The sequence below is a fragment of the Rutilus rutilus genome (genome assembly GCF_951802725.1).
Source record: "Rutilus rutilus genome assembly, chromosome: 10".
NCBI classification, from domain to species: Eukaryota; Metazoa; Chordata; class Actinopteri; order Cypriniformes; family Leuciscidae; genus Rutilus; species Rutilus rutilus.
The window spans coordinates 40420762-40481709 of NC_140215.1; the positions used below are offsets into that span (position 1 = coordinate 40420762).

A 60948-nucleotide genomic window follows, 5' to 3' on the forward strand; every position below is an offset into this window, starting at 1 on the left:
GTTTCGATCCATCGACCTCTGGGTTATGGGCCCAGCACGCTTCCGCTGCGCCACTCTGCTCGCCATAGAAGAACTCCAATTCACAGGTGTTTTCAAAAGGACTTGTGTTTAGGCACACATGAAGAGCACATGTGTGAGCTTTTCTTCAAGTAAGAGCAGAGCATGTTTATAAGTGAAGCAGTCTTAGCAGAGGATGGTTTCGATCCATCGACCTCTGGGTTATGGGCCCAGCACGCTTCCGCTGCGCCACTCTGCTCCTGATAGCAAAACTGCCATACCCACAACTTTTCAAAAGGACTTGAGTTTAGGCACATTTGAAGTGCTCCTGTCATAAATTATATCAGGTGAAAAATACAGAGTGTTTTAGCATAGAGTTGAGGCAACTTTTCTTCAAGTAGGAGCAGAGCATGTATTTAAGTAAAAAAGGTTTAGCAGAGGATGGTTTCGATCCATCGACCTCTGGGTTATGGGCCCAGCACGCTTCCGCTGCGCCACTCTGCTGTAAGCCACCCCAGATGGGACTCGAACCCACAATCCCTGGCTTAGGAGGCCAGTGCCTTATCCATTAGGCCACTGGGGCTGATAAAACCCCCCTGCTCATTATTTAACTGCCCCCATTACTTTGGCTTCAGTGACAACAACAGCATCGGCATTTAAACAAGGCCAGCAAACAAAGTAATCCGGATGAACGATTACTTTGACAGGCCACTGTGGAATGAGTCGCTTGCCCTACTAATTCTCCATCTCATTCAGGTGGCTTAGTCAATGAGGCGTTTGAATAGGGCATACACACAGAGTTTCTGAACGAACAAGCGGGATGTGGAAGTTGCTCTTTATTTGGGATAAAACATGTATATAAGTGAAGAAGCCTTAGCAGAGGATGGTTTCGATCCATCGACCTCTGGGTTATGGGCCCAGCACGCTTCCGCTGCGCCACTCTGCTCGCCATAGAAGAGCTCCAATTCACAGGTGTTTTCAAAAGGACTTGTGTTTAGGCACACATGAAGAGCACATGTGTGAGCTTTTCTTCAAGTAAGAGCAGAGCATGTTTATAAGTGAAGCAGTCTTAGCAGAGGATGGTTTCGATCCATCGACCTCTGGGTTATGGGCCCAGCACGCTTCCGCTGCGCCACTCTGCTCCTGATAGCAAAACTGCCATACCCACAACTTTTCAAAAGGACTTGAGTTTAGGCACATTTGAAGTGCTCCTGTCATAAATTAGATCAGGTGAAAATACAGAGTGTTTTAGCATAGAGTTGAGGCAACTTTTCTTCAAGTAGGAGCAGAGCATGTATTTAAGTAAAAAAGGTTTAGCAGAGGATGGTTTCGATCCATCGACCTCTGGGTTATGGGCCCAGCACGCTTCCGCTGCGCCACTCTGCTCCTGATAACAAAACTGCCATACCCTACTGTTTTCAAAAGGACTTGCGTTTAGGCACACTTGAAGAGCTCTTCTGTCATCTATTAGAACATGTGAAAACCACAGAGGGTTTTAGCACACAGCTGAGGCAAGTTTTCTCCAAGTAGGAACAGCGCATGTACCTAAGTAAAGCAGTCTTAGCAGAGGATGGTTTCGATCCATCGACCTCTGGGTTATGGGCCCAGCACGCTTCCGCTGCGCCACTCTGCTGTAAGCCACCCCAGATGGGACTCGAACCCACAATCCCTGGCTTAGGAGGCCAGTGCCTTATCCATTAGGCCACTGGGGCTGATAAACCCCCCCTGCTCATTATTTAACTGCCCCCATTACTTTGGCTTCAGTGACAACAACAGCATCGGCATTTAAACAAGGCCAGCACACAAAGTAATCCGGATGAACGATTACTTTGACAGGCCACTGTGGAATGAGTCGCTTGCCCTACTAATTCTCCATCTCATTCAGGTGGCTTAGTCAATGAGGCGTTTGAATAGGGCATACACACAGAGTTTCTGAACGAACAAGCGGGATGTGGAAGTTGCTCTTTATTTGGGATAAAACATGTATATAAGTGAAGAAGCCTTAGCAGAGGATGGTTTTGATCCATCGACCTCTGGGTTATGGGCCCAGCACGCTTCCGCTGCGCCGCTCTGCTCGCCATAGAAGAGCTCCAATTCACAGGTGTTTTCAAAAGGACTTGTGTTTAGGCACACATGAAGAGCACATGTGTGAGCTTTTCTTCAAGTAAGAGCAGAGCATGTTTATAAGTGAAGCAGTTTTAGCAGAGGATGGTTTCGATCCATCGACCTCTGGGTTATGGGCCCAGCACGCTTCCGCTGCGCCACTCTGCTCCTGATAGCAAAACTGCCATACCCACAACTTTTCAAAAGGACTTGAGTTTAGGCACATTTGAAGTGCTCCTGTCATAAATTAGATCAGGTGAAAAATACAGAGTGTTTTAGCATAGAGTTGAGGCAACTTTTCTTCAAGTAGGAGCAGAGCATGTATTTAAGTAAAAAAGGTTTAGCAGAGGATGGTTTCGATCCATCGACCTCTGGGTTATGGGCCCAGCACGCTTCCGCTGCGCCACTCTGCTCCTGATAACAAAACTGCCATACCCTACTGTTTTCAAAAGGACTTGCGTTTAGGCACACTTGAAGAGCTCTTCTGTCATCTATTAGAACATGTGAAAACCACAGAGGGTTTTAGCACACAGCTGAGGCAACTTTTCTCCAAGTAGGAACAGCGCATGTACCTAAGTAAAGCAGTCTTAGCAGAGGATGGTTTCGATCCATCGACCTCTGGGTTATGGGCCCAGCACGCTTCCGCTGCGCCACTCTGCTGTAAGCCACCCCAGATGGGACTCGAACCCACAATCCCTGGCTTAGGAGGCCAGTGCCTTATCCATTAGGCCACTGGGGCTGATAAAACCCCCCTGCTCATTATTTAACTGCCCCCATTACTTTGGCTTCAGTGACAACAACAGCATCGGCATTTAAACAAGGCCAGCACACAAAGTAATCCGGATGAACGATTACTTTGACAGGCCACTGTGGAATGAGTCGCTTGCCCTACTAATTCTCCATCTCATTCAGGTGGCTTAGTCAATGAGGCGTTTGAATAGGGCATACACACAGAGTTTCTGAACGAACAAGCGGGATGTGGAAGTTGCTCTTTATTTGGGATAAAACATGTATATAAGTGAAGAAGCCTTAGCAGAGGATGGTTTTGATCCATCGACCTCTGGGTTATGGGCCCAGCACGCTTCCGCTGCGCCGCTCTGCTCGCCATAGAAGAGCTCCAATTCACAGGTGTTTTCAAAAGGACTTGTGTTTAGGCACACATGAAGAGCACATGTGTGAGCTTTTCTTCAAGTAAGAGCAGAGCATGTTTATAAGTGAAGCAGTTTTAGCAGAGGATGGTTTCGATCCATCGACCTCTGGGTTATGGGCCCAGCACGCTTCCGCTGCGCCACTCTGCTCCTGATAGCAAAACTGCCATACCCACAACTTTTCAAAAGGACTTGAGTTTAGGCACATTTGAAGTGCTCCTGTCATAAATTAGATCAGGTGAAAAATACAGAGTGTTTTAGCATATAGTTGAGGCAACTTTTCTTCAAGTAGGAGCAGAGCATGTATTTAAATAAAAAAGGTTTAGCAGAGGATGGTTTCGATCCATCGACCTCTGGGTTATGGGCCCAGCACGCTTCCGCTGCGCCACTCTGCTCCTGATAACAAAACTGCCATACCCTACTGTTTTCAAAAGGACTTGCGTTTAGGCACACTTGAAGAGCTCTTCTGTCATCTATTAGAACATGTGAAAACCACAGAGGGTTTTAGCACACAGCTGAGGCAACTTTTCTCCAAGTAGGAACAGCGCATGTACCTAAGTAAAGCAGTCTTAGCAGAGGATGGTTTCGATCCATCGACCTCTGGGTTATGGGCCCAGCACGCTTCCGCTGCGCCACTCTGCTGTAAGCCACCCCAGATGGGACTCGAACCCACAATCCCTGGCTTAGGAGGCCAGTGCCTTATCCATTAGGCCACTGGGGCTGATAAAACCCCCCTGCTCATTATTTAACTGCCCCCATTACTTTGGCTTCAGTGACAACCACAGCATCGGCATTTAAACAAGGCCAGCACACAAAGTAATAAGGATGAACGATTACTTTGACAGGCCACTGTGGAATGAGTCGCTTGCCCTACTAATTCTCCATCTCATTCAAGTGGCTTAGTCAATGAGGCGTTTGAATAGGGCATACACACAGAGTTTCTGAACGAACAAGCGGGATGTGGAAGTTGCTCTTTATTTGGGATAAAACATGTATATAAGTGAAGAAGCCTTAGCAGAGGATGGTTTCGATCCATCGACCTCTGGGTTATGGGCCCAGCACGCTTCCGCTGCGCCACTCTGCTCGCCATAGAAGAGCTCCAATTCACAGGTGTTTTCAAAAGGACTTGTGTTTAGGCACACATGAAGAGCACATGTGTGAGCTTTTCTTCAAGTAAGAGCAGAGCATGTTTATAAGTGAAGCAGTCTTAGCAGAGGATGGTTTCGATCCATCGACCTCTGGGTTATGGGCCCAGCACGCTTCCGCTGCGCCACTCTGCTCCTGATAGCAAAACTGCCATACCCACAACTTTTCAAAAGGACTTGAGTTTAGGCACATTTGAAGTGCTCCTGTCATAAATTAGATCAGGTGAAAAATACAGAGTGTTTTAGCATAGAGTTGAGGCAACTTTTCTTCAAGTAGGAGCAGAGCATGTATTTAAGTAAAAAAGGTTTAGCAGAGGATGGTTTCGATCCATCGACCTCTGGGTTATGGGCCCAGCACGCTTCCGCTGCGCCACTCTGCTCCTGTTAACAAAACTGCCATACCCTACTGTTTTCAAAAGGACTTGCGTTTAGGCACACTTGAAGAGCTCTTCTGTCATCTATTAGAACATGTGAAAACCACAGAGGGTTTTAGCACACAGCTGAGGCAACTTTTCTCCAAGTAGGAACAGCGCATGTACCTAAGTAAAGCAGTCTTAGCAGAGGATGGTTTCGATCCATCGACCTCTGGGTTATGGGCCCAGCACGCTTCCGCTGCGCCACTCTGCTGTAAGCCACCCCAGATGGGACTCGAACCCACAATCCCTGGCTTAGGAGGCCAGTGCCTTATCCATTAGGCCACTGGGGTTGATAAAACCCCCCTGCTCATTATTTAACTGCCCCCATTACTTTGGCTTCAGTGACAACAACAGCATCGGCATTTAAACAAGGCCAGCACACAAAGTAATCCGGATGAACGATTACTTTGACAGGCCACTGTGGAATGAGTCGCTTGCCCTACTAATTCTCCATCTCATTCAGGTGGCTTAGTCAATGAGGCGTTTGAATAGGGCATACACACAGAGTTTCTGAACGAACAAGCGGGATGTGGAAGTTGCTCTTTATTTGGGATAAAACATGTATATAAGTGAAGAAGCCTTAGCAGAGGATGGTTTCGATCCATCGACCTCTGGGTTATGGGCCCAGCACGCTTCCGCTGCGCCACTCTGCTCGCCATAGAAGAGCTCCAATTCACAGGTGTTTTCAAAAGGACTTGTGTTTAGGCACACATGAAGAGCACATGTGTGAGCTTTTCTTCAAGTAAGAGCAGAGCATGTTTATAAGTGAAGCAGTCTTAGCAGAGGATGGTTTCGATCCATCGACCTCTGGGTTATGGGCCCAGCACGCTTCCGCTGCGCCACTCTGCTCCTGATAGCAAAACTGCCATACCCACAACTTTTCAAAAGGACTTGAGTTTAGGCACATTTGAAGTGCTCCTGTCATAAATTAGATCAGGTGAAAAATACAGAGTGTTTTAGCATAGAGTTGAGGCAACTTTTCTTCAAGTAGGAGCAGAGCATGTATTTAAGTAAAAAAGGTTTAGCAGAGGATGGTTTCGATCCATCGACCTCTGGGTTATGGGCCCAGCACGCTTCCGCTGCGCCACTCTGCTCCTGATAACAAAACTGCCATACCCTACTGTTTTCAAAAGGACTTGCGTTTAGGCACACTTGAAGAGCTCTTCTGTCATCTATTAGAACATGTGAAAACCAAAGAGGGTTTTAGCACACAGCTGAGGCAACTTTTCTCCAAGTAGGAACAGCGCATGTACCTAAGTAAAGCAGTCTTAGCAGAGGATGGTTTCGATCCATCGACCTCTGGGTTATGGGCCCAGCACGCTTCCGCTGCGCCACTCTGCTGTAAGCCACCCCAGATGGGACTCGAACCCACAATCCCTGGCTTAGGAGGCCAGTGCCTTATCCATTAGGCCACTGGGGCTGATAAAACCCCCCTGCCCCCATTACTTTGGCTTCAGTGACAACAACAGCATCGGCATTTAAACAAGGTCAGCACACAAAGTAATCCGGATGAACGACTACTTTGACAGGCCACTGTGGAATGAGTCGCTTGCCCTACTAATTCTCCATCTCATTCAGGTGGCTTAGTCAATGAGGCGGTTGAATAGGCCATACACACAGAGTTTCTGAACGAACAAGCGGGATGTGGAAGTTGCTCTTTATTTGGGATAAAACATGTATATAAGTGAAGAAGCCTTAGCAGAGGATGGTTTCGATCCATCGACCTCTGGGTTATGGGCCCAGCACGCTTCCGCTGCGCCACTCTGCTCGCCATAGAAGAGCTCCAATTCACAGGTGTTTTCAAAAGGACTTGTGTTTAGGCACACATGAAGAGAACATGTGTGAGCTTTTCTTCAAGTAAGAGCAGAGCATGTTTATAGGGTGAAGCAGTCTTAGCAGAGGATGGTTTCGATCCATCGACCTCTGGGTTATGGGCCCAGCACGCTTCCGCTGCGCCACTCTGCTCCTGATAGCAAAACTGCCATACCCACAACTTTTCAAAAGGACTTGAGTTTAGGCACATTTGAAGTGCTCCTGTCATAAATTAGATCAGGTGAAAAATACAGAGTGTTTTAGCATAGAGTTGAGGCAACTTTTCTTCAAGTAGGAGCAGAGCATGTATTTAAGTAAAAAAGGTTTAGCAGAGGATGGTTTCGATCCATCGACCTCTGGGTTATGGGCCCAGCACGCTTCCGCTGCGCCACTCTGCTCCTGATAACAAAACTGCCATACCCTACTGTTTTCAAAAGGACTTGCGTTTAGGCACACTTGAAGAGCTCTTCTGTCATCTATTAGAACATGTGAAAACCACAGAGGGTTTTAGCACACAGCTGAGGCAACTTTTCTCCAAGTAGGAACAGCGCATGTACCTAAGTAAAGCAGTCTTAGCAGAGGATGGTTTCGATCCATCGACCTCTGGGTTATGGGCCCAGCACGCTTCCGCTGCGCCACTCTGCTGTAAGCCACCCCAGATGGGACTCGAACCCACAATCCCTGGCTTAGGAGGCCAGTGCCTTATCCATTAGGCCACTGGGGCTGATAAAACCCCCCTGCTCATTATTTAACTGCCCCCATTACTTTGGCTTCAGTGACAACAACAGCATCGGCATTTAAACAAGGCCAGCACACAAAGTAATCCGGATGAACGACTACTTTGACAGGCCACTGTGGAATGAGTCGCTTGCCCTACTAATTCTCCATCTCATTCAGGTGGCTTAGTCAATGAGGCGTTTGAATAGGTCGATCGATTTCGAACTGTCAGTATCTCCATTCGAAAAAACTTATTTGAAAAGCATCCGCAAATATCTTTCCATTCTATAAAATAAATTAATTAATAAAAAAACATATAAGAAATAGCACACTACCAAAAAACAAAAAAAAATTGTAATTCATTAAACTAATATTCGGCCAAAGAACTCTGTCCGCTGTTCCAGTAAACTGATGAAGGACCATCTAGAGACAATCCAGGAGCAGTCAGCTTCATGTGGTCATAGGACACAAACACATCTATTTTATATAATGTTTCACAGCTTGCTGTGGCAGGCCAGTAACCAAGTTTGCGGGATGCTGGTCGTTCTGCTCCTATGTCATTTTGGACATGTGAAGTGTGGCAAGCTGACATTGTAGTGACCTATTGAAATAATAACAATGCATTCATAATGTATTTGTAATATAAAAAAGCAACAATCATTAAAATAATTTTTGTTTGTTTGTATTTACACTGGACTCACCATCAATTCCTATGAGAATGGCCCTTTTACCTTCTGACACCTCAATGGAATCAGTGGCACATTGGCAAATTTGCTCAGGTGCCTCAAGAGGCAAGAGGCAATGTAGAAAAAAGAAAAGAAAAAAAAAGTTAATATAAATAACATTGTTTCATTACATGGAACTACATGGAAATTCACATGATAGATTCCAAGGTTTTATAATTCTGAACCTCATACTTTTTTCTTCAAATTGGAATTGGTTGGCCTTAAATATCTAAAGTTGTTGGGGAATCAAGTTCCCTTGAAATAATTGCAGCTTCTTGACATAATTGGTCGAAAGCTGATGAATTTTGACAAGATGCCATATTGAAGAAAAGAGGAGAAAGCGTACAAAGAGAAATAGGCAAAGAAAATGTAAAAAAGACAGATTTAGAATGTGAGAAAGGGAGAGGGAGAGAGAAAGAGAGTGTGTGTGAAAGATAGTGACTCTGCATGACTGGCTCTGAATGTTGATGTTTTTGACTAAAACTTTTGTAGAGCGGTGCTGGCCTCTCTGTGTTGTAATAAAAAGCATCAGTGAGAAGCCCAGTAATTCCAACTTATAAAGCTGAGAAGAGAGAACAAAATGTTTTAAGCAAGAGTACACAGTCAAATTAAGAACTATGCTCTTATCCACAACTTTATTTCACATCTACTCAAATAAAGATTTGTTACTTTTTGTTTACTAACTTTTAGTCATAATAATTATAATAATAATTTAAAATAATTGTTTATTTCATATATTGAAATGAAATAAAACTAACAAGCAAGTCCACACAATTCAAAATTTTGAAAGAATTGGCATCTTTTTTTTATTTATTTGGCTGCCCACTGATCATCAAATGTAACTTTTTGGGCTTTCAGGTTTTTCTTTTGTATAACCTTTATTCCACATTGTTTGCAGGTTTGGAGGCACTGCCGATTTGTAGCAAGCACTACACTGGCGTGTTGTAGCTCCAGGTGCCGTGTGTGTGTGTGTGTGTGTGTGTGTGAGAGAGAGAGAGAAAGAGTAAGTGTGTGAAAAAGAGAGGAGAGAGAGAGAGAGAGAGAGAGAGAGAGTGTGTGTGTAAGAGAGTGACAGAGTAGGTGAGTACGAATTGGTTGTGTTCAATGCGATGAACAAATCGTACGATTTCGTACAATTTCACCACTGAGTTCGCCGTGAGATAGGGTTGGTTGTTTTTACACATTTACAGTGGGTAGATGAAACAGCCCTTTGTTTTTTCTTTCTTTTCCTCTTCAAAATTCCCCTTTAAATTTGAACTTTGTGGCATCCATGTCAGCTTAGGGGGACGGCCGATAGCATTCGCGTCTTGGTGACACAGAGGGCCAGAACTGTGGGGTTTTTGCTTATCTAACTCCTCAAAGCTAGATGCATTTTTAACATTTAACTCCACAGACTCAAAAGCAATTGGTAAATGAACCAGACGAGTTGTTACATGGTCCAGTTAAAATATACTGAATATCTGTTATTACTAAAAACAACTCTGGATCAGTTGCCGTAGAGAGATAATGTCACACTCTGTATAGAAAGAACGAGAGTAGAATCCAATTGCGAGAAAACAGCAATATTTATTATAAACAGGAAAAGCAGTGAAGCTGGTCAGCATAGATGGAAACTTGAAAACTGGAAGTTGATGAGGCACTGGCAACGCAAGGACGCAATGGGCAGAATAATCCAGGCAGAATCCAGACAGGAAGTGAGAGATCCGGGAAGGCGAACAACTCGAAGGAAACCAGCAGAAACAGAAGTGACGGGTGCTCAATGGTCCAGTGAAGCCTCACAACGATCTGACAAAGACAGGACGAAATCACAGACAATAAATAGGGTGCTCGATGAGGATCAGCTGGCGCTGATCAGCCGGGATAACGAGACACGCCCACAACACTAATACACACAACACTGACAGACAGCGAGGGCGAGACAGTGAACCCATGAACCGTGACAGATAAAGGGGAAACGATATCCAACCATTTTCTGCTAACATGTACAAAGGACATGATGTGTTGGTCCGAGGTATTGAGATGCGCTGTGCTAATGTACCTCCACATGGTTCTCTTGAAGTCAGGTCTAGTCAGTGGAGTTGTCAAGCTGGGTGTCCACAGACCTGTGGAAGGTATAGACTTTATCATAGGGAATGATTTAGCATTTATACCCCAATCTGACCATGCCACTTTATATCCTTCAGCATTCCCTGCGTGAGCAGTGACCCGTGCAAAAGCACAAAAATTCAAGGAAGTGGTGGATTTTGCTGACCGTAGAGCCTGAGCTTACGCCTGATCCCAGTTCAGAGTCAAAAAACCCTTAAAAGTGAGCCGAGAACATTTGACAACCGCACAAAGAGAAGACCCAACACTAGCCAAGTGTGTTAAAGCTGCAGAACTTGGGCAAACGCCTAAGTCAGGGGTAGGGATGAGTACCGAAACCCGGTATTAAACAGGCCCCGGGGCTGATTTTGAAAGACCGCTGAATCGATAAGCTCGGACGTTATCGGTTCTGCTGTCGGTACTGGAGAAATTGAAATTGAACGTAGGTCTACTATTTAGGCCTATTATTGCTATAAAGACGTAATCTTGATTTTTTTTTTTATCTCACTAGCCATTTCTATATATAATAATATTAAACCATTTATCTGTGACGCATTTTTGCTATTCGCAGTCCAGAAGAGAGAGAGATCTCTCACGCAGTGTCACAGCGCGCACAACACAAGTCCTGCTTATTGAGTGATGATGGAGGACATAACTAAACATTCAAATGTAGCCTATATGGTTACACTTTAGATCTGCGATATTAGTCTAATTTTATTTTAGATTTTGGCTTCCAAAGATTATAAAAATAATATATTTGAGGTAAAACCATTAAAAACTATAGCCGCATTGTGTCTACTGCAACTTCCTTCCCTTCACAGCGGTGCACTCAATTAAATTAAAATGCAGTCTCTACTGTTGCTAAATTGCGGGAAGCGTTTGAGTATAAAAGAGCTATTAAAAGCACAAAAATCTGAGCAAGAGATGCTGTTCACAAGGCGGCGCGCACTCCGAAACGAACCGCAACGAGACAAGAAAATTATACTTTGGGCTTCATGTGCACGTAAACGATCAAATGTACACAAAAATGTGTCAAAATGACCGGCTTGGAGATTCACTTAAACACAGTTTATGTCTTAAATGGACATAGTTAGGAAATAGTTAAGAGAAAATATGGTGCATCAGTAGCCTATTAGAACCGTACTCTGTCTTAAAGGCGCAGCAGCCTAATAATACTGCTGACGATTGCCATTACATTGCCATTACGGCGAATCAAACAACAAAAGACAAAGAGAAAATCACTCACAGCTCTTGATTGAGAAACCCCCCTGCACTCCCTTCACTCACCATCATGGACAGCACTGTGACTGCAGTAGAGTCATTCAGGTTCCTGGGCACCACCATCTCTCAGGATCTGAAGTGGGACACTCACATAGACTCTATTGTGAAGAAAGCCCAACAGAGACTGTACTTCCTGCGTCAGCTGAGGAAATTCAACCTGCCACAGGAGCTGCTCGTACAGTTCTACTCAGCTGTCATCCAGTCCATCCTCTGCACTTCCATCACCGTCTGGTTCGGCTCTGCTACCAAAACCGACCTCCGTAGACTACAGCGGATAGTTCGGACTGCTGAGCGAATCACTGGCACTACCCTTCCCACACTCAAAGAACTGCACTCATCCAGAGTGAGTAAAAGGGCTCGCAAAATCACTCTGGACCCGTCACACCCAGCACACTTTCTGTTTGAACTGTTACCGTCTGGTCGACGCTACAGAGCACCGAGCACAAAAACAACCAGACACAGGAAAAGTTTCTTTCCCCAGGCCATCTACCTCATGAACACTTAAATGTTCCGCTACTGTGGAACAAACATGTGCAATACTTCCCTCAGACATTTCATTATAGCACCTTATAACTTTATATATATTTATAATTTATAATCTTTTATTTTTATTTTTTCTATTTTTTATTTATACCTATGTTACTTGTCTTGTCACTTTATATTGTATGTGTACTGGAAGCTACTGTCACCAAGACAAATTCCTCGTATGCGCAAGCATACTTGGCAATAAAGCTCTTTCTGATTCTGATTCTGATTCTGACTTCGGCTTTAATAACCATTAATCTATCTATGATAAACTATGCAGTGTTATTTAACATTTGATTACTTAATTAGATTTATTTTTAGACCATGAACAGTAATGTTAGTAGACCTTGCTGAAATTAAAGCACTGTGTATATAATGTGTATCTTTGTTTAATTGTAATTTGTATACTTTTTTACCTTGTGTGTGTACTTGTTTTTGCTTATCGTGCCCTATCTTATGTATATAAAACACAAATAAATCCTGCACACTGCTGCATAACAAATAGATGTTTTATTAATTTTGTTAAAGCATTGCTTTTTCTTTTGCTATAAATATTTTACATTTCAAAATATAAAACAATGTTATGTTCTTAATTATATATATATATACACTCACCTAAAGGATTATTAGGAACACCATATTAATACTGTGTTTGACCCCCTTTCGCCTTCAGAACTGCCTTAATTCTACGTGGCATTGATTCAACAAGGTGCTGAAAGCATTCTTTAGAAATGTTGGCCCATATTGATAGGATAGCATCTTGCAGTTGATGGAGATTTGTGGGATGCACATCCAGGGCACGAAGCTCCCGTTCCACCACATCCCAAAGATGCTCTATTGGGTTGAGATCTGGTGACTGTGGGGGCCATTTTAGTACAGTGAACTCATTGTCATGTTCAAGAAACCAATTTGAAATGATTCGAGCTTTGTGACATGGTGCATTATCCTGCTGGAAGTAGCCATCAGAGGATGGGTACATGGTGGTCATAAAGGGATGGACATGGTCAGAAACAATGCCCAATTGGCACTTAAACAATGCCCAATTGGCACTAAGGGGCCTAAAGTGTGCCAAGAAAACATCCCCCACACCATTACACCACCACCACCAGCCTGCACAGTGGTAACAAGGCATGATGGATCCATGTTCTCATTCTGTTTACGCCAAATTCTGACTCTACCATCTGAATGTCTCAACAGAAATCGAGACTCATCAGACCAGGCAACATTTTTCCAGTCTTCAACTGTCCAATTTTGGTGAGCTCGTGCAAATTGTAGCCTCTTTTTCCTATTTGTAGTGGAGATGAGTGGTACCCGGTGGGGTCTTCTGCTGTTGTAGCCCATCCGCCTCAAGGTTGTGCGTGTTGTGGCTTCACAAATGCTTTGCTGCATACCTCGGTTGTAACGAGTGGTTATTTCAGTCAAAGTTGCTCTTCTATCAGCTTGAATCAGTCGGCCCATTCTCCTCTGACCTCTAGCATCAACAAGGCATTTTCGCCCACAGGACTGCCGCATACTGGATGTTTTTCCCTTTTCACACCATTCTTTGTAAACCCTAGAAATGGTTGTGCGTGATAATCCCAGTAACTGAGCAGATTGTGAAATACTCAGACCGGCCTGTCTGGCACCAACAACCATGCCACGCTCAAAATTGCTTAAATCACCTTTCTTTCCCATTCTGACATTCAGTTTGGAGTTCAGGAGATTGTCTTGACCAGGACCACACCCCTAAATGCATTGAAGCAACTGCCATGTGATTGGTTGATTAGATAATTGCATTAATGAGAAATTGAACAGGTGTTCCTAATAATCCTTTAGGTGAGTGTATATTAGGGGTGTAACGGTTCATAAAATTCATGGTTTGGTTTGATACGATACACTGGTGTCACAGTACGGTAATTTCCTTGATTTTATTTTATTTTAATTTTTTTTTATTAAAACTAACATCATAAAGTATGATAATTTTTTACTTTGAGCAATGATGGAGCTATACTTGACTCTTCTTAGGAGCATATAAAATAAAAATAGCTCCTTATAAAAAAATGAAATGTAATATTGTAGTAGTTATAAACAAAGGTTTATTTTATTTCAGATTAACATTTGAGGGCAGCAATTTGATTCATATTGTCTAAATAAAACCGACGATATATATATATATATAACAAAATGAACCGATAAGAATACCGTAAAAGTACTGTAAGAAAAATTTATGTGGACGTCGAAGATCTCAGAACTGAAGTTTATTACAGCATAGCAGTGGCAAGGTACACGAAGCACCTTGGGTTCACCGGCGACAGAATGAACCCAGAACATACAAATCTCAAACCTTTTATCCTGTTACAGTTTTACCACTCTTAATGTAAATAAAGTTGCTCTTGTTGCAACAGCTGTGGTCTGTATGTTAATTAAGTTGAGACACCCCATTGTCTGAGAAGGTTCTCTGTGTCCCACACCCATTCCCATTCTACAATTGATGATGGCCATTTGCTCAGGATGTGATCAAGCCAAATGGTGAAGAAACAATATAACTTAACTTCCTTCATCTATATGATAATTAAGCCATTTTGGGGATGAGCTCATTCTAAAATATATTTTGGAGTGGAATCTGGGTCGAGGCAGACTACAATTTCTTATAGTACCGGATTGATAAGCAGTATCGGTAAGAGTAGTAATACCGTTAAAACCTTAACGATACCCATCCCTAGTCAGGGGTGATGTATTTTTGGGATGATAGACTGCTGAAACAAAGAAACCAGACGTTGAATTGTTAGTAGGTGCAGCAAATAGTTTTGCCTTCTGGCTATCGCACGCATGTATTGGAACTGGCTCATGAATATGTAATGTCTGGTCATCTGGGAGTGACGAAGATATTCTATAGAGTTTCCAGATACTTCTACTGGCCTGGTATAAAATCTGCTGTGTCTGCCTTTTGTAAAGCTTGCAAAGTTTGCCAATTCACAGGAAACCGAACCAGAGAGTTCCTGTCGCTCTTCTAACTCCAATCCCTGTCATGTGTGAGCCATTTGAATGACTAATCATTGACTGTGTTGGCCCGTCGCCTAAGTCCGAGGCAGGACATCAGTATATGCCAACTATTATGCGTATTGCAACACGCTTTCCTGAAGCAGTTCCTTTATGCAACCTGAAAGCAGTTTAGGCCTGCCAAAAATAATCCAGAAAGACTGTGGCACAAATTTTACGTCAAGAATGTTTGAACAGATTCTGAAGGAGCTTGGCATAAAAGATTTCGCTATGCCAAGTCAAGAGTCCCTGGAGTTCGCCCTGGCAACTGGTACCAAAACCTATTGGTTTTCCACCTGGGACTCCACCTATTGCTTCTGCACTTACTTTTGCAAAGTCATCAACGTAACTAAGGTTGATTCCTTCCCGGTTCCTAGGATGGAAGATTGTGTGGACAGGGTGGGTAACGCCAAGTTTGTAATGAAGCTAGACCTCCTGAAAGGATACTGACTGGTTCTTCTGACTCTGAGTGCATCAGAAATCTCAGCTTTTGTCACCCCAGACAATTTTCTGCAGTATACCATCTTAGCTTTCGGGATACGGAGCGCTCCTGCCACATTCCAACATTTGATGCATAATGTGTTGGCAGATGTGGAGAACAGTGAAGTGTACCTGGATGACATATCCATTCACCTACTTGGACAGAACATCTATCCACCCTCAAGAAGGTTTTTCAGTGCGTGGCTGATGCCTCGTTTACCTTAAACCTTGCCAAGTGCGAGTTTGCGAAGGGAATGATCACCTTTATGGGTAAACAAGTTGGCCAGGGTATGATGAAACCTGTCTAAGCCGAAATCACAGCTGTCCTTGAGTGCCAAATTCCCTCTAATAAAATGCGTGAACTGCGCAGGTTCCTTGGAGTGTGTGGATACTACCAAGCTTTTTTGCCCAAACCTTTCCTCTGTTTTGTCGCCACTAACTGACCTGCTAATCACTGCAAAATGATTTATCTGTTAACCCAGTTGTGAGAATGCTTTCAATGCAGCGAAAGACTTACTCTGTAGTGCTCCTATACTCAAAGCCCCTCAATTCAATGCCCCATTTAAATTGCAAGTTGACACCTCTGCTACAGGAGCTGGTGCGGTCCTGCTGCAAGAGGACCAATTCTGTGTAGAGCATCCTGTTTCTTACTTCTCTAAAAAGTTCTCAAGGTGTCAGCAGATCTATAGTGTTATTAATAATAATAATAATAAATTTATTTTGTATAGCGCCTTTAAAAGTAGCTTTCTCAAAGCGCTTTACAGACAAGCATAACAGCAAATGAATAAACACAATGGAAATACAAAACAAATAAACACATAAAATCAAGTTCATGTAAAAGCAATCCTAAAATAAAATGTTTTAAGAAGAGATTTAAAAGTCACTAATGTCGGCCGGGAGAGAATTCCAGAGCTTAGGAGCATAGGCAGAAAATGCTCGGTCACCCCACGTATGAAGCCGTGTCTTCGGAACAACCAAAAGACCACTCTGAGAGGAGCGCAAATTGCGACGTGGTGTGTAGGGGATTAATAAGTCAGTCAAATACTGAGGTGCCAGATTGTGCAGAGATTTATAGGCCAGCATAAGGATTTTAAAGTCAATACGGTACCTAACAGGTAGCCAGTGCAGGGACTCCAAGACCGGGGTTATATGGTCCCTGGCCCTGACCCCAGAAAGTACTCTAGCAGCTGAATTTTGAAGATATTGCAATTTATCCAATGATGATTTAGATACCCCAACTAGAAGACCATTGCAGTAGTCAATGCGCGAAAAGACAAAAGAGTTTATCAACTTCTCAGCTACCGAAAAGGACAACATAGGACGTAGCCGGGCTATATTTCTAAGGTGATAAAATGATGTCTTAACTGTATTCTGGACAAAAGGCTCAAATGACAGTGTGGCGTCAAATATGACACCCAGATTTTTTAATTTGGTCTTAAACTCCAGTGCAACGCCATCAACAGACAGAGTAGGAGACCCAACCTTTCGCAGTTGATGTGGAGATCCAAGGAGCATAACTTCTGTTTTTGAGCCGTTTAGAGACAGAAAATTATTGGACATCCAAGTCTTTATCTCAGCAATACAGTTAGAAAGATGCCCAACGTTCACTTGCTGACCCGGTCTAGTATGTATATAAATCTGTGTATCATCAGCATAAAGGTGATAGTTAAGGTTGAGAGATTGTAGTAATTGACCAAGTGGATAAATGTACATACTAAAGAGTAAAGGACCCAAGACTGACCCTTGTGGAACACCCGTATGAACAGAACCAACTTTGGACCTATAACCACCCATGAAAACAAATTGACTGCGGTCAGTGAAATAGGACTTGAACCAGTCAAGAACAGTCTCTGACAAGCCGAATACATGTTCGAGGCGATCGAGTAGTAGGGCATGGTCAATAGTGTCGAAGGCTGAACTGAGATCCAAGAGAATGAGAACGGACGTGGAGCCGGAGTCGGAGGCAATTAGTAAGTCATTAGCGACTTTCACCAACGCAGTCTCAGTGCTGTGTAATTTTCGAAATCCTGATTGATGTGGCTCACATAGTTTATTTTCAATTAAGTGTTTGTTTAATTGAGCTGCAACCACACCCTCCAAGATTTTAGACAGAAATGATAGATTTGAGATTGGGCGATAATTTGACAGATTTCTCACATCAGAATTTTGCTTTTTTAAAACAGGAGTGACTGCAGCAGTTTTAAGTGCTGCTGGCACCTCCCCAATTGATAAAGAGTCATTTATTATAGCAAGAACTGAGGGACATAAAGGACCAAAGCAAGATTTAAACAGGCCACCAGGCATGGGATCAAGTATGCAGGTGGTAGCTTTCATACTAGAAACCTGGTTGCAAAGCATCTCAGGTTGCAATAAAGTAAATTTGAATAAAGGAATGCCAGAGAACCTAGGAGTATTAACTGTAAGATCAGCAGACTGCAATGAATGAATATTTGTGCGAATATTGTAAATTTTTTCACTGAAAGATTTGAGAAACTCATTACACAGCCAGCCAGATGAAGTCAGAGAACTGACACTATCTACATTAAGTAGACTGTTAATTGTATGAAAGAGCTTCCTGGAATTGCTTTGATTAATATCAATAATATTTGAGAAATAGGCAGATCTTGCAGTTTCAATGGCTACTCTGTAGTTTGACAAGCAATCTTTCCAGGCCTGGTGGAACACATTTAAACCAGAGTGACGCCATTTTCGCTCTAATTTCCGACACACAGCCTTCTGTGTACGCAAATCACCATTATACCAGGGGGCTGACTGTGCAAATGAAACATTACGTGTTTTTATGGGTGCAAAGATGTCCAAGTTGGCTGTAAGGACATTATTAAATACTGAAATTTTATCCTCAAGAGGAGCAGAAGACATGCCAACTAATGAAGATACAGTCGAGTTTGCAAAGGTAGCATGATCAATTGATTGCCATTTACGGAAAGAAATAGTTCGTGAAGTCTCTCTACTAGAATGAAATGTCTCAATATTAAAAAAGATAGCTAGATGATCAGAAAGTCCAGTATCCACAACAGAGAGATTAGAAAGAGATGAGTCATTTGCAATAATTAAATCTAACGTGTGTCCTTTACAGTGAGTAGGGACATTTACAAACTGAGAAAAATTAAAACAGTCCAAGAGTGATAGAAAATCCTTGGCCAAGGGACAGGCTTTCTGATTTACATGCAGGTTAAAATCACCCAGAATCAAAATTCTCTTAAATCTGACGGACAATATAGAGAGAAGATCAGCAAACTCAGACAGAAAGTCCTTATTTAGTTTAGGAGGTCGATAGATAGTGACCATGGCAGAATGGAGAGCAGAGTGAGTATCAGACACATTTAAAACAAGACATTCAAAAGTTTTAAAAGGAGGAACGGATACAGGGTGAATCTTGTATTGCAGTTTGTAAAGAACTATAATACCACCACCTCTACCTGTAGTTCGTGAAACGTCAATGAGTCCGAAGCCCGCGGGAGTCAGCTGATTAAAAAGAAAACCATCGTCCTGTTTGTGCCATGTTTCCGTGATGAAAAACAAGTCTAGCTTCTTGTCCATGATTAGATCCGCCAGCAATAGAGCTTTGTTGTTCACAGAGCGCGCGTTTAGTAGCGCGGCTTTTAAAGGGCTTGCAGACACCGCATCACAGAAATGCCGCTCGTACGGCAGAGCAAAAAAGTTAGTAAGATCAACCCCGGAGGAAGACAGTCTTGTAATCCTTCGCCGGCAGTTCAATACTGGGATGGAGGACGACGAGGAAGAGATGTAGCTTCGTCCTATGCTCCGATGAATATACCGCTTGGGCCGCAGTAATCCAGTCCTGTCACAGTGGTCATAGGTGTCCCCCGACAGATAGTAATTCCGCTTCAGGGATAAGAGCTGGCGAGAGGTGTACTGTAAGGCCATGTTCATTAAAGCCTCGTCTGCGTCAGCTCCCAATAAGCCTAACTGTGAATCCACAGAGCCGATAGAAAGCAACCAGGCCAACACCAAGAAAGACAATTTCCCGGCAAACATGAAGAGAGCACACGGCATCACAACGGATAGAGAGGAGCGGCAGCCAGAGCGCGCCAGCGTACCCTGCTCACCCGTCAGCCGGAAGTCATTATCATTATTGAGAAGGAGGTATTGGCAATGTTGATGGCACTGTTATAATTATGCATAAGATAAGATGATCAACAAAATAGAAAAAAGTTTTATCCCGGTACAGTATGCAGCAGTTCTGTCTTTACTGTGTCACGTATAGAATTATTGTCATTCACATGCTAGCAATGCACTGAAGTTATGTTTAGTAATGTTATGTAATATAGTTTGATTGAGAGCTTTGGTTCCTTTTTGTACATTTTTACCCCAACATGAATATGTTCTTGGCTTGAAGATCAATTTGTATTCACTCCAAATGCTAATGAATGCAGACATTCATTAGATGTTTTAAATACATATTGTATATTTACTGCTCTAGATAGAGACACTGAGGATGAGGAGGCACTCTCTGTCCCATGAGTGATGCAGTGGCTGTCCGGTCAATCACTTGGCACCTACTTCTGCTTTTATGTGGCACAATGCATAGACATAAAGGCAATACACATTTAATCAGTCTTATAATGCCTGGATTTTCTTTGCATTTCTTGTTCACTAAATTGGGGTCACAAAGAATCTTTTCACGGATGGTTCTATAAAGAACCGAATGAAGTGACTTGAAGAGCTATTGGAGGTTCTTTTTGGAACCTTTGAGAAGAGTTCTTTAAAGTACCAGAAAAGATTCTTTATGACAGAACCAAAAGTTGGTGAAAAGCAGGGCTTAAATCTGCAGTTTTCTCAAAGCACATGACAGCCGTATATCTGCTGGTCTCGATGAGCATGTTAAATTTGCTTTGCTGATGTTTCTCAAAGCTGTGTAAAGCATTCTTCAGTTTCGGAATGCTTTAAAGGTACACTGTGTAGTTTAAGTATTTTATTAGCTAAAACCAATGTCTTTATTCATAAATATGTCCTCATTGGTGTAAAATTACCTCTGCCAATGATCTGACTTATCCTCGTAAGCGAAGAATTTCTTATCTTTATGTACATTGGACGGGTAAGTCCGAGGAGGCGTCCATGTCGTTCCGCCATTTTGAAAAACTATAATTAGCAGAGACAACACGTTTCCACAATGCGTTTTTGTTCAGAGTCAGCGTCACGTGACTGAAACCAGCTGAAACGGACAAGGAGATCAGTGAGAGGCGCTTGTCACTGCCCCGGCTGCACTGCACGGTACTTCATAATGCAGGACCAAAGTTATGCCGAGCCACAGGAGAAGGAATCCTCGTCGCCAAAAAAGCAAAAAATTTAATTTAAATGGAAACGTGACCGGCGAATTAAAAAAAACGAGGGTAAATATCGGGATTGCTTTTCCCGAGCTAATGAAGGAGAAAGACTCATCAAGCAGAAAGGGACACTGAAGGTGCCTGCTATCTTCTCGACAGTTAAGTCAATGTTACGGTCTAAATTACAAGCTTTTTTTCATTGCTTGGTTGTGTAATTCATTTTAAAGGCAGCATAACTGTAGAACGTGTATAGTTCAACTCAATGAAGTGCTATTGGAAGACATGTTGTCATAGCTTCTTGGTACATAACGGCTACCGTAGTTGCAACACGCATTTGAAAAAAAAAACGAGGTGCTAGAGAGCACTATTTGTCTGAATGCAAAATACAATTTCACCGCTAGATACACTTCCTTCACAGTGTACCTTTCTGTTATTCACGCGTGGATGCGTATTACTCACAAAAATAAAATGTATTAATGCAGTGTTACGCTCATTAATCATTAATTTATTTCACATTGCTTCAGCTGCATCACAAAAGCAGGAGCGTGGCGGACCGTATGATGTCACATCGTCACACCAAAATAAAAGTCCTGTTCGCTCGTTGCTTTGTCTAATATTACAAAAGTTTCTGATGACATTGATTGAACATATTGTTAATACATTTTGTATATTGTATACAAAGTTGTATACCATAAACATGCCATCTCTGTATGTTTTGCAAGAAAAAAAAGGGAAAAAAATGTAATAATATAATAATTTCACAAAAGTGCAGAGAAATTTAAATGCATACAAAAACATTCTTGGTGAAATACACATTTACCAGTATATGTATTTTGTCCTATGATGTGTTAATAAAATATATAAAATCTACAAATTGAAACAGAATTAGTACTATATTTTTTAACTATGGCCATCTTTTCCAGAAAGAATAACAAAACATATGAATAGGCCTATTAGTTCCAAACATTGAGTTGTTATAGATAAACTATGGTTAAAAACTTTGTCATAACTGCCTGTTTTTGTATCATGGCTGATAAAATAATATTTTTGGCCAGTAAATTTTCTTAAGTCACCAGCCATTGGCAGGTCTCACCATCCACACTTTCCCTTCAGTCTCCTTCAATGAACAGGAAAGTGTGTGTTTCCAGATCAGCAGCCGTACGCTGTAATCACACAAGCACTGCTGAGATCCACCGAGCTGCTGATCATAACAGCTACTGTTCTGTTCTGTCTTTAATAAAGTTTCTCTTCAAGCTCAGGCCTGTGCATCATCTCATATCCTCCTGTCGGACCAATCATCTGGCTGTTTTGTGTGCTATTTCTTCACTGCTACAAATAACTAAAATACAATAAGTGAAATTAAAAACCAGTCCTCAGCCCTTTAACTTTGCGCTATAACAAATCACATATTACTTCACTTACATAATTGCATTTGTTTAAGTGAGAATTATTCCTGATGGGGAAATAATTATTCATAAGCTTTCTATTCATTTGGATATTAATACAAATGAACAGGGCTTGACACTGACACCCGCCAACCAACTCCTACTAGCCACTTTGACGGGTTAAATTCTATAATATCCTTTTTTCAATTGTAGTCTTTTAAAAATGCATCTGAAATAATAAACTAAGTGCAATCTAGTGTTGTCAAGATTATGCAATTAATACTGAGTATAATTTTACTCATTCCTCAATTGAGTAAAATGTTAGTTAAAATAATAACTATACGTATCAGGTAATAGTCACGAAAACCCATAGGCTGTACGATTGGTCACAGCACAGTTCCAGCAGCTTACGCATATGAATAAAAACAAACCAACTGGAATGAAAAAACACACAGTTACCAAAAACAGCACGACTTCCACACCAACAAATATTCAAATTTAACCTGAACACTAGTCCAGATACAATGAACAATTTAGGTTTTACTAATACACATAATCCCATGCAACATTAGCCAGACCGCTAAAAACATACCTTGTAATGGAAGGGGTGGAGCTAGCAATGGCGCATACCCAGGTAACATAAAAATTCAGGTTTTAAATAGACAGGAATCGGGTGCTGATAGGCTGTCACTCTAAAGCTATGTCTACATTTATCCGGATACATTTGAAAATGGCGTTTTCATTTTAAAAACGCTCCCCGTCCAAACAAGCGGTTTCAAGCGTTTCAAGTGTGTCATCCACCCTGAAATTTTGGAAAGCGCTAAATTCACCTTACAAAACACCTCACAAAAGCTCACTGAGATGATACAGACGGAACATTTTCATTTCAATTCATTATTTATTTATAAAGCACATTTAAAAATTGCAAGTGCTGTACAGATCATTATACTCAAATAAAAACATAACAGATTACAATCAATAAAATAACAAAAAAACAAACTAATTCATTAAAAACCAACAGTAAGAAAATATATTTTATGCTTTGATTTAAAAATGGAGAGCGATGGCCACGATCGGATCGATACCGGTAGGATATTTAGGAGTTTAGGAGTTTATACAGAGTTTAGGGCTGGCTATTGCTGAAGCTCGGCCTCCTCAATGTTTTAGCCTAGATCTACGGACAGAGAGCAATCCAAGGTTGCCAGACCTAAGTGACCTAAATGAGAACGTAGTATGTCAGATAGATACCCTGGAGCTAAGCCATGTAATGATTTAAAAACAAAAACTACAATTTTTAATTCAATTCTTGATTTGACCGGTAGCCAGAGCAGAGAAGTTAAAATGGGAGTAATGGAATCTAATTTTCCGCAGCATTTTGTACCATTTGTAGACGCTTAGATGAATAAATGAATGGTTAACTCCATAGTAAAGTGAATTGCAGTGATCAAGGCGTGAAGTAATGAATGCATGGAAAACTATTTCAAAGTTCTTTAAAGAATAAAAGGTTTTAACTTATGCGAGATGTCGTAGCTGAAAGAAACGTGATTTAACAACATCATTTATTTATTTATCAAGCTTAAGACTTGAAATCAAATAAAACACCTAGATTTTTTTGCACATGGAGAATCATGGGAACTTAAGTCTCCAAGGTCCAGGTCACCGAAGTCATAAAAATCACTTTGTCCAAACAATATTACTTCGGTTTGTTCTCATGTAAGGGCAAAAAATTGTGTGTAAGCCATGATTTCACTTGCTGTAAACACGCTAGCAGGACCTCTATAGAACGTAAATCATTGTGTTTAAATGGGAGGTACAATTGGGTGTCATCAGCATATAAGTGAAATGATACTCCATATTTGAAATATTTGATGGAACCCAATGGCAGTAAGTATAAAGAAAACAGTGTTGGAGTAAGAATAGATCCCTGAGTAACACCACAGGAAACATGTGAGAAAAATAAATAAGTTATCGCGCAATTCTTCTGGCAGGATTATTTTATTTAGCAAAATATCTCACCATTCACTGATGAGTGCAGGTCGCACTCACTCACCATTATATAAAATGAGACTGCTCTCATGTTTTACCGCAGGACAGCATAATTTAAATGAGCAAATGAGAACATTTTCTGTCATGTTTGCAGGACTGTGATATGAAGAGTGTTCAAAGTAACATTATTTTAGCAACAGTGTGAAAGTGAACAGCACATAACAGGCACAATATCATGTACATTATAACACACCAATATCCTAGTAATATGGATGCTAACAAATAACTAGTTAATAGTAAGAAATTAACCCTAAACTAATGTGTTACCATAGTTTCTATATAACATCTTAATGTTGGGAACAATAGGCCTATTCATGTTTTGTTATTCTTTCAGGAAAAGATGTTAAAAATATAGTTCTAAATCTGTTTCAATTGGTAGATTTTATATATTTTATTAACACATCATTGGACAAAATACATATATCGGTAAATGTGTATTTCACCAAGAATGCTTTGTTTGCGAGCGAACAGGACTTTTATTTTGGTGTGACGCTGTGACATCATACGGGTGCGCCGCGCTCCTGCGTTTGTGATGCAGCTGAATGAAGCAATGTGAAATGAATGAATGATTATTGAGCGTGACACTGCATTAATGAAGGTTATTTTGTGAGTAATAGAAAGGGTACTTCTCATTTCGTTCCCTAAATCGTGAATCAGTTTATCGTACACTAATATATCGCAAGAAGTGATGGAGAAACGGAGCTTTTCGAAACTACGAGTCATTTGAATCTATAGCTTCGCAAAACGATTCCTTTGGTCGAATCACCGCTGACGAAACCAGCTGATTCAAAACAGTGCAACGAGAATACAAACGTGTAATGTCAACTTTTATAAACCATTAGCAAATGTTTCATGAAAGTGTATATTGTTAAAAATAACATCTTTAAACATCTAATATAAATCATACCTAAATAAGATGGAGAATTTATGGATTTGAGTGTTTTGTTTTTTAGCTAATCAGTTTATTCGAGTCCATTAACTCTCACTCTGACTGACTCCCTCACCAGTGCGCTGAACTACTGAACTAGAGCTGATTGAGACACACTCAGAGATTTACTGTGGATTTATTTTTCTTTCTGTTAATTATTCTCATCTTAAACATGACTTTGTCCAAACACACAGGAAAACTCCTGGAGAAGCATCTGAGATCCACGACACTATTATAAAGATGGCGTTTATTAAAGAGGAGAGTGAAGACATAAATATTGAAGAAGCTTTCCTAGTGAAACATGAAGAAACTGAGGAACAAACAGGTTAGTTTCATTCTCTGTAATTTCTATGATTTTCAGTAAAATAATAAGCTTGTATAGGCCTAAGGAAAATGAGTTTGTATGCTTATTCTACTCGTCAGTGATCGAACCATTAAAGAAGATGCAAGATTTCTGGTTTAAAAAAGGAAAAGAATTGGATGCAAAGATTCACAGACCATAGAGAGGAAAATCCTTAAAGTTAAATGAACACTGCTTAGGCTACGGATACATTTGAAAACAGCATTTTCATTTCAAAACGCTCTCCGTCCACACTTGCGTTTTCAAGCGAAACATCTGAAGTTGCTAAGTCGGCTTAGGCCTACTTCCCATGCGTAAACATTCTAACAGTTCAGAAGATGATACAGAGATAGCAGACATAATAAAGTTATCACGCTATTCTTCTGGCACTATAATTTTATTAGCAAAATATCTCACCATTCACTCAAAATCACATGACTTAAACGCAGTTGTCATCATGTTTTGCCGCAGGACAGCAATTGCGAGTAAATTTTCACTCATCTTTGCAGGAATGCAATGCAATATGAAGACTATACGGAACACTTCTCTTTGACAACACTATGAAAGTATAAAGCAGGCACAACAATGCCGGTATAACCATAGATATCTATGGGTACAATATGCATCAAATTACCAAACATGCCTCATCGTTTTCACAGTCCACACTACAGCGCTTTCAAATTTATCCACTCAGGAGAGCGATTTCAAAAAGCTCCATCTTTGCAGACAAAAACGCAAAAATATGGACAGATGAAACGTTAACAGCAGGTGTTCATCACTAATGTTCAATCATCACTTAATTTATCAATGATCTAATTAGCCTAACTGCCACACTACTTCAGTGTTACATTAAAATTATATATTGGGACCATATGAACACTAATAGCCTATGTTTTTAAGCAGAATCACTGAAAAAAAGAGGAACAACAAGAACAGAAAAAAACATAAGAGGCAAGCAGAAACAGTAAATAGTTTTAGAAATAGTTTTAGATAATGCAAATATTATAAATTTTACTAAAATCTTAACAAAAGTAATAAATGTATGCCTTACGATACATTTATTTCACAAGTCATTGCTATACTTTATGTGTATGCATAATGCATCATTTTGTTTTTGGGATAAATGCATAGTCATCCGTTGAGCTCATATTTAATTGTCAATTTCCACAATTTTCAAAAATAAATAAATATATATATATATATATATATATATATATAATTTTTTTTTATATATATATAGTGCCTGCATCTGCCAAAGAACATAAGGTTGCAAGCACATTTGAATCTGTATTCTTATGAGTTTGTTTGAAGCACTGAATATGACGCATTCTCATTTTTAGAGAAGCTTGGGTTCTGCAGCAGCTAACTCTGTGTCCTTCAGGGATCAGTCGTTTTTGAAATATGCTGTTTGGATGTTAGTCGGACCGACACAACAACAAATGTGTAGCCAATCAGCATTAGGGGGCGTATGATGGTGGAGGAGAGGAAATGAGCAAGAGGGAGATTTGAACTGAAGAAAGACTGCAGAAGAGAAAAGCTCAGAAGAAATTACTGGAAAATACAGGGTTATGACTGGGCAAGAGCTTTAGGACCCGTGTTAATATTAGAAACGATGTCCAGCGCTGGAGAGAGCGAAGCGGGAAGGCCTGAAAACAGACGCGGATGTTGCTTTGATTTGGGTCCACACGAGAGTAACACTGTGTTTGAATTAGGGCTGAACGATTAATCGCACTTTCCATGTAATCACACTTAAATCAAGATGGCTTATCGCGATTTTAAAATCGCAAAGGCTGCGATTATTTTTTTATGCGCAGTTTGTCATTGATGTACGGCTCTGTAAACGCTGCTCCATCTGAAAGCAATGTGAGTCTGAGTCACTTATAACGTGCATTTGAAAAAACAACACGCGTCAAACATCTTTCCAAACATGAGAAGCATTTATGAACCTCTTGTCCAACAACAGACAACATTTAATAACATGCATTTACTCCAAACTCACTTCATAACGACAGTTGAGCTCCTCCTTCAGTGAGATGATGTGTCTTCTTACACAGAATAAGGCAGTCGTGTATTTATAAGTCATGTTTAATCAAAGCGTTTCAATCTTCTGTTTATTCAGCTACAGAGATAGGGATTTCCTGGAATGATGCGCATTATTGTACTTCTGTGGCGGGGCATATTTATCGTGTTTGCATGAGAGCGCCCTCTGGCATTCAGATGGGGCAGTATTCACTACCAATCAGCCGCACTCCACTGACAAGCTGCGCATAAAATAATCGCAAATCGCGTGCGGTTTTGTTGCGATTAATCGTTCAGCCCTAGTTTGAATGTCATTGTGTGTCTGGAGCTGCTGTGCTGTTGGCAACTAACAACCAACTCTTGTTTGTAATTAGTACTATTGTCTACATTAATTTTTGTGCTTCCTTGTCATTTGTTCATCATCTGCACTTTATTTTTCGTGAAGCATTATTCTGTTGCGCTTCTGCTATGATAAACAGACATTCTCTCTTGGATTGCGTGTGTAACGGAGGCCAGTTAGTGAAAGTCGTGCTGACGACTGCTAGTGAATGCGGTGTTTAGCGTCATTGTTAGTGCACTTGCTTGGGGATCGGGGTTCGAGGCCGACTCGGAGCAGTGTTAGGATTGGAGGGTGAGTTTTGGAGACGGAGCAATGAAGAAGGGGTGTGTTTGTTTGGGTTGATTTCAAATATCACCATTGGCCAACAGCTTATTTCAAAAACTACTGATCCCACCTTTAATAAATAATAATACATTTTATTTAGCCTATATTGTGCTTTTCTCAAACCCAAAGCGCTACACAGGATAATGATAACAAAGACATCAAACAATTATAAAAGGAAAAAAAACAAAACAGGATTAACGTAAAGTACAGAAGTAATCAAGTACTCAAGCATAATAAACAGCTTTAAAAAGATGAGTCTTGGGGACTTCTTGAAGCAGTCCAATGTTGGCGAGTTTCTAATTGTGGATGGGAGAGCATTCAATAACCCTTGAGGTGAAATGGAAAATACTCAACCACCCATAGACTTCAATTTGAATGTAGGCTGCTGAAGAGTAAAGGAGTCGGAAGAACATAGAGAACGAGTTGGAATGTAAGGGGTGACTTAATGAGTTAATAAGGTATGTCTGAGCTGACCCCCCGAAGAGCTTTATACTGTATGTTAAAATCAATGTTTTAAAAACAATATGTGCCTGTATTGGAAGCAAATGCAGTCTATAAAGAACCAGAGAAATATGCTGACGAGCAGTTGTGAAAGTCAGTAAGTCTGCGGCTGAATTTTGAATATACTGAAGTTTCTTATTAGACTTATCAGGAAGACCAGAATAAAGGGAATTGCAGTAATCAAGCCTTGACGTAATAAAGCCATGGATAAGCCTAAAACGCAGCTTTCGAGACTATTTTAATATGGCCATCAAATGTCAGCTGTGAATCAAAAATAACACCGAGATTATGCACTAAAGATGATGGAGACACTAAGTCAGAGTCAATAAACAGATTTAGATGATTAGATTTACGCAGAGCTGTTGGCGTACCAAGAAGTAAAAGTTTCGTTTTTGACTTGTTAGGTTTAAGGTAATTCAGTTGCATCCACACTTTTATTTCTTCCAGACAAGTAGTAAGAGCAGTGATTGCAAGATTAGGATCAGGGTATAGTGACATAGATCTGTGTATCGTCAGCATAGTATTGAAACCCCAAACCATACTTTCTTATGATGTGCTAAACAATATTGGCCCCAATACAGCCCCTTGCTGTACACCCATCTGAACTAGTGTTGCCTCTGATTTGTTATTCCCCAGACTTACGTGCTGAAAATGATCAGTAAGATATGATTTAAACCATTCAAACACAAGACTAGAGTTGCCCAACAAATCACGCAACCTTTACAAAAGGATGGTATATAACAAACTTTGTAGAAAGTAGCACTTATGTCTAACAGGACTAAAATGCTGCAAGCACCACAGTCAGCAAAAAGTAAGAAGGTCATTCTCGACCCGGACAAGAGCAGTCTCAGTGCTGAGTCCTGATCTAAAACCAGACTGGAACGGTTCCAGTAAATTGTTTGTGGACAGATATTGCTGTAACTGGCCAACAAAAATTAGAGAAGGAAGTGGAAAGCGCATTTTTAAAATGAGACTCGGTAGACAACCAAGACGAGCCAGAAGCAATGGAGCAGTAGATATTTTGGACTTTCTCACTAAAGTATTTGTGAAATTTATTGCAGATCTCAACAGAAGGGCAGATGTTTTTACTTTGAGGTATAAGAAGTTTGTTGATTGTTTTAAACAACATCCTCGGATTAGCTGCACCTTCATTGATCATACGTGAATAATATGCCTCTCTGGTGGATTTTAGGGCAAGATGATACTCCGTCTGAAGCCATTCAAACATCAGTTTTATCATTGATTATTGTTTTATCCCCCCAGTATTTTATTGATTAGCTGATGCAGCCCTAATATCAACAATACCCTCTTGTTAACTTTTCCAGTTGTGCAGTAAGTTGTGAAGAAATATAAAAAGTATCATAGATATAAAATCGATATAATAATGAAATCAAATAATAATGTCCCCGAGAGAAGGCATGTACAAGGAGAGAATCAGAGGTCCTAATACCGAGCCCTGTGGCACTCCATACTTGTGTCTGATGAGACGTCTGTTCATTTACACAAAGAAAACGGTAGCTGTTGGATAGATGGGACCTAAACCATGCTAGTGCTTGTCCACAAATGCCAACATTATTCTCAAAACTATCCAAGAGAATGTCATGTTGTCGAAAGATCTAACAGCAAGTGAGATATAACTTTAATGGGGTTCGGATTCTGACTGAAATACCATTTCAGTGCAAAACTGGACATAGTTAAGAGGACATTATTTTTCTATTATTGTATACATGAATAGGTGATTTGCCATCAGTCTTTAATAAACCAACTTTCCTGGGTCAAGCTGTGTTTGAGAAAGGGTTTGATAACTGGCAGGTTTTTGTCCTAAAGAATGTGAAGAGGTTACAATATTGAGAAGAGGTTCTGAGATGTCAGGTAACACCTCTTTCAGTAGCTTAGTGCATATGTTATACACACTGTTTTTATGCTTTATGTTGTTTTTCATGTCTCTTCCTTCGTGCCGTGTTAACTTGTATTCGTCTGTTTTTGCTTTAGACCTGATAGCGCTGAAAGAGGAGGGTCAAGAACTGAATAATATGGAAGTGAAAGATGAGAAACATGATTTCATGATCGGAGAAAAATCTACACCGACTGAAATGACTTGCTCAAAAAAAGGAGCCCAGAAGACCAAATCTAACAGCCATTTCACCTGCAGTCACTGTGGAAGGAGTTTCAATCATAAACGAAACTTTGAAGTCCACGTGAGAATTCACACTGGAGAAAAGCCTTTCACATGCCAACAATGTGGAAAAAGTTTCACTCAAAAACAAAACCTTAAAGTCCACATGAGAATTCACAATGGAGAGAAGCCTTTCACCTGCCAACAGTGTGGAAACAGTTATGCATATAAAGGAAACCTTAATGCCCACATGAGACTTCACACTGGAGAGAAGCCTTACACCTGCAATTACTGTGGGAAGTGTTTCACTCAAAATGGAAACCTCGAGGTTCACATGAGGATTCACACTGGAGAGAAGCCTTTCAAGTGTCCTCGGTGTGAGAAGAGTTTCAAATATCAAAGAGACCTGAAACGCCATTTGCACACTCACTCTGGAAAGATATTGCATTGTTCTGAATGTGGCGAGATGTTTACGACAAGGAGACATTTTAAAAATCACCTGCGACTTCACTCTGGGGAAAGACAATTGAATTGTGATGATCAGTGTAATAAAAATAATGCTTTTGCCATCATTTCACTTACAGATACACCTAAAAAGTCATGCTGATGTGAGACCCTATTAGTGTTTATTGTGTGGAAAGAGTTTTAAATTTAAAATTGCACCAGCAAATATGTTTCTGTGTAAAATTAAGACTATGTACACAAAACTACTTGAATGTTGTCCAAATCTGACTGTCTACCTTCCTGTTTCTTTGTTAACTTCTTTATACTTTGTCTTGAGGCTTTTTCTTTTCTTTTGTACAGATGGACTGCTGTGGCCACGCATGACCACCTCCTTTGCTATTGAGTGATTGCTGTGATATATTAGTTAAACTTCAGTCTTTCTGTGAAATGACAAGATTATAAATTAAACAGCATAGACTGCAGTGAACATTACAATCTCGATTCAGACATAATCCATGTGTCATTTGTTAATTTGTTATTTTTTCATTTATTTTGAAAGTAGAAAAATTAGAAAACAGCACCTTTTTGTTTATTTATAAATAAATAAAAATACCCTCAATAAAAGGGGGGAAAAAAAACAAGAATTCTGGGGACGCCCGTGCCTTGGTTACTTTTGACGTCTGGTATAAATGTGACATACAAAAATATGAAGGTTATAGGCCCAAATGTATGCAGGATTAATCCTTAAAATATGGAGATCTCGATTCAAACACGCACACGATCTTATACCTAAATGACAATTATTCTGCTGTCTATTGAACCTGTGACATTACGATCACACCGGAATACCTAAACCTGCTTTTGCGCTGCCACTAATCTTCATTCATTAATTTCAAATGAATTTTACATAATGAATTAATTTAAATGTAATACTCATTTACAACATTTTAGACAAATAAATAAACATTTTGTAAGAATCTCAAGTAAATGACTTATTAAGTTTTGTTTTCAGAATCGTGATCCAGATTATTCTAAATCAAAAATGTATCTTAAAAGAATATATTATATATCTGGAATCTAACTTATACTATAAGCACTGTTTCAAATATTAAAATGAATAATCTGACAGACTAGGATGTAAAATGTACACTTGTACAGACTAGAATGAAGTTTTTATGTAAGTTAAACCAAGATTTGGGACCATTTTAATGCAGGATTCTGAAATATTTTTATTGTAAAGATGTGGCGCTTCTCATCCAGTGTGCAAAGTTCTGCAAACCCCTTTAGGGATTCCCCTCTAGCATACCATAACGATAATTATTTATATTTTAAAGCGGGTTACCGATATTACTGGCTGATAAATCTAAACTTATATCATTTTTAAGAGCCTCATTACAAAAAGAAAAGTCTCACAATTAAAAGCCATGTCCCAAACACTTCAACATAAATCAAACATATACAGTACAGTAGCCTATAGTGAACCAGTGTGAGATTTAAAATTAATTTTAAATATTAAAATATATTTTTTTTATATTTTATTATTAAAAATAATTATAAAATAATTATATTTTCGCCAACCTAGCGCCAACTTTCCTTTAAAAAAAGCTATTGCCTTTCAAATAAATAAAATAATGCAAATAAGTCATTGGACAACAAAATGCATGTGGCATGGATAAATAAAATGGAATAGCATCCGCACAGAATATAATGAAATTATTTTAATCAAACCATGTTGTTGGTGAAAATGTTATTATTCATAATACATTAATGTTTTGGAAAAAGAAACAACTTGAAATGAATATTACTGTTGCGCTAAATCTGAAGAGCTGAATGAACACCAGGAAACTAAAGCGCTTTGTTTACGGGATTATTAACTCGATGAAATGTGAGTTTAAACAGGTGTTTATACAACATAAACGTAATATTACAAATTATATCTTCACAAAATGACGTTGAATGTTTACGTGAACTTGAAGTGAGTTACGGTCTAGTCATAATGTGTAACTCCTTTTGTGGATGCGCTCTTCCCATAACACGCTGAAACACTGCAACTGAACCTAGAGCATTTACTATGTTTTATTGTGTTCTCATTATAATGTCATGTATATGACAGTCCCAAACATAGTTATTAAAGCAACACTATGTATTTTTTCAACCTTCATAATATATTTCCAAGACCCTTGTGATGGTACATCGACTCACAATAGGTTGAATGACACGTCTGCCATAGCCTGACGGGGTCTGTATCGCTTTTACTGGCACTACGTAACTTCGGGGTTCGGGTAGTAACCCGAGCAGAAAAAGAACTTCAAAATTCGACTGCTTTACGGCATACGCCACTTCCTCAAATTCGTACGTGAGAGGCCAACCAGCGTTTGTTTTCCGGCTTTCGTGCGTATGTTTTTGTCATGGCCAAAGCAGCAACGGACAAAAAAAAAAAGTCAGAAGTAAGCCTATGTCTAAACGGTGTGTACAAGTTTGGTAGGGCTACATTCTTGCAAGTAAATAATACATGATTAGACGGACAAAATCATCTTTTAGGCTAAGTAGCCTAATGACTGCAGGCTGATAGTCATGTTTGTTTATTTATTTTTCTGGTGAAAGTGTCTTGCCTCAGGCTATAATGCAAGTTGATTTTTCAACTTTGCAGATTCATCTATGGTAGCTTGATATTATAATATTGACGATATATGGCTATTACCTACCACACAAACATTGAATTGAATTAGCATTCTGTAAAACAGTAGCCAATAGGCTACTATAATGATGCTGGCTTGTAAACGTGAGCTTCGCGATCTTTTGGCATTTGAAAAAAAATAAAACCCATGAAATTATATTCATATGACATGCTGAAATATATGCCACTGTACCTGGGATGAAGACATTTCACACGCAACGCAGTCTGCCCAAGACGTGAGAACTCCTTCTGCATAGTTCGGGGGTTTCGGCTTGTCAACAAATGCACGTGTATCCCCTGGTGTTACCATGACAGATTTTACGACAGTAGTAGAAGACAATACTGTTTCCCAACTGTAGGGGGACCCCGAGAGCAAAAGTTACTTGGTGTTGCTTTAATGTTGTGCATAAATATGTGCTTTATTATAGCATTAATCCTTAACCAAACACATCCTATATGAAATAAATCAGTTATACATACACAAAATAAACATAATATTACCACTTACAATTGCACAAAACAAAAGGCTGCGAATGCACAAGCGAACTTATAGTTATGAAGGTGTAACTCCGCTCTTCCTGTAACAACGTGTTGAAACACGGGCGAACAAAGAATTCACAACATCCTTTTACAGTCGTGTTCTCATTATAAAGTTATGAAGCCTATATGACAGATTTGTGCTGCACATGTTGTACTTTACTGTATTTTCCTTTTTGAAGTGATTCTAATCACGTTTCATCATATCCTGGCAGCCAGCGCGCATCTGAAGCGTCTCAGCTAAAGGAAATAATCCATTATTTATCGGCTTTAATATATTGGCCAAATTTTCTTATCAGTTCGATAACGATAACATTACAAATGAATATATATATCGGCTGATACTGATATTGTGCAGCCTGGCTACTGGCTGAACCACATGTCGCAGACCTAATCCACTGTCGTTGTCCCGAAATGGCACGAGCATTGAAACCGTTTCCAGGAGATGGTCCATTATGGGCTGTATGAAAAATACCGCTAGGACGCACCAAAAAGACACACTACAACCTCGCGTAGGTACTTGTGTATGACTTGCGGGCTAGATCGTCGGCATGCTCCACATACCTCTTTGCCATCAGGACAAGCATCTTCTGGTGCTTCTCGATATGGAGGTCACACATTGTAATGATCCTGCTGACTGGATGTTTCACATGGCAATGTGGGGTGACAGCATACAGATGCATGAAGTTAACTTTGCAGCTGTCATGGCGTACAGCCTGGGTAAGCCTTACGTCCGCATCCATGGGCAGGTGGTCATGGTTGCTCTGGAAGTTGGCGGTTTTATACATGGAGAAAAGGGAAAACAAGCTCCCACGCAAACCAACCACCTCCTGCAGTCCACACCGAGACCATAAGAGATCGACGGATGGATGTTACAAGCGACGTGGTAGGACACCTTCGTGATACCTTCGCTGTCCACCAGGTCAAACCACTGTTCATTCTTCTGACCAAACTTGGATCATGTCATTTGCCATGTTTAAGATCAGTATTAACAGCCAACATGGACTGCATAAACAAGTTAAGAAAGACCTTCTGGTCGGCAACAAGGAAATTCATCCTCCCCAAGTTACTCAAGTCATTTCTCATTATGGTAGGCCTTTCTAATTCCTGAGGAGGAAGAGTCTTCAACCTTTCAGAAAAATTCTGAAACACTGCATTGATGAGGCTTGGGCTTTAAACACAAGCTCACTTCGAAACATGGAGTGTGCACTGTTGGGATTGGCAGGGACACAACTTAACCACCATCCACAAAGGCCAACGCGGTACCTACCGTTTAACGCACTAACCCCCGCTGCAGTGTAACGTGTAAGATCCAGATGTTTTTTGAGGATGTGCCAGTGGTTACTGATCTTAGATGGATCGACCTTCCCGAAAAAAAGATAGCGCAGTGTTTAAGCACGACACATCTGACAACACTACGATGCCGTCAAAGTTGAACGTGTACTGCAGTGACTCATCCTCTACCACTGTTGTGAAAAGTAGGACATGTGCAAAATCATCCCTGAGAAAATCTTTCACACATCTTTAATTCTGTCCCATTCATCAAGTGTCAGGGCTGGACGGTTGGGGTTGACCAGTGCAAGTGTAGCAATGATTGCTTCTGCAGCCAAAATCTTTTCAGCATGTAACAAGTGGAGACCCATCATGTGATCACATTCTGCTTGAGCCTCATGAAGCAGATGAATGTTTGTTTTTTTGCCCCATTATTTTTTTCAATATTATTTTTACATTACATATTTTCATGTTTCCTCTCATTTTTTTTTACAATGTCCTGTATATGTGGGATGTGTAAAACCCAACTAGTTTCTCCCTCTTCTCTCTCTCCCTCTCCCTCTCTCTCTCCCTCTCCCTCTCCCTCTCTCTCTCCCTCTCCCTCTCTCTCTCTCTCTCTCTCTCTGCGTGATATAAAGTTACAATTGGGTGTTATAAAGTCGGAATTGTGAGAGAAACTCGGAATTGCGAGAAATAAACTTTCTCAGAATTGCATGTTTATATCACGCAATTGGGAGATATAAAGTCAGAATTGCGCGTTAAAAGCCGTTTTTCCTTAGAATTGGACTTTATAAATCGCAATTGTGACTTTATATCAAAATTCTGAGAAAAGATGTCAGAATCGCGAGATATAAACTTGTAATGGCGTGTTATAAACTCAGAATTGTGAGATTAAAAAAAAGTCGCAATTATCTTTCAAAATGTTTTATTCTGTGGCGGAAACGAGCTTCCATAAAATATACATGGTGTTTAATGTTCTGGAAATCATATTGACTAATATATGATTAAGGGAGCATAAATGGATGTTTTTTACGAACATTAAAACTGTCAGCCAATGTTAAACTGTTTTTACTAGTATGGTTACGTACATGAATACATGCATAAAAGATGACCTATCAAAACTAGGCTTTGCTCCTTTCCTGACACACTTCTGCTGTTCAAGCGGCTACACATACATCTAACAAAGAGACAATCTTTGGAAATTGGATTAGTTTTCTTATATGTTGTCTCTTATGTGGATGCATTCAAGACAGAAAACTAAAAGTGGATTTGCTTTAGGCACAGAAGAAACTCATATAGCCTATGCAATCTGAGGTAATTCTTACTGGTCAAGAAATGACATCAATGACTCTGTGAGATAGAACTATGTTTTTAACTAAAGTACATACAATGTTGATTTATGTGGGGAGAAAGAAACAGTAGAGCACATTTGTATGGTGTTATGAGAAAGTAATAAATGTAAACAAAAATGGCAAGAGGGGGAAGAATTTTAAATATTTATTGAGATTTGAGTTCAATAGAGATCAAGTAGGATACATTGTTCTTTTACAGTGTCAGTTTAGTAGTACCGGTAGTCTATTTTATTTATTTTAGAAAATGGGGAACAAAGAAAAGAAAACGATCTTGATTACACAACAGCACAGTAGGTGGCGATGTGCACACTGAATGAAATGCGCCGAAACAAAAACAGAAGAAGACCGAAATCGAAACCTAAAAGTTTTAACAACAAGTTTCAGGCGCCATTTCATTCTGCTGTAAACCAAAGCTGACAAGTGCCGTCATTCTCACTGGTAAGTTCAGCATGTCCTTCTCATACACACATCTAAAGCCGACACATTTATATGACAACATCATTGACGTTATGTTATATATGTGTGTATAGGTTATAGCCTATTTTACTATCAAAGCCTATTTTATAGCCTATGTTACAGCCTATTTTACTATCAAAGTCGATCAAGATGCTGAGGATTCAGGTACAAATAATTAATAGAGCTCTAACGTTTTTCAAATAATGTATTTAATATACACTTCTGAGATATTGGTTGAGAGATTCCTTATAATAATGAATTTGATTCAAAGTTACAGATTTGTCTCTTACGCGAGAGAGAGAGAGAGAGAGAGAGAGAGAGAGAGAGAGAGAGAGAGAGAGAGAGAGAGAGAAAGAGAGAGAGATGAGTTTACTGTTTACTAACACATTTCGTCGATGGCACTTTCGTTTTCTTTTACCTAATTTTCAAAGTGTTGCATCTCTGGCTCACTATTCAAATCAAGTGAAAATAAACTGAAGTTTCCCCGTTTCCAAAAAATGTTGGAGTTTGAGGCTTCTTTATAATTTTGGAAAAATCTGGATATTACACACATTATAATAATGTATCATCACAAAAAATGTGGTGTTATGCACTAATAAAACCCGACTGACTCTCAGCTGCTGTCAGTGGATTAGATTTGTGCGTAAAATACCAACGGGATGAATATGAAACTATGCATGCCCATACATGCAGCTCTCCTTTCCAAACTGGTAATCTGCACTATTAACCCTCATTTATAATCAAGCCGTCGTCAGAAAAATATCACCATACACATAAGATAAAGACAATGGCTGTGCTGTGATTATTCAGGTTAGAAGAAACTGAGTAGGCCGCCTATCTGTTTTAATTGAATGACCCAGTGTGTGTGTGTGTGTGTGTGTGTGTGTGTGTGTGTGTGTGTGCGTGCCCGCGCGGACCTAGCGCTCGTGCATGAATATCTGTGTTGTGTAATATTCTGTGAAAAACTGTTCCAGTGGGTGGAGTCTCGAAAACCAGATAAGGTACTATAGGGTACAACTGGGCTAAAGGCACACCGTAAGAAAGAAATAGCTTTTCACTACTCCCATAGTGTATAATTGCAGAGAAAAATATATGTTTGTATTGAACAGTGATTTTGTGTGAACATAAATAATAAAAGTTTTTATTTTTAGTTTTTTTAAATCTTATGTATGAGATGGGGAAGAGAGCCTTTTACCCCATATACACACAGGGTAAAGCCAGCATGGTGCAAAAGACAGTATTGATCCAAATACTAAAGCTAAAATAAAATGTTTGCACTATTTTCTGTTTATTTTGATAAATAAAATAATTAATTTTTGTTCAATAATATAGTGTCATTAAAATGTTAATTAAAATATATATATTAAAATTACAGAAATATATATTAAAATGACATGTTCAGTATTAGGATTTTTCTATAAAGATATAGCCATGATGTAGTTTATGACTTAAGTAATTTAGAAAAATATAGTTTTGTTCTAGAGTATTTAAGTCATTTTAAGATAAAACAAAAACACATGGTCGTAATGTAATAATTTAAATTTAACAAAAATAAATGTATATTAAGTGCAAACAAATTACATTGAAGTGGTTGTTTTGCAACAAGGTGGAGACAGTTCTGTTCATAACTGTAGACCTGCTGATGAAGAAGTGACAGGTACAAGAAAATTAGCAAAAAAGTAAACATACACAGAGAGAGAGAGAGAGAGAGAGAGAGATCAGGGAATAATTAGAGACTGAAAAACAAAATGGAAGTGAAGGTGCAGTTCAAGATAGAACTTTTAATTATTTTGCACAGCTCAAGCTTAAGGATTTAAACCTTTTTTTATGTGATGGCCATACAACAGATAGTATTGGTCGTGGTTTCAGAATTTCTCATACCTCTTTACTCTAACGTGAGTAAAAAAGTGTAGTCCGTATATTAACTTTTACCTCTCGTTAAACATGAGTATCTATACTTCTACTTGAGTGAAGGATGTGTGTACTTCTGCCATCTCTGATTTCATGGTGTGATAACCATTGCCTTGATTTAAATGTATCTAAAACCAAAGAATTAATTATTGACTTTGGGCGATATAGAGATACTGCTTCTGAGAGCATCATACATAATGTAAAGGAGGAAATTGTCTCATCATATAAATACTTGGGCACTGTTTTTGATGACCATCTTAAGAGGAAAGAGGAAATTAAGGGAAAAAAGAGGAAAAAAGTGCACATATTGATTGACGGTTATATGTTGCGAATAATGTGTGTGATTTGTGTTATGTACTGTTGTATACATGCTGCTCTTAACAAATTGCCCCTTGGGATCAATAAAGTTGATTGAATTTAATTGAATTGATGGGCACCAATGATGTTAGGTTCCCAACATTCATAAGAAAATCATATAGATTTGAGGGTAATTAAAGTCCCTGTAAAGTCAAAATTAAGTATGTGTTCTGAGTTTGTCACAGAAAAATGTGTTATTAGCCACCCAGCCAAATTTGAATGATAAAAAAACCGCCAAGTAAATAAAATAAGCTAACAAAATCTTGAAAAAATAAGCAGTAGTCTCTGCTCTCAAACGCTGGGGGCGTGTCCGCTGGCTGCGCTGAAACCACGCCCATCCGCAGGAAAGTTGACTCGCGGGCACGCACTGCCGATGATGGCACCAGTTGTCGGAGCGACGGGAGGATGAAGGCCGAGGCGGGAGATAGTCGGTTCGGCCCCATTCACCAGTAACAGCGGATTATCAGTGAATCCCAGTTGTCTCCGACGAAAGTTTATAAAACTATCCTGTGTAAAATTATCACTACAGTTTGTATGTTCACTACAAATCAGAAGGCTGGTTAATTCATTTCTCATTGAGAAATCTCTTTCATTACACAAATATGACCAAAAAAAGTTAAAAGAAAAGGGCTGCCTGCAATAGACAGTACAGAATGATATTGTTTATTATAATTGTTTTTTTTGTTTGTTTTTTTGTAATTTATGTTCTGTTTCTGAATGTAGAATGAATGTAGGGATACATAAGAATATGGCCACGAGTCGCATTGGTATGACGTCAACTCCCCTCTTCGATTGATTGGCTAGAGGAGTAGCTGTCAATCTAGAACTAGTGGACCAATGGTGACACTTAAGCCCGCCCTAATTTACATGAAACTCGAACTGCAACATTTGGGAAAGCAAGCGCAGAACATAGAAAGAAGAGCGAAGAGAAAAACAGCACAAGCGTACAAAAGAGTAAAATATGAGCAGAAAATGCAAGAAAGCACAAAGTACACAGTAATAAAACCAAGGAAAACATACTTTTTAAGAAAGCATGACCATAAGTTTAAGTTTTGTGCAAAATAACTTTTAATGTGTTTAAAGTTTTTATTCATGCTTGTTATTTCTTGATTCACGCTTATTATATTTTGATCCGTGACCACGTTGTTTGCTATTCTGATCATTTTGCATTCTTTTTTTCAGTTTGTGCAATATATTTTTACATGCGTTTTTAAATTTTTGATTCACGCTTATTATTTTTTGATACGTGACCGCTATATATTTGGCGGGAATTTGATCCCATACTTGTGCGCGCGCTTCAGGTCTGAGCCCGGCAACGCGAGCACGTCCCGCGCTTTATTTTCTCACGCATGCAAGTTTCTTTGTCAAGTGCTGCGCGTATATATATTACACTGTTCTGCTTCCGTTATTTAGTGAATGTACACGTCCTGACTCCTGCTGTCACACAGCTACGCAAATTAAGAAATACTGCTCTTGTTATTTAGAGTACTGTCACTCTTAAAGTACCGGTACTAATAAAAGTTAATATCGTATCGTTTTAATAGCAGGGTATCGCGATACCTTTCTAGTACCGGTATATCGTGCAACACTAGTCCATACATACCCTTCTCATCTCCGTGCGTGCCGTAACTCTGTCTGACGCACCCACCGCTAGCCTAGCTTAGCACAAAGACTGGAGGTAAATGGCTCCAGCTAGCATACTGCTCCCAATAAGTGACAAAATAACGCCAACATTTTCCTATTTACATAGGTAGAGTGTAATTTACATTGTGATTTGTAGAGTCACAGCGTGTACAAATAACAAGGTCACATGAGACACAGCCATCTTCTAACCGTATACATACTGGGAACTATATTCTCAGAAGGCGAAGCACTGCTACTTCTGCGGGTGCGTCAGACAGAGTTACGGCACGCACGGAGATGAAAATGGTATGTATGGACTTATCTAACTCTGGGGGATACGGTGAATAAGCTAAAGTCCCAAAAAGTTTGCGTGTTCCTTTAATGCCAGACGAAAAACGGATTGTGAAAAACATCTCCAAGAGTTCAGCAGTGTCAGAAGTTCAGAAGTGAAGGTGAATCCAGTGTTTAAACGAGGCTGCTGTGTTTGAAAGTGGTGGCATGTTGCTCTACAAACCAACATTATTTACAGTAACTGGAGAAAGACTGTTGACATTAAGTTATAGTGAAATAAATGCCATTTAAATAAAATGTGACACAATTCAGTTGTGTTTTGTGCATGTTTTCTGTGTCCACATACAGGTCTGAAAAGTCTCTCATCAAGGAGGAAGAGAAGGAGCAAACTTCCTGTAAAATGAGTGTGCTTGACAAGAGAGAGGAGGAGAACCATACCTGTAAAATGAGTGTGTGTGAGGAGAGAGGGGAGGAGGCGTCTGTTCGCACTCAGAGAGCAGCATCTCCAGTATCCAGCTGTGTGTCTATGAAGAGTAACAACTCAATGGGTATTCATCCTAATCTCAGTGATGGACCATCTTCAGTATCCAGCTGTGTGTCTATGAAGAGTAACAACTCCATGATGGATCCCCTTAATCTCAGTGATGGACCATCTTCAGTATCCAGCTGTGTGTCTATGAAGAGTAACAACTCAATGGGTATTCACCCTAATCTCAGTGATGGACCATCTTCAGTATCCAGCTGTGTGTCTATGAAGAGTAACAACTCAATGGGTATTCATCCTAATCTCAGTGATGGACCATCTTCAGTATCCAGCTGTGTGTCTATGAAGAGTAACAACTCCATGATGGATCCCCCTAATCTCAGTGATGGACCATCTTCAGTATCCAGCTGTGTGTCTATGAAGAGTAACAACTCAATGGGTATTCACCCTAATCTCAGTGATGGACCATCTTCAGTATCCAGCTGTGTGTCTATGAAGAGTAACAACTCAATGGGTATTCACCCTAATCTCAGTGATGGACCATCTTCAGTATCCAGCTGTGTGTCTATGAAGAGTAACAACTCCATGATGGATCCCCCTAATCTCAGTGATGGACCTGCTGTGACCTCTGACCCTGTGTGAGTATCATGAAGTTCAGGGCTGGTCCAGATTCTGTTGGTGCCCTATACTAGATATTATACTATATTCATCGCCCCTAAAAACTACAACACTGGCAATAACACACATAAACACAAGTGTGTGTATGGGTGCACAAATAGTTGTTAAAACAAAGGGTAAAAAAGGCTGTATAAAATATGTATCCAAATTGAACATATTTATAGATGATGGTCTTGGAATCCAGATAACTAGTTAGCCTCATTAGCCTCTCACCTGGTGATCCTATTCTTAAACATAGACTGGAAAATTACATATCCAAACTTAAGTGGTTGCTGAACTTAATTTGCTGCTTTACATTTATTTGTATTTTCTATTAATATAAATCCTGTGCCTGGGCACCTAAAACTGCAAGTCATCGCAGTAAATCTAACCCAAGTGTTCTATCAAATTTGTCCCTGTGGTAGATTTTTCCCCAAACCTAACTAAGTACCTGGGTCTCGTCTACAATCGACATCCCCTATCTCTTACTTGTTCCCCTAACTAACTTGGTTCCTTTACTATAACTTGCTCCCCTATATTGCTCCCCAAATAAGATTAAGTGACTAACTCGTGACTTAACTCATGTCATCTTCTATCAATATGATTGGTTCAGTTGGTAAAGCAAGCCAAATCCATCACATCCCAAACTATCAATGCTCTGGGAGTTTTAGGCGCAGTAGCCAATATGGCCGCTAGGTGACATTCAAACTCCATTTGGTGATTTAAAAACTTGAAGGGTTTTAATTTCATAAATTCTTTAGACTACTGGCCTCTTTTGATAAAAGACACATGATTTTATTGCTGCAGTGAAAGCAAGCAACAACAGAAGTTACATTTATTGCATTAGATGTAACTAAAATGAGTTTCCACTAGTGCTCCGTTCCTGTTAAAATATTCTAAAGTAGCTCCTCAAAATATTAAATATGTTTAAATATGTTTTAAAAAGTAGACATAAATAAATAAAAAACTATAACTGACAAAAGGCATCGACAATGAAAGCCAACTTATAACAATTAATTGACTAATGCAGAAGTAGCAGTGCTTCGCCTTCTGAGAATATGTGACCATGTTATTTGTACACGCTGTGACTATACAAATCACAACATGTAAATAGGAAAATGTTGGCGTTATTTTGTCACTTATTGGGAGCAGTTTTTTTTACAGGTTGGGCTTTGGTCGGACTCAGGCTCATTTAGCTTTTCTCCTTTCATCGTGCCCATAATATACATGCTATTCTTGTTGGCTACTGTAGTAAAATATTGTTATATTGATAATATTATAAATATGCAACGCAATATGCGATCACGCGAGTAACACGACATGCGTGCAATTAGGTGACAGTTGACCATGCAGAGCATCAGGGTTGGAGCGTGGGGAGTTACTAAAAGTTCCCAATACTTCAGGAAAAGCTGCATTTTGAAAGAGTTTTGATTTGATTACCACAACAAACAATGAGCCTGAAGCCTTCAACAGTGGATGCTATTCTTTTTCTTCACAACACTCGCGAATAAACAGTGAATGAGCCTACTTAGTTCAACGGATTTCTTTTATTTTTTTTATTTTTTATTATTATTTAACGTTACCCAGTTGGCGATAAGAGTTCTTTGAAACGTTGTTCTTCAGTAAAGTTACTTGACATCAAAAAAAGGTAGGCCGTAAATCTTTATTTCCTGCTGGATCACATTTGGCTATATAATATTCTCTACTGCATGCTTATGCTTCTCTGTAATGGACAGTCTATATTAATATTTGTGGGCATAATTGTCGGTGGTGGGAGTTATGTTTGAGGCCTATAATACAATTGTCCATGTAGCGTGTGTGTATGTGTGTGTCTCTTGGGTCGGGTTCGGGCTGAAAAATTGCAGACGTTTTCGGGCTGGGGCCGGATTAGGGTTTGAACACCACGGGCCAGGTCTCGGTTAGGGCTGGATGTTTTGCCCCATGCAGGGCTCTAGGCAGTATGGTAGATGGAGCCGTTTACCTCCAGTCTTTGTGCTAAGCTAGGCTAGCGGTGGGTGCGTCAGACAGAGTTACGGCACGCACGGAGATGAAAATGGTATGTATGGACTTATCTAACTCTGGGGGATATGGTGAATAAGCCAATGTCCCAAAAAGTCGGGGTTTCCCTTTAAAAGGAATGATTGTGGTGTGGAGTTTGCTCAAACTATGGCAGCGATACAGCAAATAGTTGTTCTAAAAGATGGTGCCATCTGCGGAGCGCTTTCAATGGCCAGTGAAAGCATACTGTCAGTTAAGTCATATTCGGACGCTTATTGTTTCTCATGGGTTGGTACGGTATTTTAAACATTTACAGTGGTAAGTCTGTGATTTTATTGCTGTCCGAATCCATAATGTCAGTGTTTTTTCATGAACCTTTTAATGAAAACTGTGAGTGTAAATTAAACTTTTCCAAGCTTCAAGTACCTCTATAATCCGCATATTAAATGTAGGGGGTGATACATACTTCCACTTTAAAATAATGAGATGTGTAGCTAATGAAGTCTCAGTGATGCTTGAAAATGAATTTCAAATGATACTCCAAAGACAGCTGACAGTGTATTTGGATCAAGGATTATATTAAAGGCGTCCTGCAATGTTTTAAATATTTTAGTCCAATAATAATGGTTTTGGACATTCCCATAACATATGTATGAGACTCGCCACTAGTATGTTTGCCATTAGTGTAATAGATCATATGTAAAGTCCTGCATTGTAACAAGCTGTGTCTTGCACATATTGATGACGAATGAAAAAGATCAGAATATGTTCCCATTTTTCTTCAGACAACTTGGTGCCCAAATCTATGAAATCAATTCATAGATTGTATTTGACTGGATTTGGATTTGACCTAAAATTTGTTGGCAAAGGGCTCTCCAAAGCTTCAGCTTTAGCTCCATCCTTAATCAAAAACACCTGAGCAAGCTAATGAAGGACTTTGGAGTAACTAGACAATTACAGGTAGGCGAGTTTGTTCAGGGCTTGAGCTAAACTCTGCATGGCAGTGGGCCCATTAGGACAGGATTTGAGGACCCTTGGCATTGATGAATTGGAATTTTCAAAGAACAGCTTTTATCTGAAATAGAAAACCTTTGTAACATTATAGACTACCGTTCAAAAGTTTGGGGTCAGTAAGTTTCAGTAAGATAAAATAATTTTAAATAATTTAATACATATATTTAGCAAGGATGCATTAAACTGTTCAAAAGTGACAGTAAAGACACTTAATGTTACAAAAGCTATCTATTTAAGCTAAATGGTGTTATTTTAACTTTCTATTCATCAAAGAATCCTGAAAAAAAAATTACACAACTGTTTTTAACATTGATAATAATACTACATGTTTCTTGAGCAGCAAATCATCATATTAGAATGATTTTTGAAGGATCATGTGACACTGAAGACTAGAATAATGATGATTGTAATGAAAATGCATCTTTGATCACAGGAATAAATTACATTTATTTATATATATTCAATTCTGTGGCGATATGTGGTCCACGATATGATAATATCACGATTCGCGATATCTACGATATTCAATATATTGGAAGAAATTTCATCAACGATATATCACGATATATGTGACTGACAAGAAAAAGAAGGAATAAGGAAATAAGGAAATTTTATGCATTTATTAATGCCAACATTTCCAACATTGTGCAAAGAAATATGCATTTGCTTAATAACTCACTGCCTCCTGGTCTTAAATGTAAACACTGTACATCTAGACAGATAAAAGTGCATGAACATTGCTTTGAACGCAGTAGTGATTGTCGGCTGACTTGGTTTGCCCTCATTATCACCTGAGAGTAGTTCACCGTGATAGCGAACGAGGTGCATTTGCAGATTCATGGGCACAATAAAAACTTCTTTTTTTTTTTTCTCTCTCTCTCCTATATTTCCAGTGTGGAGAAGGATGTGGACTCAAAATGTGGAGTTTGTAAGCAGGTTCTGAAAGATCCAGTCTCTATCAACTGTGGGCACAGATTTTGCAAAAACTGCATCAACCGCCACTGGGATTTGTTCCGTCCATCAAAATACTTTGACTGTCCTCGATGCAGAAAGAGATCTAGAAATCGTCCTTTTTTTAAAAATGTCACAGGAGGATCCACTTCTGCTGGTTCTTATTGTTACACAGAAGCAGAACTGTTGGAGGAGACTAGCGACCTACAGCAGGATTCTCAACAACCAATAGATGATGAAATGCAGAGTGTCAAAACACAACACAAAACTAAAATGAAGAACAGTTATGTGAGGTTATTTGAGGGAATCAAACAACAAGAGAATGAAACCCTCCTGAACAGGATCTACACACAGCTCTACATCATAAAGGGAGAGAGTGAAGGGGTGAATGAAGAACATGAGGTTTTACAGATGGAAATACCCAGTACACAAGACACTCCAATCAATTGCAATGACATATTTAAAGCTTCACCTGAACCAGGATACGAGGAGAAAGACAAAATAAAGGCTGTTCTTACCAAAGGCATTGCTGGAATTGGAAAAACCGTCTCTGTGCAGAAGTTCATTCTGGACTGGGCAGAGGGAAACGCCAATCAGGATGTAGATTTCATGTTTGTGCTTCCATTTCGAGAGCTGAACTTGATTCAAGATGATCAGTACAGTCTTCACAAACTTCTGCTGGACTTTCATCCTGAACTTCAAGATCTGGACTCAAAGATTTATGAGGAGTGTAAAGTTTTGTTCATCTTTGATGGTCTGGATGAAAGTAGAATTAAACTGAGGTTTTCAGATGCTCAGAAAGTTTCTGATGTGACTGAGACTTCATCAGTGGGTGTGTTGATGTCTAACCTCATGAAAGGAGATCTGCTTCCCTCGGCTCTCATCTGGATCACCACCAGACCAGCAGCAGCCAATCAGATCCCCTCCAAATACATCAACCGTGTGACAGACATTCAAGGATTCAATGACCCACAGAAGGAGGAATATTTCAGGAAGAGAATCAGTGACGAGCATCAAGCCAGCAAAATTATTTCACACATCAGAAGTGCAAGAAGCCTCCACATCATGTGCCACATACCCGTCTTCTGCTGGATCTCCTCCACTGTGCTTCAAAAGCACCTGAAAGAAGATCTGAGTGCAGAAATCCCTCAAACTCTGACTGAAATGTACATCCACTTCCTGCTGATTCAGATCAACATGAGGAATCAGAAGTATGAAGAGAGAGATCCAGAGAAACTTCTGCAGTCCAGCAGAGAAGGGATTGTGAAACTTGCAGAACTGGCTTTCAAACAGCTGATGAAGGGCAATGTGATGTTCTATGAGGAGGACCTGATTGAGAGCGGCATAGACGTCACTGATACCTCAGTGTATTCTGGGATTTGTACTGAGATCTTTAAGGAGGAATCTGTGATTCATCAGAGGAAAGTCTACAGCTTCTTACATTTGAGCTTTCAAGAGTTTTTGGCAGCATTTTTCATGTTTGTTTCATATTTACACAATAACAGTGAGGTTCTGAGATTGTTTCTGAGAGGAAAGTCCAAAACTCAGCATGAGAATCTTCATCTGGATGTACTTCTGAAAGGAGTAATAAATAAAGCCCTCGACAGTAAAAATGGACACCTCGATCTTTTTCTACGGTTTCTGCTGGGAATCTCTCTGGAGTCCAATCAGAGACTCTTACAAGATCTACTGACACATAAAGAGAACAGTTCAGAAAGCATTGAGAAAGTGATCCAACACATCAAGCAAGTTCAAAAAAAGAAAGTCAGTCCTGAACGATGGATGAATCTCTCACACTGCTTGATTGAAATGAAGGACAATTCTCTTTTTGAAGAAATGAAGACTTTTTTAATCTCTGAAACAAGTAAAAAACTTTCTCTTGTACAATGTTCAACTTTGGCAAATATGATTTTGATGTCAGCGGAGGTGCTGGATGTGTTAGATCTTGGAAAGTATAACATAAAATCAAGAGATGGTCAGCAGAGGCTGGTACCTGCTGTTAGGAACTGCCGGAAAGCTCTGTGAGTGTAATTATCTAAAAAATATATGTTTAAATACTGTAAACAAATGTGATACAAGTGAGCACAAGCATGATGTCATGGGAGCTGATACCTTCACAGATTTATTTTGTTTTGTTGTGGTTTCATTTTCTTTTTCACTATGCTATTAAATTCAGAGTAAACTAAATGTTCAGTAATGTTAAACTTAATGTTAAATTAATAGGTGTTGAGAAAAACTGTGGTTGAAAACTGACACAAACACTTTGTTTTTTGTTATATTGTTCAGATTGGCAAGCTGTAACCTTACTGATCAGTGTTGTGAAATTGTGGCATCAGCTCTACAATCATCAAACTCCTGTCTGAGAGAGCTTGACCTAAGTAACAATGACCTCTGTGATTCAGGAGTGAAGCTGCTCTCTGCTGGACTGAAAAGTCCAAACTGTAAGCTGGAGATACTGAGGTATATTTAACTATAGTAAGGGGTATTTAACTAGTCTGTCTTAAATATCATGATATAGCAGCTACAGGGTTAATTACTCTCTGCAGGACACTGGCCCTAAAAGGGTTGGAATTGAAGATCTCTGCTGTAGATTATCTGACGATTGGGTGTGTTTGTAGATTATTGTACTGTAGATGTGTGTTTGAGTCTATAGATTATCTGTCTTGATTTGTGTCTGTAAAATAGGGGTAGCCAAACCTGCTCCTGAAGGGCTACCTTCCTGTAGACTTTAATGTGCTCCAACACATCTTGCTGTTATGTTCAAGTAATTTTGAACACCTTGATTAATTGGTTCAGCTGTGTTTAATTAGGGTTGGAGCTCAAATATAATGTAGATTATATGACTTTATGCATGTTTGTAGATTATCTGACTATTGATGTGTTTGTAGATTATTTGACTGCTGATGTCTGCAGATTATCTGACTTTATTTTTTTGTTTGTAGATTGTCTGGCTGTATGTTGACAGAGGAAAGCTGCTGTTATCTGGCTTCAGCACTGAGTTCAAACCCCTCACACTTGAGAGAGCTGGATCTGAGCTACAATCACCTTGGACAATCAGGAGTAAAGAAGCTCTCTGATACATTGAACAATCCTAACTGCACATTGGAGATTCTTAAGTATGTATGGCACTAATACCGATAATAATTATCACTAATAATTATACTATACTGCGTGTGTGCCTGTTATAATCTTTAAAAATATTGGGGTGAAATACATGTGCTTCTGGGCAGGGTGTTTTATCTGTGTAAATTGTCTTGTTGCCAGAGTAAAGCTATTGCTATCCAACTTCCGCTCTGAGTTCACGCTCTGAGTTCAATTCACACATGAGACAGCTTTCAGGTGGAGGATAGTGAATCGGTTGATGGATTGTGTCTTGCAGACTGGAGTAACTGCTTTCTGAATCTTTTCTGAGCTAATTTATGATTTTTGTGTTAATGAGCAGTTTAACAGGTGTACCTAATAAAGTGGCCAATGAGTGTATAATCTTGACCCATGACAGACTTTGGCAGTTACTCTATCCAAGTCCATTTGTACTCTCTTTAATGTAATTAAATTAAATTAAATTCACGTTTATTTGTATAGCGTAGGGATGGGCATTTTTCTAAAAATATTGTATTCGAATATTCGGGTTCATAAAAATCGAATATTCGAATATTTGTTTATTTAAATGTCATTTAACAAGAAGTTTAAGTTATTTTTTTAAGTTTTTGTCACCATTTCTGAACAAAGCTTACATTAGGCAATATACACAACAAGCTTACTATATATCTTAAGGTTTTCTTTTAGTTGAAAACATTAAACAATATGTTTAAACAAAAAATATAAAGAACAAAAGCATTTAAACTCAAGCAGCGCAAAGGAAAAAAAATCGCTAATAAAGCAGACTGCGCAGTTATCGTACAGAATGTAAGTTACATGCACTCGAGTCAGCATATGATTATCGTGTTTATTGTTTCACATTCATGTTGAGAAAAACAATAATATCCACATGCTCGATTGAGAAAACGCGCTGCGCTGAAAGACGTTGCAGAGACACAGTGTGCAAAGTGAAGTTACTAACAGCACTTTGCGTTTGCTGTTCTTAAACCGGTCTCCATCAACGAAACTTAAAGGAAGCATATGTCCCAAAATCATTTTGCTACCAGAAGATATCATCTTGGATCACGATTCCCTCGGGGTACAGCTGTGCTTACCTGCAGTCGTTAATGCAGTGATGGACAGCTGCTTCCTCAGTCGACTGGTGTTTGGATTTCATTTGATTTCTCATTGTGGTGGTGATATGATGATAACTCAGTTTCATTAATAATTAATTCAAAGTTATTCCATTTTGTAATATCATTTTCATCGAAGTAATTCCAAACTTCGTGAGGCAGACGACGACATTATGTGATCAAATCCAATTATTAAACACAATCCACAGCACCACGAGTGCATTTAATTATAACTGCGAAAAAAAATGTACGAAAAAAAGTTAAATTCGAATAGTATTTTATTTTTCGAATAATAATTACAGATCGAATATTCGAATATTCGTGCACATCCCTAGTATAGCGCTTTTCACAGTACACATATTTCAAAGCAGCTTTACAGAAAGTGCATGAGTCCATATTACAATTTAGAGTGTTCTGTTATCAGAGGGAACTGTCTAAAGCCCTATTCACACTGGATAAGTATTATCTGGGGACGTCGTGTGATTTAGAAGTTACCCATCCCACATCTGAATAAGCAAAGCCTGTGATTTTACTCGAATTTACTGACTTATCTCCCGGATATGCTAGTGCTTGGAAATGTATTGTCGTTATTATAGGTCTAGCTGTATGATAAACAGAAGAATGTTCCTTACCACATGCTGCTATACATGTCATCCATCTCCATCTAATCATTCTTTTTGTTTTTGCTCTTCTGATGGTTTTCAGCTTTCTCTTTCTGCAAATTGTATAGTTGTATCACATCATGGTGTATAGCGATATGACCTAGCATCCAAAATACTATCAAAACACTCCAACGCAGCCTCCATTCTTCGCGAAAGATGGATAAAAAAGCGCACAGGAAACAAAAACCTTGAAAAAATTATAAACGACCCGCCAAATCACAGAGATGCCGATTCGCACGGGACTAATATTATCACAGGACCTCAGTGTTAGAGGATGGAGTTACAGTACATCCTTCCAAATGCAAATTGTATTCTAAGAGATTTTTTTTACAGGTTTTTGGTCCAATAAGTAATGCCTCAGTCTTAGCTGAATTTAAAAGAAGAAAATTACAGCTCATCCAATATTTTATATTTAACACATTCTGTCAACTTAGACAATTTAGATAATTAATCTGGTTGTGATGAAATATATAACTATTATTATCGGCATAACAGTTTAAATTAATTCCATGTTTTCTTATAATATTACCAAGTGACAGCATATATTGAAAATAGCAGAGGGCCTAATCTTCGTTTTTCCTCATTTAAGTACACAAAATGGTAACAGTCTGTTAGATAAGATGTAAACCACCTTAATACCTGACCCAGGGCTGGGTTTCCCGAAACCTTCTTAACGCTACGTCGTTCTTAAGTTACACCTTAAGCTGTACCTTATCGTTAATACGTGTTTCCCGAAACGTTCTTAGTTAAGTAAACCTTCTGTAAGTCATATGTTCGGAAGGTTAGTCTGGCCCACTCTTAGCTTTACCTTATCACTGTCGCAGGTCTATACGAATATAATTCTGAAGTTTTAATACACACAGAGAGTGTTCAATTAGGCTAATTCAAGTGTTTTCATGCGAAAATAAAATTGTCATTACACTGATTGTTGTTAGAATTTTAATTATATTATTATATAGCCTATATTATATTATTAATTTAATAAAAAAGCGCTTTTAAAGGCAAGTGAAAGCATAGGCTACTGTCAGTTAAGTCCTATTCGGATGCTAATTATCTCTCATGGGCTCGTATTTTAAACATTTACAGGGCTAAGTCGGTGGTTTTAGTGCCGTCCGAATCCATAATATCAGTGTTTTTTCTCACCCAACCCGCGTAAAAATCCCTGACCAAATTAGTACCTACTGTTTTTTTAACAAACAGGTCGTGTGGTGATTTAATTGCCGTCTGAATCCAAATCTCTGAGTTTACAAGAAGAGATTCAAAATTCACTGTTTAAATCCTTTTTGATCACTGCCGAGCACCGTACGTTAGATGTACACTTTTATTACTGAAATGCTGGAAAGTATTTACAAGAACAATATTTCATCGCAGCTCCACCTCAGCGAACAAAAATGGGAAAGAGAAGAAAGCGCGTAAAAATTTGAAATGGTTATTATGGCAGCAATATATGATACAATTTTAAAATATGTCGGCTTGGCTATTATAGGCTATTATAGTTTGGATTATTTTTTATAATATCCCATGAGTCCTAATAAATGCAATTTCAACTATTTCTAAAGTGCTTCTTTTATAAAGAACACCGCTTTCTCACATAATGCAGTAAAAAAGCCCCTGCACAAGAGAATAATTGATTCTCGAGCCATCGATATTTACCAATTCTGCAGCATCGCCACAGACAGCACCGGGTAACGTCTCACTTAAGAAGGTATATCTTAAGCAGATTGCTAAGGTATGGTTCGGGGAACACGCCTATCAATGGTATACCTTTAGTTAAGTTTTACCTTAAGAGTCTTTGTAGCGCGCTAAGAGACAACGTTATAGGGAAACTCAGCCCTGAATACCAGTGTAATTTTGTAATCGATCTAATAGTATTTTATGATCTATAGTGTCAAACGCACCACTAAGATCAAGTAAAACTTGTATAGAGATATAGCCTTGGTCAGAAGCTAGAAGTAAGTCATTTGTAATTTTAACAAGTGCAGTGTCCGTGCTATGATGGGGCCTAAATCCAGACTGAAATTTTTCATATATATCATTATTTGGCAAAAAAAGAGCCTAATTGAGCGGACACAACTTTTTCTGGTATTTTAGACATAAATGGAATATTTGAAATGGGTCTGTAATTTGTGAATTCATTTGGATGTAATTGTGATTTCTTTATGAGAGGCTTAATAACTGCCAGCTTGAACGATCTTGGAACATGACCTAGAGATAAAGACGAGTTGCTAATATTGAGAAGAGGCTCTTCTGCTACAGGTAACAACTCTTTCAGTAATTTAGTGGGTATTGGATCTATCAAACATGTTGTTGGTTTAGATGCAGAGATACATTTATTTAGCTCTTCCTCACCCATGGTTGTAAAGCAGTGCAATTGTTCTTGAGGGGCGATAATTGAGGCTGAATCATAAAACACTGTCAAAGGTAGTAAATTTACAATTGTGTTTCTGATGCATTCGATTTTCTCATTGAAGAAATTCATAAAGTCGTTACTACTAAACTGTAATGGAATAATTTGTTCAGGTGATATCTGTTTATTTGTTAATCTCGCCACTGCACTAAATAAAAATCTTGGATTGCTTTGGTTATTTTCTATTATTATGCGGAGATGCTCGGCCCTGGCTGCTTTTAAAGCCTTTTTATAACGGGAAGTGCTGTCTTTCCACGCGATTCTAAAGACCTCTAGGTTAGTTTGTTTCCATTTGCGCTCTAGATTATGAGTTTCTCTCTTAATAGCGTTAGTAATACTGTTGTACCAAGGTGCAGTACTTTTCTCTCTAACCTTTTTTTTTATCTGATCGGAGCAACAGTTTCTAATGTACTAGAGAAAATGTTGCAAATACTGCTAGACATTTCCTCTAGTTCATTTGTGTGTTTGGGTACACTGAGAAGCTGAGACAGGTCAGGCAGGTTATTTGTGAATCTATCGATAGTATTTAGGAGAATTGTTCTACCTTGCTGATAACGCGGCGCAACATGACAAATTTCAGCCGTACACAGTATTCAAGTTACAAGGTAGTGATCAGTGATATCATCACTATCAGTAGGATTGGTTCCATGCGATATAAGTAAATCTAATTTATGATTAAAACGATTGGACATTTTGCTTGACCCCAAATTAATTTAGTAAATCTGTAATGCATCATTTGAATTATCTACGTGATTGTTAAAATCTCCAAAAATCAATGCTTTATCAACGTTGACCAATAGGTCTGAGAGAAAATCTGCAATTTTTTTTAATGAAATCAGCATAGGGCCCTGGAGGTCTGTATACGGTAGCCAAAGCAAGAGATAGAAGTTTTTTTTTTCTTATATCTGGGAGTGTAACATTTAGCACAAGCACTTCAAATGAGTTAAACCTGTGTCCTGTTTTCTGACTAACATTAAGAATATCTCTATAAATTGTTGCAACACCGCCGCCACGACCAATCAGATGAGGCTTGTGCTTCTAACAGTAGCCTGCTGGAGTAGACTCATTGAGACCGAAATAATCATTTGGTTTAAGCCAGGTTTCGATGAGGCAGAGTACATCAAAAGTATTATCTGTGATCATTTAATTTACAATAACTGCCTTAGGTGCGAGCGATCTAATGTTTAGGAGACCTAGCCTAGCAGGAATATACTATATACATTTTGGGACAGGTTAATTGTGTAAAAATAAATCCCAGTTTCTTCTATGTCACATGATGCTAACAAGCATGGTAATAGATAAAGATCTTCGAGCAAAATGTTGGCTAGGGAGCTCTTTGTTCCAGGCCTGTGATTTAGTTGTAAAGTGAAATGGGAATGCTACATTATCCGAATGCTTCATTATTGTGTTGATGTTGTATTGCAAAACACTTTTGGGGGTAAAAAGTGGATCAACATTTATAGATGTTATTACAGAAATGAATTACAGCTGTCAATAATTTTACAATGTAAAAACCTGTATGTACACAATATGTGCATTGTATCAAATTATTAATTACAATTTTAGTATATCGTAGTTAAAGCTACACGCCTGCGCACATATATTCAAACGCGCTTCCCTATAGACTGAACTGGTAATACGCATGTGCACGCCATCAGCATTTTCACAGGTTCGCGTTTTTAAAGTTTGCGCAGAAAGAACTGAAGAGTTTTCTGTTAAAACGGTGTCGTGTTACTGTTAATAAGTTAATATCTTATGATTGTTGCGACGTAAGTGAATCAATCAAAACTAACTTTAGCTGGACAATAACTATTCTACAGCTGCTGTAAAGCCAAAACAATCTCTGTTACTTTAATTTCCTATTATCACTGTAAAGTCGCTTTGCAACAATCTATATTGTTAAAAGCGCTATATAAAAGAAGATGACTTGACTTGCCCCTTATATTAAGTGGGACCTTTTATTTTAAAAGAGTAAATTAGAAAGAGAGGAGGAGAGGATCTTGTGCTTCCATGCAGGGTGTTCAACTGGTGCGAGCAGGGCTGTGTCTCAGTGAGCAGAGAAAACTGGGTGTGCAGAGAGTCGGGGACCAACATGTAGTACCAGTTAAACCAGGAAAACTTTTTTCTCTGTTATGTATGCGAATAATTTGTTTACAAATACATTGATATTGTATGATATGAACCGAATGTGACATGTTGTTTTGTTTGTTTTTCAGCATAGATCATGGAGGAGAGATCAGGATTACATCAGGACCAAAAAAATGTAGGTCTACACACACACACAATGGCTGGGTAGAATGGCATTATATATTTACATTACATTTACATTTAGTCATTTAGCAGACGCTTTTGTCCAAAGCGATTTACAAATTAGGACTAAATTAAGTGAGTCATCGTGAAGAGGCAAACAATCTCTAAACCTATAAAAAATATATCTGTACAGGACTGCTTTAAATCACTTACGTGTTCAAGCTATTTAAAAACATGGATGAACAAAAAAAAAAAAGGCACATTTGGAGGCACAGTTAAGGGGTGTTTTCAACCTTATTGGTCATAGCACACAAAATAATTGTATACTACTTATTAGTAGTATTATACACACGATAATTGTATGTGTCCATGTCCAACTACTCTGTTTTAAGGGACCATCCATCAAATGTGCATTGACACCATTGTTATATCTGTTAGTGTTCTGTTCTGTTGAACTCTATGGTAGCCTATAAAACCATACATAGGAAAAGTTATGAAATATGGCACACAGATAGAGAACAGTCTGCACATATACCATTAGCTCAATTTAAATCTCAATTTAAACTCATTCTAGATCTTTTAACTCATATTCACTGAATTTGACACAAATGACCATTAGACAATGGAGTTCAAATCAAAACTTTATGAAAAACAAATTTGATAGTGAACATGCCAGGTAGTAGCCTGACTACGTCAGACTTCGTACTTCCGCTCAATTTCAGTTCGCTTCTGTTCTCAGTCTGAGATAGCGACCGTTTTCCCCGTTTTCCTCCGGCCTCAAAACAGCCGGCCAATCAAAGAACAGAGGGCGGGCTGAGAGCCGTGACGTAGACGCTGATTGTACCGTGGATGCGTAGATTTACTTCACATAATCTGCAAAAGTTGTTCACAGCCATGTTCACTCCGGTATTTCGCTCGATGGTTTTGTTTTTGCATCATACATGTGTTTACAGTGGAAGTTAGATGCGGCTGAGCATGCGCATAACACACGCCATAACCAAACGTTATGTGATTGGCTTACGGGTAACCAATGATTTTAAACTTCAGACAAGCGCCCCCCCGCGAGAAAGAAAACGCTTTTCAATTATGCCCTTCCAGACTCTGTCTACGAAGCAAAGTGAAGTAGCAGAGTTTGGTATTACCAGGCTAGCCAATTAGGGATTGAGGCTGTATCTTCACAATATTTTGACAATGTATATGACAGTTTCAACACAGCGCCATCTACAGATCAAGAAATAAGAAAAATGGCTGTTTTGTTTATAACTTCTCAATAGTTTTTGGCCAATTAATATACTATTTAGATTTTGTGTAGCATGCAGACTCAAATGATACCCAATTTTCCTGTCAACCATTTTAGGTGTTTCTGAATTTTGTCAGTAAAGAATTCTACATTGGCAGGTTAAAATTTGTTTTTTTTTAAATCAATATGCTTGTAACTTTTGATTTTATCTGACTATGTTCACAGGACTACATGTAACGCTCAACATTCATCATGCTAGACTGTACATAACATTTAAAAGGGATTTGCTTTGCTCATGGTGTTTATGAGAGTGCATATTAGACAAATAAACACGAGCTATAAGTATCAAAATCCCCCAAGATGTATTATACAATGATCAAACACACACAAATACATATATAATTTATTTTTTATTTATTTTATTTTAGTTGAGTTGAGTTGTTAGGGAAAGCACACACTTTTTCTACCATATCTGTTGTCTATTTCTTGCATTTCTTTAGTGATACTTCTGGAAAGATGTGTAAACTGCATAAATCATAGTGTTTGCTTGTGGTCTAAACACTCAATGTTGAGACGGTTGTTGTTAAAAATGTCGTCTCTTCTTGTGTTCAGATGCCTGTGATCTCACACTGGATCCAAACACAGCACATGTTTATCTCGCTCTGTCTGAGCAGAACAGAAAGGTAACATACATGAGAGAGGAGCAGCCGTATCCGTATCATCCAGAGAGATTTGAGAAGGTTCCTCAGGTTCTGTGTGGAGAGAGTCTGTCTGGACGCTGTTACTGGGAGGCTGAATGGAGTGGAGATGCTGAAATATCAGTGACATATAAAGGAATCGGCAGGAAAGGAGGAAGTGATGACTGTGGGTTTGGATCCAGTGAAATCTCCTGGAGTCTGCTCTGCTCTGATAACAAATTTACTGTCCGTCACAATAATAAGAGCACTAAAAAACCTGTCCCTTCAGGCTCCTCCAAGAGAGTGGGAGTGTATGTAGACAAGCCGGCCGGCACTCTGTCCTTCTACAGCGTCTCTGACACACACACACTCACACACATACACACATTCAACACCACATTCACGGAAGATCTCTATGCTGGATTTGGGCTTTATTTCCTTACCTCGGTGTCTCTGTGTCAGATTTCTGTTTCAGATTGATTTCTGTTCGCAATTGCGTGTTATAAAGTCAGAATTGCATGAAATAAAGTCGCAATTGCGTCTTATAAAATCCGAATTCTGACTTTTTTTCTCACAATTGCGACTTTATATCTCGCAATTCTGACAAAGAATAAAGTCCAATTCTAAGAAAAAAAACGAAAAAAAAAAAAAAACCTCAGAATAGTTTATATCTCACAATTCTGACTTTATGACACGCAATTGCGACTTTAAATCTCCCAGTTGCGTATTATAAAATCAGAATTGCAAGATATAAAGTCGCAATTGCGAGGAAAAAAAGTCAGAATTCGGACTTTATATCACGCAATTGCAACTTTATTTCACACAATTCTGACTTTATATCTCGCAATTCTGAGAAATAAAGTCAGAATTGCGAGATGTAAACTCGCAATTGTGAGATAAAAAGTCACAATTATCTTTTAAAATGTTTTATTCTGTGGCGGAAACAAGCTTCCATATTAACATGTTAACGCATGCGATTATTCTTTTCAGTTTAATGCGTTGAAAATATTTAACGCAATTAATGCAGTATCCTTTTTTTTTCTGTCATCCGTTGCCACAGTTTATGATCGCACTATAATTCAAGTGCTATTAAACCATTTAAGTGTGATTAAAAAAAAAGAAAAAAATAACTTAAATCTGTACTGGCGCGCATAGAGTTCTCTTTCACGCTTAAACGGAGAAAAACACAAAAGTATGCCAAAATGCCTGCTTTGTGGAGTATTATCTTAAGCACAGTCTTAAATGAGTTAAATTAAGTCTTAAATGTACGTAAAGGGTTGTGAGAAAATAGGATGCGTGTCAGATCTGCATCATGTGCTTCAGCTCTTAAAGTGACAGCAGCCTAATAAACCTGCTGCTGTTTGTCAAAGTTAATCAAAGAACAAAAGACAGAAGATCACTCACTGCTCGACTGAATAACTTTTGTAACTTTAATAAGGATTAATTTATATTAAATTTATAATTTTAGCAGACTGTGAAGTGCTTGATAACTTTATTCAATTTCTGTATATTTCCTGTTAGATCAATTAGATAAATGCACTGTCTTTATGTAGTTTCTACATTATTTAGGGTGCTTTCACACTGGGCTCGTTTGCTGCGGTCCGAGCCTGAGCGCGTTTGTTCCCGGCGCCCCCGCAGCGTTGGTCTGGTTTCACATTCAACTTGATTCTATCGAACTCTGGTGCGTTTGTGTGCATCTTACATCATCGCAAACGTGCACGGCGCATGATAGAAAACCGAACGCGGGACAATATATTGTGTTTTTTGTTAATTTGGTACTATTATGCACAGCTGAGTGAACAACACAGGTTTACTGTGTGTGTGTGTGTGTGTGTGTGTGTGTGTGTGTGTGTGTGTGTGTGTGTGTGTGTGTGTGTGTGTGTGTGTGTGTGTGTGTGTGTGTGTGTGTGTGTGTGTGACGCATAAGGTGGTTTGTTGGTAAAAATTGTTGGTAAACTTCTCTGTGTGAACATTTAACTTCTGATTAACTGTTAATGTGCTGGGAAAAGCTGACAAATCCTTTAAAAGTGTAGAGTAAACTTAATGAATTGCTTTAAAAAATAGAACACTAAAAGTCCTCTATATTACACTGCTTAATTCTTGTTCTAAAACATTAATGTTTACCGCATAGGCCTACTATATCCCTGTATGTATGGTGGTGGTTGTTGCGCTCTTTGGTATATATGTTTCTCCGTTTCCTTTTATATTTTATTGAACTGCACTTTGGTCCACATTGTGGTTTTAAAAGTGCTTTTAGAAATAAAGATGGGTTGAGTTTGTAGAGGATTGGGAGCCATTTCTTTTTGGATTACAATTTCATCTCTCCTGTGTTTGAGGGAGGGAGGTCGGGTGGGGAGTTTACAGGGAGTTTTTCGTCTTTAATTGTGTTAAGAATTATTTCCGTTTCTAAACAAAGCATTAGACCTGGGTTTTGTTTGTTATTTTGTCATATGCCCATCCCTGAAGCCTTTCTGATAATCGGCTACATGAAGAAGAAAAATAAATAAATATGAAAGATTTTGTTGTACACATGTGTGTTCATTATTTCTTTGCCTCGAGCCTAGGCTGTAACACAGCATCAACTGTCAGAAGAAAAACTCACTCTCTTCTCTACACTGGCCAAAGGGGGATATTAGAGCCTTCTAAAAGGTGTAAAGTAAGTCAAGTATTTCTTTCCTGAACTTTTACATTTTATTGATGCATGTAATGACTCAATACAT

The 60948-nt window shown here is 39.1% G+C and overlaps 2 protein-coding genes across 5 annotated transcripts; both read left to right on the forward strand.

The window, feature by feature from the left end:
• The first annotated feature begins 24654 nt into the window (after positions 1–24654).
• On the forward strand, positions 24655–31990 carry LOC311298333 (uncharacterized protein). 4 transcript variants are annotated; one of them, XM_084421157.1, is made up of 4 exons: positions 24689–24795; positions 25312–25442; positions 26361–26408; positions 30634–31990. In XM_084421157.1, exons 1-4 carry the CDS (start codon positions 24755–24757, stop codon positions 31362–31364), a joined length of 951 nt encoding a protein of 316 aa, XP_084277283.1. In that variant the 5' UTR covers positions 24689–24754; the 3' UTR covers positions 31365–31990. The 4 variants fall into 4 exon arrangements, 1 of the variants encoding a protein (XP_084277283.1); XR_014628938.1 differs by having other exon boundaries at positions 24715–25004; XR_014628936.1 differs by lacking the exon at positions 26361–26408 and having other exon boundaries at positions 24655–25004.
• A 5402-nt stretch (positions 31991–37392) lies between these two features.
• On the forward strand, positions 37393–60737 carry LOC311298309 (NACHT, LRR and PYD domains-containing protein 3-like). Its single transcript, XM_084421119.1, has 7 exons — positions 37393–37477; positions 42026–42799; positions 46724–48802; positions 49068–49241; positions 49724–49897; positions 56278–56324; positions 58164–60737. Exons 2-7 carry the CDS (start codon positions 42078–42080, stop codon positions 58706–58708), a joined length of 3741 nt encoding a protein of 1246 aa, XP_084277245.1. The 5' UTR covers positions 37393–37477; positions 42026–42077; the 3' UTR covers positions 58709–60737.
• Positions 60738–60948: the final 211 nt, after the last annotated feature.

Coding starts and splice junctions, on each gene's coding strand:
- LOC311298309 (XM_084421119.1), top strand. CDS start 42,078: ATGAGTGTGCTTGACAAGAGAGAGGAGGAGAACCATACCTGTAAAATG. Junction 49,242..49,723: donor TGTAAGCTGGAGATACTGAG/GTATATTTAACT, acceptor TTTTGTTTGTAG/ATTGTCTGGCTGTATGTTGA. Junction 56,325..58,163: donor TACATCAGGACCAAAAAAAT/GTAGGTCTACAC, acceptor TCTTGTGTTCAG/ATGCCTGTGATCTCACACTG.
- LOC311298333 (XM_084421157.1), top strand. CDS start 24,755: ATGATTATTGAGCGTGACACTGCATTAATGAAGGTTATTTT. Junction 25,443..26,360: donor AGAAACTGAGGAACAAACAG/GTTAGTTTCATT, acceptor GTTTTTAAGCAG/AATCACTGAAAAAAAGAGGA. Junction 26,409..30,633: donor AACAGAAAAAAACATAAGAG/GCAAGCAGAAAC, acceptor TTTTTGCTTTAG/ACCTGATAGCGCTGAAAGAG.